This window comes from Cryptomeria japonica, chromosome 2, assembly GCF_030272615.1.
Source record: "Cryptomeria japonica chromosome 2, Sugi_1.0, whole genome shotgun sequence".
NCBI lineage: Eukaryota > Viridiplantae > Streptophyta > Pinopsida > Cupressales > Cupressaceae > Cryptomeria > Cryptomeria japonica.
The window spans coordinates 358,159,088-358,231,176 of NC_081406.1; positions in this window are offsets into that span (position 1 = coordinate 358,159,088).

The following is a 72,089-nucleotide window of genomic DNA, read 5'->3' on the forward strand; positions in this document are numbered from 1 at the left end:
TAACCCACTAAGGTATGGCTTCTTCCTCAGGGAGCCCTCAGAGGACTGCTTCTCAGACCACCTCTTACTAGACTACGAACAAGGTCTACAAGTTGCAGTGTCTAAAGAAGGAGGGATTTCTAGCTCTGGCTCCTTCCCTTCAATATTTATAATCCCAACTTCCTGCTGAACAACTATCTTGGGAGATGAGTCCCCATGCGAGGAACTATCACCTTTCTCATCATCATATTTATTTACCTTACTCCATTCCTGCTCGAAAATGCTCATCCAGGGGTGCATTTCCAAGGCTAGCTCTAAGTTGATTCACTTCCTAACGATAGACCCAAAAATTTTCCCTTTTCTTTTTGGGCCAGGATAAAGTTTTGATGCCCTCTAACAATGCCCAAGGAATTGGCTTCGCGGGGTTGAACCTTTGCACTGGGGTATAGAATTTTAACCATGAGGGGTGATTCAAAATAGGAAAATCATCAGGACCCACATATTTGCTTGGGTCGTCAACTTGGGGGTTGGTACGTTCTACCCATGAGTCTCGAAGCTCATGCCTCACAACATTTTTCTTTTTTCTTAAGCAGCCATCAGGGTCATAACTCCAAGGGTCATCAATTACTATGAAACCCAGTTGCACCATCTTTGAAGTCAGGGTTTCCTCAGCTACTTTTCTTCTTACTTGGGTAATTGGGCCAATAGCCTTGTTATCCTTTGTAATGGAAGTATCATGCTTCCCAGTGCTAATCACTTACTTAACTCTTGCCAGCTGCCTTGCCATTTCTAGAGCTAGGGTTCTGTCAGTCACGTAAGTAGGTAGCCGGAATGGCTCTTTAGAGAAACCATGTATGCGGATGAAAGAGAAATCTGGTCCCATGAACCAATTGCAAGGAGGGCATTCATTCTACATCTAGTTCATTTGGACCTATGAGAAACGAGTGAGAGGTTCATTGAGAATTACTCCAAAATCCTAGAGAACGGAAACCAAGAACAAATTGGAAAACTGATAGGAGTCATAAGAGGCTAGCAATAGAGGCGTCCAACAAGACACCAGCAATACATTTCCTACCTCATCGAAAGTGGCCAAGTGCATGAACTGTGCAAAAAAAGATTCATTATGATGTAGAAGCAGATGCACCAATACTAAAGAGAACTTGAAATGTCGCAACTGTTGAAACTCAGATAACTGCTTGACCATGGCCTTAGCGATAGTCATGGAGAAGTCGAAGTGGAAAGGTTCCCTTTTCTTCTTGCATTTGAAAAGAAAGCCCATCATGGAAGCTGTAATATCCTAGTCGCTATCATGATCACACAGCCAAGCCAGGGTAGATGAGATATCTTTGAGGTCATCTTGTTTTAGATCGCTGTATGACAAAGGGAACTTTGGAAGGCCCACTAACAAACTTCGGTTGAGGGCGTTTTGACATAAAGTTAACGCATCTCTCCTGGTGCTCCAGAATTCCTCCATGGATCTCTCCGAGAAAACCTCAGTATTTTCTAAGATTGGGGAGCATAGAATTTCCCTAATGGCCTCTGGAGATATGATCAATTTCAGTTGTGAGCTGTTGACAGAAAATGAGGTGGGATCAAAAACCTCCACATAGGTGGCCACAAGTTCAGGACAGTAGGCAACTGCGGGGACCAAAGATTAGGGAGCACCACTCTTCTAGAAATGCACCATGACAAAATGAGGATCATTTCTGTGATGCATCATCCTCAAACAAGTGGCCTCTCTAAGGTTTTTGGGTTGCTTTTAGATCTCAGGCTCATAGATGTTTTCTAAGGAATCCAAAACAACTGATGGGTTTCAGGTCATCATTTTATTTTTGGCCTTTTTCTTTGGATAATCCTTCTTTGGTGGAATGGCATGAGAGGAGTAAGATAGTTCCTTGAAAATATCAACCCAGAAGCGTCTGGGAGAAGCTTTTGTGGATGAAGCCTCTGAATCCATCAAGGCAGACAATCATCCTTTCCTATTTTTCTATCAAACCAAAGATAAAGAATGGAAACCTGCACGTCGTCCTCTGGCCTAACTCCTTAGCAACAAAATGAACAGATTGATCACTAAGAGAACCTTTGAGATTTTAAATGCATAACATGCCTTTTTTTTCACAAAAGCTAAGGCTCGGCTTACACGCATGCCAACTCAAAATGCTATTGCGATCAACCTCCACAAATGAGGGGAGCCGTCATTCCCACTTTCCAAAAAAAACTACTTGGTTGCTTTGGCATTCCTCGAGAAAAGTACCTTAGGCCAAATCTTTCTTAAATCAAGAAGATCAGCTAGGAATAATGGCCGCGTGAGCTGAAACAGGCTGGTAGAGCTTGCTCATTTAAGGGGGACGTACCTGAAAGTATGTATGGCTCTTTATTTCCATCAATTCTCTTTTTGAAGTGACTGACTAGATGTCGATATCTTGGAAATAATCCCATTGGCATGACGTGAATTAATAGAGGTGTGATAGAGACATTAAAATGGGACAAGGGTAAGCTCAAGTTTTGGATTGCTTATCTACCAAGATTTTTGCTATAAATATGTCTTTTTAGATATTCTTTCATCACAATGTGAGCTATAATGGGGAAGTTTCTGAAGAAATGGATACTCCGGTTCGACTCATCAGTAGAAGGGTGCAAGTCACTTTCCTAGGGAATATATTAGACTGGAGACTACAAGGGATGACGAGAAGGAAAAATCCATTAATAGTTGTTGCCATCAAATGGATACTTGGGGAAGATTTCATTGGCAATCCAGACCGATATCGGGTGAATACAGATATTTGCTCACTCTTTGTGGCTTCTCTACTAGATTGCGGCCAATCTGGGCTATTGGCAACGTAGCTGACGCAAGCACTCTTTTCTTTAGACTATCTGGGAGGCCTTGAAGATGTAGTCACGTATCATGTACCTTTCCTTGGACTCCCTATGGCATCTGACTTAGAGCACTTCATCTTACAGAATGAAGAAGTGAGGTGGCATCCATTTATCAATGGCTTGAAAACCATGTCATTGTCTTCCCACAAGTATCATGTCGAGCTAGCTGCAGAGTTTCTTCTATGAGTACATATGATGGTCCCTATTCTAGAAGGCACAGAATGGTATACTGGCTTCAAAGACTATATCTTCCCAAGAGTCCTACTGCCAGATCATCCTCCTAACCTGGTGGTTATATTTATGCATAGGGAGCCTGAGAGTTCTTCTAGTTTGGAATGGCTAGGAGAAGAAGGGGACTCTAATGCTGAAGAGGAAGATACTGAAACTAGCCTCTGAGGAGAATGGCAAAGCATGAATTGCACTTGAAACTGTAAGATGTAAACAAGAGAGGGGCCGAGGGCCCGCACATTTTGTAACAATATACAAGAAAGACTTAATATAATGATTTTGCTTTTTCTTTATCTAGTTTCTCTTTCCTAATGCTTGCTGAGCTGAAAATAATTAAAATAAATACACACCACATATGCACATAATATACACTATTTACATGGAAAAGGGGAAGGGGCCCTTAATAAAAAGGCTTAAGATGAAAACCATTAACTGGGATGGAGAGGGAGTCTCCATTCATGTCCTCTAACTCAAAGGTGTTGAAACCTTTACATCCTATGATGCGGAAAGGACCCTCCCATAGGTAGTCGAACTTGGCGTGCTGACCTGGCTTTTCTATCCTCTCATTGTACTTTAGAACAAGGTCTCCGAGGGTGAATATAACATCAGAACTCTTTTTACTATCGAACCACCTTTTTACGACTTCTTGCCTGTCTTGGAGAGCTGTGAAGGCGGTCTCCCTCACTTCCTCTAACTCCATAATCTCTGCTAGCCTTACGACCATTGGGCCATTTTCAGCGATATCCATAGATTTTAGCAACTATAATGCCGGAATTTCTAGTGACAGAGGAAAAAATGCATCTTTCCCGTATACCAGCTTGTATGGGGAAGTCTTCAGAATCTGCTTGGGTGTTATGCGATCGGCCCATAATGCACTCCTCAGGTGATGGTGCCACTCCCTCTTATATTCCGAACATATCCTCTTGATAAGTCAGATCGGGTTCTTGTTAGTTGATTCTACCAGACTGTTCCCTTGGGGGTAGTAGTTAGAGGAGGTTTTGAGATAAATACCTCTGCTAAGAGCGAACTGTGTGATCCATGAGCTAGTGAATGCATGAGCGTTATCTGATATAACAGTTTTTGGGGGACCGTACCAGCAAGTCAGTTCTTCTAGGAAAGATAGCACTTCATTTTTAGATGAATTCCACAGGGGAACGAATTTAGACCATCTGGTGAAATAGTCTATGGTGGTTAGGATCCATTTATGTCCAGCTAAGCTTGGAAGGTTGATCATTCCGACAAAATCGAGTCCCCATTGAGCAAATGGTTCTTCAACTGACACAGGCTTGAGTGGCATGGCCACTTTCTTACCCCTCCCCGTGTAATATTGGCATTCTTTACATCCTTTTACTAGAGCATGTACATCTTTGAACATGGATGGCCAAAAGTATCCGGCTTGAGTAATTTTGATCGTGGTTGTAGGTGCGGAGAAATGACCTCTTGAGGGGTCGTAGTGAAATTCTTGGAGAATTTTATCAGCTTGGCCCTGGTCTACACATCAAAGTAGAACTTCGACGAAATTTATTTTGAAAAGAATTTCATTTATGAGGTGAAAGCCATTGTTTTGGAGTTGATAGAATCTCCTCTTGGTCAGGAGAAGATTTTTGGGAAAGGTCCCTGTCTTCATGAAATTTTTTCTTTTGTCAATCCAATTTTCACTGGGGGTGTCAGGCATAAACATAACCATCTCTTCCGAGATGGCTTCAAAACCACGGGATTCATTGTCCTACACTATATACTCACATAAACCTCTCCCGCGGACCAGCTTTGTGGGCCTGATGTCAACATCATATTCTAGGATCTTAGTGATCCAATTCACTCTTTTTTCTATGATGTCGCCCTCCATAATGTTTTCTCTTACTACAGGATGAGCTACATACACTATGGTCTTGTTGCAAGCAATGAAATGCTAGAATTTCTTCAGTCCTTTGACAACAGCTAAGGCTTGCTTTTCAACAGAGTTATAGCGAAGCTCATAATCTTTGAGAGTTTTTGAATGGTGATACTATGTTGACTGGAATAGACATACATTATGAAATCTTTCAACATGTCTGGATTAGATAATATTGGGGCTGAATAGATGACATGCTTTATTTGGTCGAAGGAATTTTTGGCTTCAGTAGTCCATTTGAAATGTATATCCTTCTTAAGCATGAGGATGATAGGTCTTATTATCCCAGCGAAGTCCGAAATGAAATGACTGAGAAAATTAACTTTTCCCAAAAATGACTGCACTCCCTTTTTGATGACCAGAAGGGGAAGCTCTTTAATAGCCTTGACCCGGTCAGGGTCGATAGAGATGCCTTCTTTAGAAACTTTATGTCCCAGCAACTTCCCTTGAGGAACCCCAAAAATACATTTTTTTGGGTTCAAGGAGATCCCAAATTCCAGACATTTTTGGAAGACTAACTCAAGATAATCAAAATGATCCTCTTGGTGTTTAGAAAACATGGTTAGGTCATCTAAATATATCAAGATAATCTTATTTATTAGCTCTTTGAAAGACAAATCCATGGCCCTTTGGAAAGTGGCCCCAATGTTTGACAAGCCAAAGGGCATCTTTTGATATGCAAACGTCCCCCACTTGGTGGTGAAAGTGGTCTTGTGTTGATCCTTCATTTTGACACTTACCTAATTGTATCCTGAGAAACCATCAAGCATAGAAAACATTTCTGATCTAGCTACAGTGCTTAATAATTGCTCTATTGACGGCAAGGGATAATGATCTTTGAGTGATGCTTGATTCAGGTCCCAGAAGTCCACACAGAGTCGAATATCCCCATTCTTTTTCCTCACATGGACCAGATTTGACACCCATGTACTATGTTTTATAGGGTAAATAATCCTTGACTTGATTAGTTTCTTCAACTCCTGAGCCATGAGGGATTTGATCTTGGGATTAACAAGTCTCTATTTTTGTCAGACTGGCTTAGCTTCGTTTGTGAGTTCGATGGTGTGCTAAATGATGCTAGGATCGTAACCTTTTAAATCATCATAAGACCAAGCCATGCCACCTTCATACTCATCATAGTATTGAGCCAATTTTTCCCTATCTTCAGAGGAAACACCTTTGCCCACTTTGAGGATTCTTCCGCTTCCCACTGACATTTCAGCATAATCTCCTTTGTCTATTGTGAGCTTTTGCTTATCCTTCTTAACATCCTCATGATCAAACAAATTATCCAAGGTGATCAAACCATTAGGGAGCTTGTTGGATTTTAGCTGGATAATCTGGTTTCTGTAAGCCTCTTTAACCCTGGGTTGCAGGTAGTCGGCAAATTCTCCCGAGCTTTGAATAAATAGAGCAATCTGCTCATAACTTTCAAAAACCTACCAATATGTATCATTATTAGGAATAGCTGGATGGACCACCATGTTGACTATTGAATGGTTGGCCAAGAGGTCTACAGCTAGATCAAAATGAGCTCCTATGGTTGCCATGTGATCTGCTTCAGTATTTAGTGTCCGGGGAATGCTTGTGATATTGAAAGCATCAAAACTTTCTATTAAATCCTAGACTCTGGAGTGGTAGGATCTCATACGGACATGCTTGGCACTGGATATCCTTGGACTTGGTGTACTACTAATTTGGAATCACCAAAGACCTTAAGCTTCATGATGCCCATTTTTTCTGCCATGTTCAGACCTTGAATTAGCCCTTCGTACTATACTTCATTATTCGAACACACAAACTGTAGTCAGAAAGACCTTCAGATTTGGTCACCCACTGGAGGGGTGAGACAAAATCTAGCTCTGAAGCCCATTTTGTATTTGGCACCATCAAAGTGTAGGGTCCATAGTGTCAAAGACAACTGATCTTTGGAGAACAGATCTTTGGTGAGTTTTGGGATTAGCTAATCCTCTTCAAAAATGCAATAAGTCCCTAGGTTAGTGGCATGGTAATTAGAGAAGGGATCTGAGTCTATGAACTCATTTAGGAAAGCTTCTTGTTCGAGTGGGATTTCCCCAGTTACTTCTTCATCTTCTAAAATTTATACCACCTTTCGCTCATCATGGGTTATAGAGGTGTGAGTAGGCTCAAAATTGATCAAGGCTTGGTCAGCTATATGCTCGGTGTGAAGAGGTTCAGAAAGGATCTTCATCTTAGCATCATGTCGGGTGTGGAGAATCAGGTGGGACCAATCCAGGGACATATATCCTCCTATTTTAGTAGTGAAGTCTTGGGAGAGACAGAGCCCAAAGACGAGAGGGATGTTGATGATCACTACTTCTTGGGATACTGTTATACTTGGACATGCAAATAAAGTCAAAGGGAGGCTTTTGATGAGACCTATCATTTGGACTTTATTACCATCAAGATGCATTACCCCTTTACTTAAAGGGTCATACTTAATGTTTAATACTTCAACAATCTACTTAGGCATGACCGTGGTGCTAGCACCAGAATCTATCATGGAGTTATGCAAAAGTTTATTTCCAACTATTAGGGTAAGGTAAAAAGGATTCGGCTTAGGTTTACCTTCTCCTTGTGTAGTGGAGGGTGAGCCTTTGTTTGTCAAGGAAGCAAGGTGATGTGCCTTGCTAACTACTGAGTGGCGATCCATTCCATTCGTCTGAGAGGGCGGCAGAGCTACTACACCTGTATCCTTTTGATCATGGGACAATGCCTCCCTTAGCTGACTTTTTTGCTCTAGTATACTCAGGAGGTCCCAGAGAGAGACATGAGCTGGAGCTTTCTTCAATTGATCTACTACATCCAGCATTGGGGGTGTGAAAACCTTGGGCTCTTTCAGTTTGTAAGGGATGAATTCCTTCTTGGGATAGGTGGAAATGATGACTGGCGGTTCCAAAGGCCTATTTATGCGTATTGACCTTATGTTGCTGGCATCCTCCCTAGTTAAACACCTTTAGAGAAAAGGTTGTAGTCTAAATTCACCATAGGGGTTCCATCTTTTGAAGTTCCTCCATCAATAGTTAGCACTGTATCGTCATCCTCCATCAATGAAAAAAGTGCATGATCAGAGGCGATTTCCGCTTCTTGTTGTAATGACATTCCTTGCATCTGAGAAATAAAGCCGCATTATCCATGCTTAGGGATGTATATGCAGATTCATCTGGTATTATAGCTGAGTTCCTTTGTTCCATGACCTTTTGTTGCAGATTCCCCCTTGGGCAATTCCTCAGGGTATGAGCATTGTTGCATGGAAAACACCAAGAATTGGTATTGTCCACCAAATTATTTTGACCCACAGTCAATTCTCTACCACGTTTAGGTGGTTGGCCTATAATGAATTAGGGACAAGGACTATTTGGCCATTTGGTGGGGTATTTTTCTTAGCCTAATAATTAGGATGTTGATAGGGAGGTCGGTTTCCTTGAAAGTTTTTCTGAAAAGGAGGCTTGGTAGGAGAAACCTGGGCCCTTTTTAGGTTGACAATTTCATTAGAGAAGGATCTTAAAATATTTTTCATATCATTGACCTCAACAGCCAGAGACGCGAAATGGATGGTAGTTTGAGGAGTGGGGAACAAATACATAGACTATGGAGCAAAAGTGCTCAGGGCATCTTCTTCCATTACTTGGGTAGACATTTCGGGGAACACTGGCATTGTAGGGCAAGGTGCGAGCTTCCAATGTCGATAAGGTTATTTTCAGCTTGAACCGCTAAGTCAAAAGCTTGCGGAAGGGTGTTACCCCCTAAGGATTGAATCATTATTGATATATTGGAATTGAAAGCTTTTAGATAAAATACGAAGGCCATATCTACCGGGGGGCAGGTAGACAAAGGTATCCTTTGCCAAGTTCATTGGAATCTTAGGTTGAAATTAGTTAATGCCTCCGTAGGAGCTCTTTTGATCATAATGAGTTGGTGCATGAGGGATGATCTATCAGCTTTGTCTGAGAATCTTTGAAAGAAGCAGTCTCCCAACTGATCCCAGTCCCCTATGGTACTAGGGCCTAGAGATCTAAACCAGTCCAGAGGTTTTCTATAATGCCCATACCCTAGTCAGACTTGTAAAACCCGTTTGACCTTGATTGACTTCCTATGTGGCATTCTTGAATGGTAGGTTAACCGTGATGCAATGTGTAGTTTAGATAATATAAATAAATTGAGCATACTTATTATTGTGCTTTTGCATCGATTCTTGCATAAATGTAATTGTTTCCTAACTCTTGTGATAAATCTCGAGCTAACGCCTTCATTGAATATGTATATGTATATGTATGCTTGCGTGATTCATGAGTGCAGGAGATTGCAGGTACGACACCGCCTAAGGCAGGGTTCATCTCCTTTGGGATTTGCAAGGTTGAGTATGCCTCCTTCATCTTTAGAATTTGGATTTGGTGGTAATATAACTCTCGTCTTGCCTTAGCCATGGTCAGGTGAGCATCGCATGTGTGGTTCGTGGGGCTCTCACTTTTCATTGGATTTCATGTCATGTGATTTGGTGGACTTCCTCGTTTTGCGTGCCTTGCACGAGGTAAGTGGAGTTTGTTGCTCTGAGTATTAAATTCAAATTTATGAGTAGACGTGCACATTAGTAATTTAGAAATTTAAATAGGTAGCTTCTTTTATATGGTTAATCATTAATTTAAAGAGATTTCCTTAATTATTATTGTAGCAAGCTCAAGGTATTTAACCTAGGTTAGTGTGCTCATTTACGCATTTGTAACATTCACGTATTTGTAGTTGAGAAATTAGAAGAAATAAGACTCTTGCATTAGATTAGTCATTTATTTTAAAAAAGGTCGCTTTACTATGTTATAGCAAGTCAATTTAATAGTTAAATTCGAAAATAATGAATTTAATGAGTTATGCGTTTTGGAAAGGAAAAATTTAAAAGTCAATTGAGAAATAGAAATAAATTACTCATTTTCGCATTTTGGAAGAAAAAGGGGTAAATTATTATTATTTAAAAAGAAATTATTTCCTTTTTACTTGTAAAGTGGATATAGTATAAAAGTTTGGTTTTTAGAAAATTAAATTAATCAAAATATAAAGTGTTGGCTAAAGTGATATGAAGAAATTTAAAATTAGAGTTAAATAAGAAATGGAAGCTTTTTAATTTTAAAAAGAAAAATGAATAAGAAGGATTGAATAGTGGTTTCCATTTTGATTTTCATTTATTTTATTTTAAAAAAATAAATGCCTAATTTCGATATTGAAAATTAGGGCAAAATTAGGGTTTCTCTTTTTAACCTAGTTTTGTAAACATTTTGGGGGTTCTCTCTTTTGGGGGATTTTTTTTGAAAAAAATGGAGGAGGGAAAAATGGTGGGAGAAAATGGAGTTCTCTTGCTTGGAGTTGCAGGTGGAGCTCTGCATCAGATTCTTGCCCGGAGTGTGTTATAAGGTAGGATTCGAATCTACTCCTTTATTTGTTTGTTGAATACAAAAAAATAGTATTACCCATGAATGTTTTGAGGCTTAGTTTCAGTTTTCTCCCAACCTTGGTTGTTCTTGAATCAAATCCTTGTTCTTGATGGATTTTGTGATTTTTAAACTTGATAGGAAATATTCTTCCCATAATGAAGATTTTGGTAGCATCTGGAAAAAAAAGAATGGGCCTGTGATTAAAAAAAAATGAAAACAAAACAAATATTAAAGATGGGAGAATTCGTTATTTGGTTACATACTTTTTTTTTTAAAAAGATTTTTAATGGATAAATCCGACTGCGAATCGGATCATATATTAACAAAAAAATATATAATAACAAAAAAAAAAGAAAATAATAACAAATTTGGGGTTTCGGGGGGGGAGCCGAAGCTCAACCCGCCCCTCCCCGCGCGCCGCTTGCATTTACTATCGGCGCCCACACACAGTGGGGGCCGAAGGGGACTGCGTCTCCTTTGGAGGCCGCAGCCCCTTCCGGCACCACTGTGTGGGGGAGCCGTAGGGACTGCGTTCCCCATGGTGGACGCAGTAAACCCCGGGCTGCGCCCGTCATGGTGGCCGCAGTTCCTATCTGTTAGGGCACGGCTAGGGTTTGGCCGCCCTTTGCTTTGTTTTTAAAATATTTAAAAAAAAATAAAATTTTTTGTATAGTTAAACATGAAATGGGGGTTTTCATTTTATAAAATGGGGAGATGTTATTGGTGTAAAATCTGTTTTAAGTAATATATTATATTTTCAAATGAGTTGGGATTTTATATTAGTATATATAATGTTTAAAATAAAAAAAAAGGGGATTTACTTATTAGTATAAAGTTATCATAAGAAATATTTTGGTATTAAAAAAAAAAAAAATGAGATGTAGTTTATACTCTAGCAAGTATGTTTAACCAAAAGGGGATAAAGGTATATATTTAAAATATATGCTAATATGGGTAACACCTATTTAGCATGTATTATTAAATATATATATATATAGAATTATGGGCCTTAATGTAGCAATGACCTTCATTGTAATTTTTAAACCCAAATGATAAATAACTATATGATAAAGGGTAAATTAAATGGAGGTGATGGTTTTTGATCCTTAAATGTATGCAATAGAAGCTAATTTAGCTCGGAAATGATTTTCTTTCCTTTTCTTCATTCACTCATTATGTATTTGTTCTTCATAGAAGAAGGGGAAATTTTGTTTTGTGTCGTTAGAAAGGGGGCTAGACTATTGTTGTAAACCAACTTGTCATTAGTGGGTATCTAAGGGTTAATTAATCTGATTAGACGTTTATGTCAACTTGAGAAAGTGTTGTAATTACCCGTTAACGCTTGAGCATGGCTTATTATTTTGGGAAGATTTGTTGTGTCTGTTATAATAGCACGGCTTAGATAGACATGTTGGGTCCCCGTCATCTGATTGCTTTTGTCTGACCAACGTCGGTCAAGTCTCCATTTAGGATACCACCAGTTAAGAAACCCTTGCTCTTTTTGTTTTGATGTATTTGGTAAGATCCGCTTCAAAAGGGATCATTATGTAATTAACGTCCGAGGTGGCTGTTGTATATTGGTTGTATTCGCCTAAGTGGCAAAGATGTAAAGACTTATAAATTTTGTATTCCTAACGATATAATACCAAAGGGGTCTTGCAGTTGAGCAGACCCGGAGATGTAGCCCCTTTAGGGGTGAACTCCGAGATCATATCCGTGTTATGCGATGTTGTTAGCTTACTTTGTTTTATGCTTTAAATTATCATGGATGGTTGTATTCTTGTATAAGTATGTGGTGGAAATTTAATGAATTTAAATCTAAGTGCATAACATTATTTATCTTGATAAATGTAGTTATTAGGTTCACAAAACATTGTAATTATGATTATGGAAGAATATTTTGATAATGTGGTTTAAAAGTTGTAATAGTGGAAAGAATCTTGCTAGATTACATCATTGGATTAACTTGTTATTAAGCATGTAAATTGAACAAATGAGTAGGGGAAAACAAAGATAGAATTAATGTTAAAATTTCTAAGTTGGAATCTAAAGAATGATCATCATATAGGCAATTACTTTTATCTTCTTAAATGAGCTACGCCATGTTAATTATATTCCACTAAATTGGATGAAGATATTTAGTTATTTATGTTGTAATTATAACCAATAATCCTCACCAGATTAATTTGATAATTGTGTGGACTCAACTAGATATCCATATTTTAATCCTTATAAAAGGAATCCCTTATGATTGCTAAAATTGAACTGAAATGGGAAATCATTGATTAGTTGTTTATGCACTAAATCGTAGCAAAAGTATCTCACGCATATTAACTTCATTTAACAAAAAAAAGGAGTGATATGCAATAAGAAAATGGTATTTTAATCCTAATAGAAGAATGTCACTATGATCTTATCATTCTAATCTCGAAATGATGAATGTCATCTAGCTAACGATATTTTATTTTAAAGGATGCTCTCGTGTGTCCTAATGCATATCCACCTTAATGAAATTAGTCCATTTAATTGCATTATCAAAACTTCAAATGAATTCTTTGGCTACTCACATTTTACCTTTCATAAAAGAACTACAACTCATTAGTTGGCTATGCATGAAATCAAATGAAGGGATCTCACTCTATTATTTGTGGTTAATCCTTGATGAGTGAATCTCGTCTGATTAACCACACTTTAAATATTTAAGAAAGATACCAATCGGGGGTGGTTACCTTAAACCCAAAGTAAATGAACGCTTCCTCAAGTTATAAGATGTCAAACCATTGAACACATAAATAATCAAGATCTATGCATTATCTCGTAATTATGATATCCAGTTTAATGGATCTAATGACACAAGTTGAGTTAGGTGTAAGGTTATGTAATCGCGTTGGGAAACTCCTTAGGATCCTTTTAGCCTTCCGCTGTGTTATCTAGTTAGAGATAACTTTGAGATAACTTCAATCTATCTTAATATTGTAACTTTTCATTAACGCTCTTAATTATTATTTAAAAAAAAATATTTACACTCTAATTGAGTGTTTTTAACTTAAACCCTTAGGGGTTTCCTGGCGGGGCATTACACTTGGTATCAGAGCCCATGTTGCAACACTGGGATCTCTGGTTTCACTTGTGCTCTTAGTTGGTGTGTGTGGGTCTACCTTATGTTTTATGCTTGTCCACCTTGATGTGAGGGTGTGATTTAACAAACCCTACTTGTGTGTAACGTGTGCGTTCACACCTTGTTTTCACCTTAATGATGTGGGTGTTTTAGAAATAATTATGGGTGTTTTGTCTGCTTATTGAGGTCTTGGTCTACGATTTCTCTTACTTTGAAAAGGATTCGTATGTACCTTCGTTCTTGCTTTGTTTTACTCTTTTGACTAATCCATCTGGGTTGGTTGTTAATGTCTGGGATCCAAAAGTACGAAATGTGCTTGTTTATGGTTTTGATCTATCTTAATGATTGACCACTTTAAAAAAAACTAGTATGGCAAATATTAATGCTTATTATGTAGAAATTTAGAGATTATGACTCTTCCTCTTCTCTCTCTAGTAAATTAAAAGGAATTGATATGTGTAGTTATCCCTTATTTAAGTTTTCTTATTGCAAGAGAAAGGATGATATATCTTGAGCCCTTGTGTGAGCCTCATAATGTTTTTGTGTTTTAGATTGTGAAAGGGAATGACTTGGGAGTTAATTTTTGGTTAATGATAGAAAATGGTATGTTTGCATTAAGGACTCTCCATGTGCTTGGTAGGAGTAATATAATTAAATCCCATCTTAAGTAAGGTGCAATAAAATGCGTATAGTTGATTTTGTGAAAATTGCTTGATGGGAAAGGTATACCCAAAGTGGGCATGTTGTAGTAGCTTCAAGAGTGAATTAATGTGCTCCTCGAAAGATTGTTTTAAGTGCGTATTCAACTAGTGTGACTTATAACCTATTAAGTGACGCACCATTTAACTTGCTTTGGATTTAGATAATTGCCTTATTGTGTTTAAGAAGGAGTAAATGAAAGACTTGTTGAATTTGTATGCATTAAATGAGTAAAATCTAGTAGATAGCTCTTCATTGACCTCCTTGTCGTAGTATAAATTTTCAATGTTAAATTTGATGTATTATTGTATTGTATTGTATTACGAATAGCGATTGTTCTCAAGAAGACTTGTATTAAAAAAGAAAGTTTGGTTGTCTTGAATTCTTGATCGGAAAACTAGAACATTATAGTGCAACAATAATGATTAGAAATGTCATGTTAGGATGTTTTGGCACCTTCCTAAATGCTAGCAAAATGAAAACCATGCCACTCAAATGATAAACTTATGTCCGAGCATATGGTGTGATCTTGAAATTCTTGTGTATTCGTAGGAAATAGTTGATTTACCAACTCTCTTCCTCCTCTTGTTTAAAATATAGGAATTGCTGTTTTCGAAATACTATTTAGAATGCAGTGATTTAAAGAAATTCTTATAATACATATGAAATTGTATGTTTCTTTGGACTTCTAATTGGAAGGGAAAAGTTTTTCATCTTGGAAAGGGAAATTGCATAGTTAGTAATGTGAATGAAAATGCTTAGGGGAAATTGAGAAAGATATCAGAATGATGTTATTTCTTTGTGTAAATTTGAATTGTTGAAAATATCAGTACGTGGATCTAGAGTAAACTTTGTTTGGTGATTCATGTGTAAAGCATAATTAAAACTTCCCTTAAGTATATGTTAGCATAATGTAAAGTACTCCCCGTAAATGTGACTAAACCAGTAATGGTGCTATTTTGTGTGTGTTGTGAGAAAACCCGTACTTGTTTTGTGTGCCCATGGGGTGGTGAAGTAATCAACCATGGGGAATATGTTTGCTTATGAGTATGGGAAACCATACCTATCTATGAGATGTTCTTATTTGTTTCCTTACTGAGTGCCAACCCACGGGTTGTTGATAAGTCAGTATGTGAAGGGGTAGTAGTAGAAGTCACGATTCCTTGAATAGTATGAACAGCGTACGAGTAATGTCGACGCGAAGCAACTTTAGCTTCCCTATTTTGAGGAAAAATATAGTTTTGTAATGAAGCTATAACATAGGTGTACTCAATACTTCCCCTTGTGATGAACCGATTTACGAGGTTCATGTGTGCCAGCCTTATCCCTATCCTTTATTTTGAGCATATAGATGACAGTTTTTGAGCATATTGATGGAATCCTATTGGAGCATCTGCTGCCTTGTCTTCATGAGAGGCGTGTTATTGTTCTTACATAAGTTGCCAACTGACTAGTGTCGGTAGACTTATGGGTAGACCTTAGCCATTTATACCTCTGGCTTACAGCGAGTATCCTGAGAGGAACATCGCTATGCGGAGTGTGACCGACGCGTGCCTTATCCGCGGGGTACACTGCCATGCAGGATACGTCCATTGCGTGCTTTGTCCGCTTGGAGTATTGCCATGCCGTGCTGAGACACGATGCGGGATGTAGTAGACATTTCCATGCAGCCTACCGTTAGGTATTGGGTAGAGCCATGCCACGTGACGACATGATGCGGGGTGATGTCGAGGTGCACACTGCCATGCCATGTGGATGTGTGACTTGGCCACACCACATGATGAGCTACTAGGATAGCTAGACGATTGTTCCTTCCTTCCTCGTTGGTGGCTAGCTACTAGTCACGTAGTGATGTAATGTGCAATTATGTTTTTCTTTTAATTATTTATTTATTTCTTTGTGGGCCAGCAATTTATTTTACTTTAACCTTGACAGTTTAGCCACAATCTTGCAATCTTGATCTTACTTGATTTGATGTTGCAAATCCGGAAATTATTTTCTTGTCTTATTGTTGGAATTGACAATTATGATCTTTATTCTTTTGTACTTTGGTGGCTAAACCGGTTTATCCTTGTTGTTTTCGTATGCTGGTCGTATGTTGCAATGCGAATTCCCCTCCAAGAACGTAGGAGACGGGCTTGGATGAGTGTATACGAGGAAGTAGACGCAGGGAACCTTGAGGATGGAGGTATGTGAGGCTGTGAAACAGCTGGGATCCACTACCTACCTATGAGTGGTGACTATCTCTTGGAGGCTAAACACCTTACACAACAAGGGATATTCACGAGGGACTTGTATGGAAGGTAGCACCGCTATGGTGTACCCTAGCACCATCAAGCCCTCGAGTGACATGTTGGACATTTGTTGATCATGTATTTATTCTGAGAGCAGGCATAGAGATGTGGATCATATATGTTACCTTTGACCGAGCATTAGACATGCTCACAGGTGGCCTATTGTGTTGTGCAAACCAGTCTTGTGGATGGATATTATGTGTAATCATGGATTAAATGGTATTAACTTGTCACTATGTTATGGGGCATAGTCATTGGAAAGGTTCTTGTATGTCTGAAAAATGTAAACAATTGAGTTCTTATATTGCTCTTATTTGACGAAAGTTAACTTGGTTGTAGAAATTGATGATTGTAGCTAGTTCTATGTGATAAAGTTTTGTGAAAGAGATGGATTGGTGAAAGAAATTGACCTTGAGAGCATATTTTCTTGTCATGATTGATAAATGAGTATGATAACTGTGTCTATATATTTTAAATTGCTTAAATTTGGTGTAATAAAAAGGGAAAAAGTCTTGTTTCTCTACTACGATTGTGTGTAAATTATAGAATAGTTGAAGATGTGAATTGATGATAGATGCATTTTTGTTGATGGATAATGACACTCATAGAGGAGTTATGAATAATGTTTTAAATTGTTGACAAAATATTTATTTGTACAAACTGATAATTGTTAATTGAGCTTAAGGACTAATAAGTGTTGCAGGACTTCCGTTTAGCCTTGCGACTTCCAAGAGTAAGTCAGAGACTGGGGGGGGGAGAATGTAATGCCCATACCCTAGTCAGACTTGTAAAACCCGTTTGACCTTGATTGACTTCCTATGTGGCATTCTTGAACGGTAGGTTAACCGTGATGCAATGTGTAGTTTAGATAATATAAATAAATTGTGCATACTTATTATTGTGCTTTTGCATCGATTCTTGCGTAAATGTAATTGTTTCCTAACTCTTGTGATAAATCTCGAGCTAACACCTTCATTGAATATGTATATGTATATGTATGCTTGCGTGATTCATGAGTGCAGGAGATTGCAGGTACGACACCGCCTAAGGCAGGGTTCATCTCCTTTGGGATTTGCAAGGTTGAGTATGCCTCCTTCATCTTTAGAATTTGGATTTGGTGGTAACATAACTCTCGTCTTGCCTTAGCCATTGTCAGGTGAGCATCGCATGTGTGGTTCGTGGGGCTCTCACTTTTCATTGGATTTCATGTCATGTGATTTGGTGGACTTCCTCGTTTTGCGTGCCTTGCACGAGGTAAGTGGAGTTTGTTGCTCTGAGTATTAAATTCAAATTTATGAGTAGACGTGCACATTAGTAATTTAGAAATTTAAATAGGTAGCTTCTTTTATATGGTTAATCATTAATTTAAAGAGATTTCCTTAATTATTATTGTAGCAAGCTCAAGGTATTTAACCTGGGTTAGTGTGCTCATTTACGCATTTGTAACATTCACGTATTTGTAGTTGAGAAATTAGAAGAAATAAGACTGTTGCATTAGATTAGTCATTTATTTTTAAAAAGGTTGCTTTACTATGTTATAGCAAGTCAATTTAATAGTTAAATTCGAAAATAATGAATTTAATGAGTTATGCGTTTTGGAAAGGAAAAATTTAAAAGTCAATTGAGAAATAGAAATAAATTACTCATTTTCGCATTTTGGAAGAAAAAGGGGTAAATTATTATTATTTAAAAAGAAATTATTTCCTTTTTACTTGTAAAGTGGATATAGTATAAAAGTTTGGTTTTTAGAAAATTAAATTAATCAAAATATAAAGTGTTGGCTAAAGTGATATGAAGAAATTTAAAATTAGAGTTAAATAAGAAATGGAAGCTTTTTAATTTTAAAATGAAAAATGAATAAGAAGGATTGAATAGTAGTTTCCATTTTGATTTTCATTTATTTTATTTAAAAAAAATAAATGCCTAATTTCGATATTGAAAATTAGGGCAAAATTAGGGTTTCTCTTTTTAACCTAGTTTTGTAAACATTTTGGGGGTTCTCTCTTTTGCGGGATTTTTTTTGAAAAAAATGGAGGAGGGAAAAATGGTGGGAGAAAATGGAGTTCTCTTGCTTGGAGTTGCAGGTGGAGCTCTGCATCAGATTCTTGCCCGGAGTGTGTTATAAGGTAGGATTCAAATCTACTCCTTTATTTGTTTGTTGAATACAAAAAAATAGTATTACCCATGAATGTTTTGAGGCTTAGTTTCAGTTTTCTCCCAACCTTGGTTGTTCTTGAATCAAATCCTTGTTCTTGATGGATTTTGTGATTTTTAAACTTGATAGGAAATATTCTTCCCATAATGGAGATTTTGGTAGAATCTGGAAAAAAAAGAATGGGCCTGTGATTTAAAAAAAATGAAAACAAAACAAATATTAAAAATGGGAGAATTCGTTATTTGGTTATATACTTATTTTTTTAAAAAGATTTTTAATGGATAAATCCGACTGTGAATCGGATCATATATTAACAAAAAAAAATATAATAACAAAAAAAAAAGAAAATAATAACAAATTTGGGGTTTCGGGGGGGGAGCCGAAGCTCAACCCGCCCCTCCCCGCGCGCCGCTTGCAGTTACTATCGGCGCCCACACACAGTGGGGGCCGAAGGGGACTGCGTCTCCTTTGGAGGCCGCAGCCCCTTCCGGCACCACTGTGTGGGGGAGCCGTAGGGACTGCGTTCCCCATGGCGGACGCAGTAAACCCCGGGCTGCGCCCGTCATGGTGGCCGCAGTTCCTATCAGTTAGGGCACAGCTAGGGTTTGGCCGCCCTTTGCTTTGTTTTTAAAATGTTTTTTTAAAAAAAAATCTTATTAGTATAGTTAAACATGAAATGGGGGTTTTCATTTTATAAAATGGGGAGATGTTATTGGTGTAAAATCTGTTTTAAGTAATATATTGTATTTTCAAATGAGTTGGGATTTTATATTAGTATATATAATGTTTAAAATAAAAAAAAAGGGGATTTACTTATTAGTATAAAGTTATCATAAGAAATATTTTGGTATTAAAAAAAAAAAAATGAGATGTAGTTTATACTCTAGCAAGTATGTTTAACCAAAAGGGGATAAAGGTATATATTTAAAATATATGCTAATATGGGTAACACCTATTTAGCATGTATTACTAAATATATATATACAAAATTATGGGCCTTAATATAGCAATGACCTTCATTGTAATTTTTAAACCCAAATGATAAATAACTATATGATAAAGGGTAAATTAAATGGAGCTGATGGTTTTTGATCCTTAATTGTATGCAATAGAATCTAATTTAGCTCGGAAATGATTTTCTTTCCTTTTCTTCATTCACTCATTATGTATTTGTTCTTCATAGAAGAAGGGGAAATTTTGTTTTGTGTCGTTAGAAAGGGGGCTAGACTATTGTTGTAAACCAACTTGTCATTAGTGGGTATCTAAGGGTTAATTAATCTGATTAGACGTTTATGTCAACTTCAGAAAGTGTTGTAATTACCCATTAACGCTTGAGCATGGCTTATTATTTTGGGAAGATTTGTTGTGTCTGTTATAATAGCATGACTTAGATAGACATGTTGGGTCCCCGTCATCTGATTGCTTTTGTCTGACCAACGTCGGTCAAGTCTCCATTTAGGATACCACCAGTTAAGAAACCCTTGCTCTTTTTGTTTTGATGTATTTGGTAAGATCCGCTTCAAAAGGGATCATTATGTAATTAACGTCCGAGGTGGCTGTTGTATATTGGTTGTATTCGCCTAAGTGGCAAAGATGTAAAGACTTATAAATTTTGTATTCCTAACGATATAATACCGAAGGGGTCTTGCAGTTGAGCAGACCCGGAGATGTAGCCCCTTTAGGGGTGAACTCCGAGATCATATCCGTGATATGCGATGTTATTAGCTTACTTTTTTTTATGCTTTAAATTATCATGGATGGTTGTATTCTTGTATAAGTATGTGGTGGAAATTTAATGAATTTAAATCTAAGTGCATAACATTATTTATCTTGATAAATGTAGTTATTAGGTTCACAAAACATTGTAATTATGATTATGGAAGAATATTTTGATAATGTGGTTTAAAAGTTGTAATAGTGGAAAGAATCTTGCTAGATTACATCATTGGATTAACTTGTTATTAAGCATGTAAATTGAACAAATGAGTAGGGGAAAACAAAGATAGAATTAATGTTAAAATTTCTAAGTTGGAATCTAAAGAATGATCATCATATAGGCAATTACTTTTATCTTCTTAAATGAGCTACGCCATGTTAATTATATTCCACTAAATTGGATGAACATATTTAGTTATTTATGTTGTAATTATAACCAATAATCCTCACCAGATTAATTTGATAATTGTGTGGACTCAACTAGATATCCATATTTTAATCCTTATAAAAGGAATCCCTTATGATTGCTAAAATTGAACTGAAATGGGAAATCATTGATTAGTTGTTTATGCACTAAATCGTAGCAAAAGTATCTCACGCATATTAACTTCATTTAACAAAAAAAAGGAGTGATATGCAATAAGAAAATGGTATTTTAATCCTAATAGAAGAATGTCACTATGATCTTATCATTCTAATCTCGAAATGATGAATGTCATCTAGCTAACGATATTTTAATTTAAAGGATGCTCTCATGTGTCCTAATGCATATCCACCTTAATGAAATTAGTCCATTTAATTGCATTATCAAAACTTCAAATGAATTCTTTGGCTACTCACATTTTACCTTTCATAAAAGAACTACAACTCATTAGTTGGCTATGCATGAAATCAAATGAAGGGATCTCACTCTATTATTTGTGGTTAATCCTTAATGAGTGAATCTCGTCTGATTAACCACACTTTAAATATTTAAGAAAGATACCAATCGGGGGTGGTTACCTTAAACCCAAAGTAAATGAACGCTTCCTAAAGTTATAAGATGTCAAACCATTGAACACATAAATAATCAAGATCTATGCATTATCTCGTAATTATGATATCCAGTTTAATGGATCTAATGACGCAAGTTGAGTTAGGTGTAAGGTTATGTAATCGCGTTGGGAAACTCCTTAGGATCCTTTTAGCCTTCCGCTGTGTTATCTAGTTAGAGATAACTTTGAGATAACTTCAATCTATCTTAATATTGTAACTTTTCATTAACTCTCTTAATTATTATTTAAAAAAAAAATATTTACACTCTAATTGAGTGTTTTAAACAGAAACCCTTAGGGGTTTCCTGGCGGGGCATTACACTTGGTATCAGAGCCCATGTTGCAACACTGGGATCTCTGGTTTCACTTGTGCTCTTAGTTGGTGTGTGTGGGTCTACCTTATGTTTTATGCTTGTCCACCTTGATGTGAGGGTGTGATTTAACAAACCCTACTTGTGTGTAACGTGTGCGTTCACACCTTGTTTTCACCTTAATGATGTGGGTGTTTTAGAAATAATTATGGGTGTTTTGTTTGCTTATTGAGGTCTTGGTCTACGATTTCTCTTACTTTGAAAAGGATTCGTATGTACCTTCGTTCTTGCTTTGTTTTACTCTTTTGACTAATCCATCTGGGTTGGTTGTTAATGTCTGGGATCCAAAAGTACGAAATGTGCTTGTTTATGGTTTTGATCTATCTTAATGATTGACCACTTTAAAAAAAACTAGTATGGCAAATATTAATGCTTATTATGTAGAAATTTAGAGATTATGACTCTTCCTCTTCTCTCTCTAGTAAATTAAAAGGAATTGATATGTGTAGTTATCCCTTATTTAAGTTTTCTTATTGCAAGAGAAAGGATGATATATCTTGAGCCCTTGTGTGAGCCTCATAATGTTTTTGTGTTTTAGATTGTGAAAGGGAATGACTTGGGAGTTAATTTTTGGTTAATGATAGAAAATGGTATGTTTGCATTAAGGACTCTCCATGTGCTTGGTAGGAGTAATATAATTAAATCTCATCTTAAGTAAGGTGCAATAAAATGCGTATAGTTGATTTTGTGAAAATTGCTTGATGGGAAAGGTATACCCAAAGTGGGCATGTTGTAGTAGCTTCAAGAGTGAATTAATGTTCTCCTCGAAAGATTGTTTTAAGTGCGTATTCAACTAGTGTGACTTATAACCTATTAAGTGACGCACCATTTAACTTGCTTTGGATTTAGATAATTGCCTTATTGTGTTTAAGAAGGAGTAAATGAAAGACTTGTTGAATTTGTATGCATTAAATGAGTAAAATCTAGTAGATAGCTCTTCATTGACCTCCTTGTCGTAGTATAAATTTTCAATGTTAAATTTGATGTATTATTGTATTGTATTGTATTACGAATAGCGATTGTTCTCAAGAAGACTTGTATTAAAAAAGAAAGTTTGGTTGTCTTGAATTCTTGATCGGAAAACTAGAACATTATAGTGCAACAATAATGATTAGAAATGTCATGTTAGGATGTTTTGGCACCTTCCTAAATGCTAGCAAAATGAAAACCATGCCACTCAAATGATAAACTTATGTCCGAGCATATGGTGTGATCTTGAAATTCTTGTGTATTCGTAGGAAATAGTTGATTTACCAACTCTCTTCCTCCTCTTGTTTAAAATATAGGAATTGTTGTTTTTGAAATACTATTTAGAATGCAGTGATTTAAAGAAATTCTTATAATACATATGAAATTGTATGTTGCTTTGGACTTCTAATTGGAAGGGAAAAGTTTTTCATCTTGGAAAGGGAAATTGCATAGTTAGTAATGTGAATGAAAATGCTTAGGGGAAATTGAGAAAGATATCAGAATGATGTTATTTCTTTGTGTAAATTTGAATTGTTGAAAATATCAGTACGTGGATCTAGAGTAAACTTTGTTTGGTGATTCATGTGTAAAGCATAATTAAAACTTCCCTTAAGTATATGTTAGCATAATGTAAAGTACTCCCCGTAAATGTGACTAAACCAGTAATGGTGCTATTTTGTGTGTGTTGTGAGAAAACCCGTACTTGTTTTGTGTGCCCATGGGGTGGTGAAGTAATCAACCATGGGGAATATGTTTGCTTATGAGTATGGGAAACCATACCTATCTATGAGATGTTCTTATTTGTTTCCTTACTGAGTGCCAACCCACGGGTTGTTGATAAGTCAGTATGTGAAGGGGTAGTAGTAGAAGTCACGATTCCTTGAATAGTATGAACAGCGTACGAGTAATGTCGACGCGAAGCAACTTTAGCTTCCCTATTTTGAGGAAAAATATAGTTTTGTAATGAAGCTATAACATAGGTGTACTCAATACTTCCCCTTGTGATGAACCGATTTACGAGGTTCATGTGTGCCAGCCTTATCCCTATCCTTTATTTTGAGCATATAGATGACAGTTTTTGAGCATATTGATGGAATCCTATTGGAGCATCTGCTGCCTTGTCTTCATGAGAGGCATGTTATTGTTCTTACATAAGTTACCAACTGACTAGTGTCGGTAGACTTATGGGTAGACCTTAGCCATTTATACCTCTGGCTTACAGCGAGTATCCTGAGAGGAACATCGCTATGCGGAGTGTGACTGACGCGTGCCTTATCCGCGGGGTACACTGCCATGCAGGATACGTCCATTGCATGCTTTGTCCGCTTGGAGTATTGCCATGCCGTGCTGAGACACGATGCGGGATGTAGTAGACATTTCCATGCAGCCTACCGTTAGGTATTGGGTAGAGCCATGCCACGTGACGACATGATGCGGGGTGATGTCGAGGTGCACACTGCCATGCCATGTGGATGTGTGACTTGGCCACACCACATGATGAGCTACTAGGATAGCTAGACGATTGTTCCTTCCTTCCTCGTTGGTGGCTAGCTACTAGTCACGTAGTGATGTAATGTGCAATTATGTTTTTCTTTTAATTATTTATTTATTTCTTTGTGGGCCAGCAATTTATTTTACTTTAACCTTGACAGTTTAGCCACAATCTTGCAATCTTGATCTTACTTGATTTGATGTTGCAAATCCAGAAATTATTTTCTTGTCTTATTGTTGGAATTGACAATTATGATCTTTATTCTTTTGTACTTTGGTGGCTAAACCGGTTTATCCTTGTTGTTTTCGTATGCTGGTCTTATGTTGCAATGTGAATTCCCCTCCAAGAACGTAGGAGACGGGCTTGGATGAGTGTATACGAGGAAGTAGACGCAGGGAACCTTGAGGATGGAGGTATGTGAGGCTGTGAAACAACTGGGATCCACTACCTACCTATGAGTGGTGACTATCTCTTGGAGGCTAAACACCTTACACAACAAGGGATATTCACGAGGGACTTGTATGGAAGGTAGCACCGCTATGGTGTACCCTAGCACCATCAAGCCCTCGAGTGACATGTTGGACATTTGTTGATCATGTATTTATTCTGAGAGCAGGCATAGAGATGTGGATCATATATGTTACCTTTGACCGAGCATTAGACATGCTCACAGGTGGCCTATTGTGTTGTGCAAACCAGTCTTGTGGATGGATATTATGTGTAATCATGGATTAAATGGTATTAACTTGTCACTATGTTATGGGGCATAGTCATTGGAAAGGTTCTTGTATGTCTGAAAAATGTAAACAATTGAGTTCTTATATTGCTCTTATTTGACGAAAGTTAACTTGGTTGTAGAAATTGATGATTGTAGCTAGTTCTATGTGATAAAGTTTTGTGAAAGAGATGGATTGGTGAAAGAAATTGACCTTGAGAGAATATTTTCTTGTCATGATTGATAAATGAGTATGATAACTGTGTCTATATATTTTAAATTGCTTAAATTTGGTGTAATAAAAAGGGAAAAAGTCTTGTTTCTCTACTACGATTGTGTGTAAATTATAGAATAGTTGAAGATGTGAATTGATGATAGATGCATTTTTGTTGATGGATAATGACACTCATAGAGGAGTTATGAATAATGTTTTAAATTGTTGACAAAATATTTATTTGTACAAACTGATAATTGTTAATTGAGCTTAAGGACTAATAAGTGTTGCAGGACTTCCGTTTAGCCTTGCGACTTCCAGGAGTAAGTCAGAGACTGGGGGGGGAGAATGCAATGCCCATACCCTAGTCAGACTTGTAAAACCCATTTGACCTTGATTGACTTCCTATGTGGCATTCTTGAATGGTAGGTTAACCGTGATGCAATGTGTAGTTTAGATAATATAAATAAATTGTGCATACTTATTATTGTGCTTTTGCATCGATTCTTGCGTAAATGTAATTGTTTCCTAACTCTTGTGATAAATCTTGAGCTAACGCCTTCATTGAATATGTATATGTATATGTATGCTTGCGTGATTCATGAGTGCAGGAGATTGCAGGTACGACACCGCCTAAGGCAGGGTTCATCTCCTTTGGGATTTGCAAGGTTGAGTATGCCTCCTTCATCTTTAGAATTCGGATTTGGTGGTAATATAACTCTCGTCTTGGCTTAGCCATGGTCAGGTGAGCATCGCATGTGTGGTTCGTGGGGCTCTCACTTTTCATTGGATTTCATGTCATGTGATTTGGTGGACTTCCTCGTTTTGCATGCCTTGCATGAGGTAAGTGGAGTTTGTTGCTCTGAGTATTAAATTCAAATTTATGAGTAGACGTGCACATTAGTAATTTAGAAATTTAAATAGGTAGCTTCTTTTATATGGTTAATCATTAATTTAAAGAGTTTTCCTTAATTATTATTGTAGCAAGCTCAAGGTATTTAACCTGGGTTAGTGTGCTCATTTACGCATTTGTAACATTCACGTATTTGTAGTTGAGAAATTAGAAGAAATAAGACTGTTGCATTAGATTAGTCATTTATTTTAAAAAAGGTCGCTTTACTATGTTATAGCAAGTCAATTTAATAGTTAAATTCGAAAATAATGAATTTAATGAGTTATGAATTTTGGAAAGGAAAAATTTAAAAGTCAATTGAGAAATAGAAATAAATTACTCATTTTCGCATTTTGGAAGAAAAAGGGGTAAATTATTATTATTTAAAAAGAAATTATTTCCTTTTTACTTGTAAAGTGGATATAGTATAAAAGTTTGGTTTTTAGAAAATTAAATTAATCAAAATATAAAGTGTTGGCTAAAGTGATATGAAGAAATTTAAAATTAGAGTTAAATAAGAAATGGAAGCTTTTTAATTTTAAAAAGAAAAATGAATAACAAGGATTGAATAGTGGTTTCCATTTTGATTTTCATTTATTTTATTTAAAAAAAATAAATGCCTAATTTCGAAATTGAAAATTAGGGCAAAATTAGGGTTTCTCTTTTTAACCTAGTTTTGTAAACATTTTGGGGGTTCTCTCTTTTGCGGGATTTCTTTTGAAAAAAATGGAGGAGGGAAAAATGGTGGGAGAAAATGGAGTTCTCTTGCTTGGAGCTGCAGGTGGAGCTTTGCATCAGATTCTTGCCCAGAGTGCGTTATAAGGTAGGATTCGAATCTACTCCTTTATTTGTTTGTTGAATACAAAAAAATAGTATTACCCATGAATGTTTTGAGGCTTAGTTTCAATTTTCTCCCAACCTTGGTTGTTCTTGAATCAAATCCTTGTTCTTGATGGATTTTGTGATTTTTAAACTTGATAGGAAATATTCTTCCCATAATGGAGATTTTGGTAGAATCTGGAAAAAAAAGAATGGGCCTGTGATTAAAAAAAAATGAAAACAAAACAAATATTAAAGATGGGAGAATTCATTATTTGGTTATATACTTTTTTTTTTTTAAAGATTTTTAATGGATAAATCCGACCGTGAATCGGATCATATATTAACAAAAAAAAATATAATAACAAAAAAAAAAGAAAATAATAACAAATTTGGGGTTTCGGGGGGGGAGCCGAAGCTCAACGCGCCCCTCCCTGCGCGCTGCTTGCAGTTACTATCGGCGCCCACACACAGTGGGGGCCGAAGGGGACTGCGTCTCCTTTGGAGGCCGCAGCCCCTTCGGGCACCATTGTGTGGGGGAGCCGTAGGGACTGCGTTCCCCATGGCAGACGCAGTAAACCCTGGGCTGCGCCCGTCATGGTGGCCGCAGTTCCTATCAGTTAGGGCACGGCTAGGGTTTGGCTACCCTTTGCTTTGTTTTTAAAATGTTTTTAAAAAAAAAAATCTTATTATTATAGTTAAACATGAAATGGGGGTTTTCATTTTATAAAATGGGGAGATGTTATTGGTGTAAAATCTGTTTTAAGTAATATATTGTATTTTCAAATGAGTTGGGATTTTATATTAGTATATATAATGTTTAAAATAAAAAAAAAGGGGATTTACTTATTAGTATAAAGTTATCATAAGAAATATTTTGGTATTAAAAAAAAAAAAATGAGATGTAGTTTATACTCTAGCAAGTATGTTTAACCAAAAGGGGATAAAGGTATATATTTAAAATATATGCTAATATGGGTAACACCTATTTAGCATGTATTATTAAATATATATATACAGAATTATGGGCCTTAATATAGAAATGACCTTCATTGTAATTTTTAAACCCAAATGATAAATAACTATATGATAAAGGGTAAATTAAATGGAGGTGATGGTTTTTGATCCTTAAATGATAATTGTGTGGACTCAACTAGACATCCATATTTTAATCCTTATAAAAGGAATCCCTTATGATTGCTAAAATTGAACTGAAATGGGAAATCATTGATTAGTTGTTTATGCGCTAAATCGTAGCAAAAGTATCTCACGCATATTAACTTCATTTAACAAAAAAAAGGAGTGATATGCAATAAGAAAATGGTATTTTAATCCTAATAGAAGAATGTCACTATGATCTTATCATTCTAATCTCGAAATGATGAATGTCATCTAGCTAACGATATTTTAATTTAAAGGATGCTCTCGTGTGTCCTAATGCATATCCACCTTAATGAAATTAGTCCATTTAATTGCATTATCAAAACTTCAAATGAATTCTTTGGCTACTCACATTTTACCTTTCATAAAAGAACTACAACTCATTAGTTGGCTATGCATGAAATCAAATGAAGGGATCTCACTCTATTATTTGTGGTTAATCCTTAATGAGTGAATCTCGTCTGATTAACCACACTTTAAATATTTAAGAAAGATACCAATCGGGGGTGGTTACCTTAAACCCAAAGTAAATGAACGCTTCCTAAAGTTATAAGATGTCAAACCATTGAACAAATAAATAATCAAGATCTATGCATTATCTTGTAATTATGATATCCAGTTTAATGGATCTAATGACGCAAGTTGAGTTAGGTGTAAGGTTATGTAATCGCGTTGGGAAACTCCTTAGGATCGTTTTAGCCTTCCGCTGTGTTATCTAGTTAGAGATAACTTTCAGATAACTTCAATCTATCTTAATATTGTAACTTTTCATTAACGCTCTTAATTATTATTTAAAAAAAAAATATTTACACTCTAATTGAATGTTTTTAACTTAAACCCTTAGGGGTTTCCTGGCGGGGCATTAAATTTTCCTTTGAAAGATGCTACGAGCAACCACAAAGCCATGTTCTACTCGGTGATGCCATGTATAGTAGAAACAGTAGCTACATCCTGCAAATGTTCTCCAGGGGTTTTGTGACATTCTCCTACGAATTTGGGAATAGCTTTTAGCACGGCTGCCAGAATGGCTCCCCAAACTATGAGTGGAATTGGAGGACTGAGAGGGCTACCATTATCCCATGTCACAAAATTTTGGGGAGGGATTTGGGCCATTATAGAGTATATGATGGTGGGGGGACCCTATGGAGGTGAAACTAAGGCAGAATGGATGGTCACCAATGGAAGAAAAAGAAGATGAGGATTTAGGGTCGTTTGACTCCTGGTGATGGGCCTATGACTCATAAACTAGTTGGGATGTGCTTTTTTTTGTTTCTAAAATAATGATCCCATCGGGCGTGCCAAAAAAAGAACTGTTGACTCTAAATTTTTCTTTGGGGACAAACAGCCTTATGGGAAATTCAATGTTGGGGGACCAACTTGCGCAAAGGAACACTGAATGACCTCCAAGATTGAGAAGCTGACTCTTCCTTGGGTTTTGAGGAAATGGAAAGGAAACAAATACCTTTTAAAAATGAGATACTAAACACTTAGATGATATGCCATATCATTAAGAGACAATGAACTAACAGAAATCAAGAAATATGTGTGACTTCTGTAAGCCCATTCAACAATCCATAAATCTGAGTCAAGGACATAATCAAAACTACAACCAAATTCGCTTGAAAACATAGGGGAAACATTCATCATGCATTCACTAGATAACAAGTATAGAAAACATAATTTAATCAGTGAAGTCTTAGATAAAGTACTCCCAAAGTTTATCAGAATTTTCAAAAACAATAGCATAGAAAACACTATTAACAGTAGGCCAAGAGAGACATCATAAAGGCCACAGGCACAATCTAAATAATCTTCTTATAGCAAGACCAAAATAGTTTTTAAGGCTCGAAATGAAAGAAAAATCCTACTTAGCAAATTAGACTGTTCTTATCCTCAAAAATCCTTGCTCCTCGCTTTTTTTGGGCGGAAAAGAAACCTGCCTTTAAATAGGCCACCGCTCCTAAAAATAGCTTCCCTAAAAGCCAAAATTGGCACGACCTCTTTTGAACAGAAAAACACGGCTTGTCACTACAGAGGCCACACCTAGCAAAACAAACCCTACAACTCGGTCTTTCTCTCTAATAGACTGGAGGCTACCCAGAACTGAAAAGATTCTACCAGAAGAGAAAGGACTGCGGAAAAGGGGACCGCCACAAGGAATTGCTCACATACTACGCAAACGAGTGGGCCCACCCAGAAGAACAGTTAGCAAGCATTGCCATTTGTCACTCTCGCGCTACTTCAAAAATTGGATGCCAAAGACGTACCGAGGGAGCAATGCTAGGCCACCAAGTGTCATGCACGCTCTGCCCTACTGGCTAAAAAAATGATCACAATCGGGCTCACCAAGAAACTTACATCAAGGAAAATAAAGGTGAACAATTACTGATAGACATAGCATGACCATCACAAGTGGTCTTTGTCAGTTCAATGATTGTATTCTGCAAAATTTTCCTCAATTTAGAAACTTCACTAGTTTGATAGAATCTGGTCATAGCATAAATAGCCTCCTTGGTGATAGTATGAAACCTATCTAAATACATGTTCCCTCCATGGATGCGTCTTAGAATGATCCTAACATGTCTTACTCAAAATCCTCAAGAAAATAAACTGCATTGTGAAAACCTTTCTCATAAAGCCTAATGTGTTCAAGTTTAATATTCTCATTCTTGTCGCACAAAGATTTCAACTAGGAATAGATTTCTAATGAGCCTAAGTCTTCAATCTTGTAATCTATGTAACTTGACAGATCACCTTTAATCAAAACTCCTTGGGGTACCTGTGATAATGCATCATACATTTCTATCTTGTCTGGCCCCATTGACTCAATGGCTTCAGCAGTGATAAAAAGACTCTTTGTCAATGGATGTTGATTCCATTCCTACTAACTTTATTCAAGAGAGGAGATCAACCAGATACCTTGTTTCCTTCGCGTTGCTAGTGTTTTCGATTGCTCTCCCATTTGCACACTCAATTCACTTTTCTTTGCTTCAAATCTGATCCAACTTCTAACTCCATTGATCAAATCTATTCATAATCTATTGAGAAAGCTTTGTTTTTCTCTGCAAGTGCTCACAAAATTCTCTTCGAATGCAATAGGGTAAAAATGACTTAGTGAAACTACTTTTCATTAACTTTACCCACTACATTTAATGCACTATCGATAGGTTGAAAAAACCCTAATTACCACTTAATAATCTTGCCTTTACCGGTAGGTATACTAACCAATTGATCGATTGATAGCAATATCAAAATTCTCATATTCTAACTCAAAATGCAAAATTCACTTACTGTTCTTTCTTCAAGGGCTCCAAAAATGGATTTACTGATATGCTCCCCCTAAGCTTGTTGAGAAGCTCAATTTGTCGATGTAGGATTCTCCACACTAGGTGAAGTATTTAGTTCTTCTGATGGCTTCTCCTCACTTTTCTTTTTCCAAATCCTATTCATCTCAACTTTGGTTTCTTCAATATCAACCTTTTGCTTTCCTTTCTGATCTGCAGGATGATTCACTAGTTGGTTCTTCTTTGTTCTGCAAAACTTGGCAATGTGTCCTGGTTTATGACAATGATAGCAGGCCATTCCAGATGCTCTCTAAGGTCCTGCATTTCCCCTTCTTGTTCATCTTCTACAGTTCATAGCCACATGTCCAAAGTTGTTGCAAATTGTGCAAATCACATTGACTCTCTTTTTCATCTCATAAGGACTAGACCGGTTAACATAGGGTCTTTGCCAATTTGTGTTCCTCCGGTCAGTGAAATTCCTTCTCCAGTCACTAATAGATCTTAGATTCATGTAAGGTGCAAGATTGTTTTCTCCATATCTGCATTCAATTGATCTATGCCCATACATGTTGCAAGTATAATAATAACCTTCAAATCTTCTAGGCACATACCTAGTATTAGGTCTATAACCAGTATTAGCATTAGATCTGCTTCTACAAATATTAGCAGTATGTCCTAGTTTACAACAGCTAAAGCAAGCAGGTTTGTAAGCTTTCTTACTGGTAGGCTTCTTAGCCTTAGGAGCATTTTTACCTTCATGTGTGTCGCTCTTGGTATCAGAAGATTCACCCTTCTCAAATGTATTGTATCCTAACCCATATGTATCACCTTTCATCCTTTGAGATTGGATCTATTCATCCAGCATAGTAGAACTCTTGTTGAATTTATCAAGCTTCTCATTGGCTTCTATAAGCTCTTTAGTAAGATCTTCATTCCTTTTCATTAGGGTCTCTCTAAGAGATATTGCCAATTCAAGATCTGCTTTGATTTCTTCTTTCTCTTTTTTCTCCTTATGCCATTGTTCATTCAAAATTGCATTCTCCTTCTTGATCTTAAGGATCTCATGATCTTTCTCTTTGATCTAGTCTTCAGCTGTCCTTCTAGCTTCAAGTTCTTAACTCATACGGATTGTAAGGGCTTAAAGTTCTCTCCTTAGGTTAATTTTCTCATCATTCAATTTCTCCACTTCCTCAACCAATGCATCAATGTTCTCCTCATCTGAAGAGTTGTTGTCAGAGATCTCTAATATTTTCTAACTCAGTTCTTTCCTTTTTGCATGTGAAGCCTTGAATCTGCCTCTTAGGGTTTCTAGCTCATCCCTAGTTTTAGCAAGTTCTCTAGCCATCTCTCTATAACTCATATCCCCCATAATGGCTTTAAGATTTCCTACCAAGAGGTTAATCATTAAGGAAGTTAGGCTCTGATAACAATTGATAAACTTATAAAGCATTGAGAGAGGGGAGTGAATTAGTGGAAGCAAAAATGGTAACACTTTAATTGCAGACTGGTAAAAACACTTAACCAAATTACCAATGACTTTGCATGTAATCCAAAGTGTTATAAAAGAATTCACCACAATCAAAAAATTTACCATAACACAAATATTTATATATGGAAAACCAAGCTGGGAAAAACCACGGTGAGATGGAACTCACATGTTAACTATCTGCAGAAATAGATAACTGAATGGTTAAGGTCTACAAATGCTCTGTTAGGAGCAGTTCTTGTTAAAGATATCAAGCCCTATTAGGAGCTATACCTAGTTAAAGGTAACCTTCATGGAGGATTTAGATCCAGGTTAATGAATCATCTTGTTAGAGGATTTATACAATGAAGCTTGTTAGAGCTTACCTAGTTAATGGATTTTACTGTTGTAGTTATTAGAGAAAAACAATGGGAATGATCTAAGAATAGCACCTCCTACTGGTTTAGATCCTTTTATGTGCATACATTACTTCATCACCGACATACTCTCCAATACCTTCAACAAATTGCATCTACTCCAACTCATAACATAAATTGCATCTTCTATATGAATTAACTATCATAATATCTATTTGTAGATATTAGATTCCACGTCGACTCCTGAACCTTGATACAATTTCCTAGGTTCAATGAATCTAGACAATCTTCCTTAACATGACACAAATCCCTGCCAAATTTTCAGTCAATGGTAACACATCACAATCGGTGATAACTCATCACATGAACTGGGAAACCGGTTAGAACACTGATACCAGTTAAGTGTTGACCGCTTCAAACTCACAGACCGATTTGCTTGAATTCATACTGGGTGATTGTCTCCATGCACCTCCTACTACATCTCAGAATTGGTAACTTTGGAACTAATCAAAACTGATTGTCTTATCTACATATACCAGTTATCTTCATATATTGGTTTAGACATCTTCATACCGGTTAGACTTCTTCATACCTATGATACCAATTAACAATACAATGACTCAATAGTATACCGGTTTATCTTAGCTATGATAATCAAAACAGATGTGCCGTAAATGACAACACATGAAGTCCTCAAATACAAAAATCATCATCAAGCCAAAAATATATATACACATACATACATATATATGTATGTATATGTTATATATAAATACATACATACATACACATATATATATGACGATCTCAAGTGCTACACACTTTGACTCAATGCAAGACTGACATTAGGGTACTTTATGATGACTTTAACCAAAATAAGAATAAAGACCTAAGTACTTACTCTAACACACTAGCAATTCAGTGCACTATGGACTCAAGATGGCATTGACACAATTCCCACTTGTCTATATTCCTCTCTCAGATAATACTCTTTATGTTCTTTCGATGAATTTGGCTTAACAACCTCTTCTCCTTGATAGCACTTGGTCAATTCAAACATGTGATTTAACCATATCCATATTTAAGGTTAGATAAGTAAAATTTATCTTGCATAATCAAATATACATCCAAATATGCATCTTTAAATTATGTCATTGCAACTTCAAGAACATCTTAGAATTAAATTGACATCTCATCTTGTCTTTAACAAACTTTCATTCATAATCATAGCAATTTACTAACTATTTACATGATAGTTAATAGTAAAATTTTCTAGGATTTGAATGAAATACTATGTAAAATTTGAAGATGTGACATACTTCCCCCCTTAACAATCATCGTCCTTGATGATTGTAGTTTAACAAGTTTATAAAGCATAGTATCAAACATAGAATAATAGAATAAGTCTTTCACAACTAGAAACATCAAGAAAACAAATGGGAAAAATTTTGATGGATCTCATCAAAATCCTCCCAAGTAGCACTATCTTTTGAGTATTGATCCCATAGGACCTTGAATTGCAAAAATTCTTGGTTACGTATGTAAATCCTACATGTGACAAGTACTCTAAGAGGCTTGATCATTACTAGCCCTAGATTCTACACCTGCAATACATTTCATTCTAAGATGTGTTTAAACCCACTTATGTACTTTTTCAATATGAAACATGAAAAACATTATGTGACTAAGGTAGAGCTAGTGGAAAAGTAATCCTATAGGCAACTGGGTTAACAACTTCAAGAAATTTGAATGGCCCTACATATTGTGGTTCTAGTCTGGAGGACTTTCACACTTGAAAGAGCTCTTATGGGTTTTAACTCTCAATAAAACTTTTTTCCCTATTGAGAACTATCTCGAAATATGCTAGCTATCCACATAACTCTTTTTCCTATTGTTCACCTCTGCTAGTCTTTTATTGATTACTTTCACTTGTTCATCCATTTCTACCAGCATCTCTGAAATAATGCTAATCCTATCTTCTATCTTATCTCAGCTTATAGGAGTTTGGATTTCCTTTTGTATAATGCTTCAAATGGAGCCATTTTTATTATAAAGTGATAAGAATTTTTACAGGAAAATTCTACAAGCAGAAGATAATCCTCCCACTTGTACCATTAATTCATAAAATATACCCTTAACAAATCCTTTGGGACTTTATTAACTCTCTTTGTTTGTCCATTAGTCTCTAGGTGATATATTGAACTTATGTTAAGTTGATTCCCTAGTAAAGAAAATAAGGCTTGCCAAAACCTTGATGTCATAAAAGAATCTCTATCTTCAAGACAATCTTCTCTAGAACTCTATGCAATCTTAACATCTCTTGAACAAACATATGAGCTATAATAGGTGGACTATCGCTCAGTTTTGAGGTATAAAATGTCTACCTTGGTGAGCCTATCCACCCCCACCAAAATAGCATTATATTTGTTTCTCCACATGGGAAGTCCTTGCACAAAATTCATGTTGATCACTTGCCACTTTCTGTCTAGAATCTCATTGTTATATAGGAGTCATGTTGAGTGTTAGTATTTTTCCTGCACCCTCTATCATTCTAGATACCTTTCCACAAATCTTCCAGCATCTTGCTTCATTCCCTTCCAAAAATATAGTCATTTGACATAGGCTATAAGTTTTGTCACCCCAAGATGCCCTAAATATGGTGCAATGTCAATTTCTCTCCACACAATATTCCTTAACTCTCCTAAGTTTGGAATAATTCATCTATCCCTTATACCTAAGTAATCCATCTGACTCAAAATTGAAACCATCATACATTGGATCTAAGGGGTTGATTGAAAGTGATTTCTTAACTTGTTCATAATTCTCATCACCTAAAGAGTAGCACAAAACCTGATTCTTGAAGTTTGAGTGAATAGAGACCATGGATGAGATGTGTCATCTATGGCCTAGGGCATCTTCCACTCTATTCTCCTTACCCATAATATAATTGATCTCAAAGTCATAATTAGAAAATATCTCTAGCCATCTTTTCTGTCGAGAATTAAGATGAGGTTGGGTAAATAAATACTTAAGAGCATGATGGATGGCCTTCAACTCAAAATATTTCCCTAACAAGTAATCCTATCACATCTGTGAAGCATATACCACAATTTCTAGTTCTAGATCATGAGAAGCATAATTTTGCTTATAAATCTATAGGTTACGAGACTCATAGGCTATAACTCACCCTTCTTGCATGAGTACTCCTAATTCTTCTCTCGATGTATTAGTTATTACTACAAAATGACCTTCTGGATCAAGAACTTTTAAAATCAGAGTTGTAGTCAACAACTCTTTCAAAAGCTGAAACACTCTTTGACACTTCTTAGACCATTTGATGCACTTACCTTTCCTTCAAAGAGAGGTAATGGGGTATGCAATTTTGGATAAGTTTGCCACAAACTTCTTGTAATAACTTGTTAAACCCATAAAGCTCTTGACCTCATGCACATTTCTCAAAGCAACCCACTCCTTGATTGCTTTAATCTTTGTCGAGTCCACTACAATTCCCTCAGTAGATATAATATGACCAATATACTAAAAGAAGGTGCATTTTGAGAGCTTTGCAGATAGCCCATGCTCTCTGAGCCGTTAAAGAATGAGCCAAAGATGTTGAGAATGTTCTTCCTCATTATTGGAGTAAATGAGTATATTATCCAAGAATACAAAGACAAAGTTGTCTAGATAGTCCCTAAACACATTGTTCATCAAGTTCATAAATGTAGTTGAGGTATTGGTTAGTCCAAAAGGTAAGATTGTGAACTCTTAATGTTTGTATTTGGTTCTAAAGGCCATTTTGTGAATATCTTCTTCCTTGAGCCTCAAATGGTGATATTCAGACCTAAGATCAATCTTAGAAAACATTGTCACCCCACCGATTTGATCAAAAAGTTCACTTATACGTGGAAATGGATACTTGTTCTTTATTGCTGCCTTATTAAGCATATGATAATCAATGTGCAATTGTCGAGTCCAATATTTTTCTTGACAAAGATAAATGGAGCTCCCTACAGCAATGCCCTGGGCCTAATTAGACCCTTAATTAATTATTTCTACAACTACACCTTCAGTTCCATCAGCTCTATAGTATTCATTTGGTAAGGAGACATGGAGACTAGTACTAATCAGGGCACGAGATCTATGGGGAATTCAAAAAATCTCTTCAGAGGCATTCCTCAAATTTTTTCTTGGAATACATCTTGATAGTCTTGCACGAATGGATAGTCTAATAGACATGGTTTCTTTTGTTCTTCAAGTTGATCTTCATCCATCCCCGAGATTAAAGGAGAACCACTAAAAACTATATCATCTAAGACATGGGTTTCAAAAATCTCCTCAATCTTCTCCATTTTAACCACAAAGAGTTGTCATCCTCTTTGATCTACTCTTTTTATTTACATAGCAGAGATCTATCTTAGCTTGACTTTGTTGGCATTTTTATCAAGATTGCATTAATGATATGTTATGTTGTCATTGATGTCAATTGAATCGGTAATGATATTGTTGTAATATTATTAATGTAATTGGTAGGAAGAATTTGTGAGGTAACTGGTGTAAAGGTGTAAACCTTATCTATTGTTGTAACCGGTAAACTCTACCTGTTGTTTTTGATAAACCCTAACCGATTAAGTTTGGTGAATTGGTTATATTGGTTTATGATCTAATGATGAGCGGTAATGATGATGACATGCATGATTATTGTATGAAGACAATTCCAAGAGATTTTGGAGAGTTGGTGTAATGATTTTTGTCTAAGGAATGAGAAAATTTATTGCATCTAATGCAAAGCGTGAGATGAGCTACTAAGTTCAATGAAGCGATGATCAAGGAGGGATCAAAGTTTTCTTGATTGTGTGCAGAGATTGCTATGTAATCGAATAGTCATACTTGAACCAAATTTGTTTGTAATCTCAATGAGAGTTAGGTTTTTTTTGTGTTACTAACCTGAGTGATTTGTATTTAAAGTCGATGTATGTGAGGCCCTACACCAAGCCATCATAGCATTTCAGTTATTTTCATGTTGGACCTATTATTGATATTATATTTTGATGCATTATGGACATAGATTATATATGATCCAGTGATTGGATAACATTGATATGGTTATGTCATTTATTTCTATTTGAAGAACTTTATTTTGATGATAGAAATTATGGATGCATGCTTTATAAATGATTAAAATTCATGGTGATTGTGATGATGTCATTTACTAGATTATTTCATGTGGATTTTATTAGATAATTGGAAACTTGATTATTATAAATGAAATTGTATGCAAATGTCTGAATTGTATTCTTTTCATATGATAATATTATATGTGATTTTTGGAATTACTAATGTGCAAAGTGAGTTGTGTAGGAAAACGGATCCATGTGACCATGGAAAGTATTTAGAAAATCAAGCCTAAACCTATGTGTGTTTGTGAAGCCAAGGGTTTTCTATTTGGAGAGACAACACCTCGTGTGTAAATGTGTTTTTAATTTATAAATGTTTATGCTTGGATGTGTGTTTAATTTGAAACTTGTTTAGTTTATTAATTCCAAAAAGGGGCATTGCCATGTGTATTTAAGTAATGTGTAATTTTGTGGTGTCACTTGACACATGTGTTGTAAAGTGAGTTGGCAGTGACATGTCCCTTGGAAGGAAATTGTTTTACCAATGCATTTTTCAAATATTCTAGTATGGTCCCAAGAAAGTCTTGGATAGGGAGCCATTAGAAAGGTCAACTCAAGGTTGACCCATAGGTAAACTTTGGGTGAGTTTCTAGAGGGTTAAACTAACTCCTAAGGTCAAGTTAGGGCATTTTTAATGGGTCATATGATGTACATATGCGTAAAGGCCAATTTTAGCCATGTGTCCACTCCCTAGGGACTGTTTAGTCACCCCAAAAGTTGAGTTTTTCAAGATGGCCGAATTTCAACTTTTGGGTATCTTACCTAGGTTAGACAACCTTCCTCATGAGTGACATTACTCTTCCCCATTCTCTTTTACCTTTTTGAGGTGTCTTGTCTAGAGATCTTGTAAGGTGTTGAGAAGACCAACCTATAAAAATTCCTCACCCTTCCCAAGAGGATTGGAAAGAGTGAGGAGTGTCTTTCTAGGGACTGGTTTGCGAGGGAGAAATTTGATCACCCACTCTCCATTTTTTGGAGACATAGATTTTTGAAAAGTTTGGTTTTTGATATGGAAGTTTTGGTTAAGTCTTGAGAAGGAAAAGATTGTGGATCTGGGTAGCTCTCCTATAACTTTTATTCATCCATTTGCAGGATTTAAGGTTGGTTGATTACTTCTTTTTATGTTTTGCTTTGTGTATGAATGAATGTATGAGTTTGTCTTTGGTTGTTTTGGAAAAAATGTGTTCTTGTGGTTTTCTTTTGTTGTTTCCTGATTGTTGATTTGGGAGTTTTCAAGGCCAAAGTCACCCTTGGCAGGGTAGAGTAGCCTTGGGGTGAAGGGCTGCTTGACAGCCTCAAAGTGTAGAGGCTCTTTTCTTGGAAGAGAGTGAATCTCAAGGGTTACAGGACCCTTGTCGCATGGTGTTTATGTTCATGCAGTGGGTGTCATAAGAGGAGTTTGTTGTCTTGTATGCCTTGGGGGACATAAGGATTTGTTGGGACAAGTTTGGAACTTGTGGTTACTCTTCTTGGAAGCCTTGCAATGACAATATGTTCTCCTTCTTGCATATTTCTCCTCTAGGTATTTGGTCCACCTTCACCCCACAAGTTATAGTCACTAAGTGACTTTTTTCATCCTTGGTTTGGGAGTATTGTGTTGTGTATTCTTCTTGCTTGTGTGTTAATTTTGTGTGCAACCTATTTAGCCTTGGTTCTCCTAGCTCAGGGGTGGCTTCATGTAAGCCTAGGTTGGGAGGTGAGCCTCCATAGTCACAACCTACAAACTTTTATTGCAGGTTTGCTTGGGAAAAGATTGGAAGGGAAGCTATGGTTGATCCTATTTTTATTTGTATTTGGCTGCAAGAGAATTAATGTATTTGGCAAGCCCTCATTTAGTAGAAATGAGATGCTTGATTTTGTTATCTTCCTATTCTAGTGAAGGGAACCATGATGTTCTAAATGTAATTATTTGACTAGTTTTGCCATGCAATAAAGATGTATTTTTACTTGAGTATATTCTTGCAAAGAAAAGAATTGAATTTGAGTTATTTTCCCTATTGATATTTGTTACTTGAAATAGATTAGAAATGAAATTTATTTCTACCTTATTATCTATTGGAAAAGAAATGAAATAGATTAAATGTTGTAGTGCAGTTATTAGTGAAAGAAATGAAATAATTGCTTATGTCTATAGTTTAAACTCAAAAATATAAATAAATAGACCTTCGAGAGTTAATATTAATCTACATTACATCTTGTTGTTTATTGATAAAAAGTAAATTAGAAAAAGATAGTTGCAGCTGTAGATAAAATCATTACTGTTATATTTTTCTATTCTGAAAATGTATGTCTAGTGGAAAATAGATAAATCTAGATATTGTGTGAAAGAAAATAAAATTTATTCCATTCTATTTATTTGAAAATATCCTACTCTAAGCTATGTAAATGCAAATTTAAACATGTGTGTGTGTGTGTGTGTGTGTGTGTGTGTGTGTTTTACTTAAGTAAATGCCTAATGTTTTAAATGTAAAACTAAGATATTGTAGTCTTTTCAGAAAAATAGATGAACATGTATGTTGCTACCATATAAAAAATATATATATTATTAAGTCTGTGCATATATTTTGTAATGTTTATACAATCTGTATTAAATAGATTAGTCTTGAAATCAGATTAAATATATGGACATGAGAATATATATATATTGATGTTAAGTTAAAATTCTTTTGTAAATTTTTATAATGGGAGTTATAAAGGTAAATTGTTAAATTTTAAACTATAGGGGTTAATATTGGCCGAATATTAAATATTTGATATTTAATATTTAAAGGGGATTTACTTCGACAATAATGTGGAGTTAATTGTTAGATAATTATTATATTATTTTTAGTTAACTTTATTAGTCGAATCTAATAGCATTATTTACATTTGCCCAATTAATTATTTTAAATTCAATAAAATAAGTGATAACATTATTCTAATTATTCTTGGCCCAATTAAATACCAGTTGAGATAATTAATATCTCTTGATTTGTAATTAAAGGTGTAGACGTCTAAAACTGGTCAACGCTTGCGGAGTCGTATTTTAACATTGGCGCATTGCCTTATTTTAGGTTTTTGTGTCGCATTAACATTTCTTCTATGTTGCATACTTGGTCTTTATCATTTGAGAGCATTGAGTCCTTCTTCTGCATTCTTCATTTGTCTCGCTTTCAAATTTTGTTTTGTCAATAACAATCTTCAGTCATGATTTTGATCGATCTTATCCTGTCGCATCAATGTGCTTGTTAAATTGTCATCATGTTGGACATCGTCAATCCTAATTAGGGTTTTGTCCTCTTTTCAATCTTGTCATATTGCGATCGATTCGTCATCGATCCTTGTCCTTCAATCAAATTGTCATCAATCTTGTCATCTTGCGATCGATTTGTCATCGATTGTTGTCATTTTCAATCTTGTCATTTTGTGATTGATTTGTCATCGATCATTGTCATTTTCAATCTTGTCATTTTGTGATCAATTTGACATCGATCGTCGTCCTTCTCAATCATGTCAATTTGGATCAATTTGTCATTGTTCCTTGTCAATTGGTGCATTTATCAATCAAATCACTTATCAGCATTGGTCTTTTATTAGGTCAAAATCATAATCGAATCGACATCAATTATCTTACATCAAGACCTAATTGTCATCCTTGCATTTCTAATTCATCTTCTAGGGTTTCATGATTTATTCATTTAACCTTGTTTGTCATTTCTCCCTCTAGGTTAAATAGTTTATTTATCCTAAGTCTTCTCATCACAATTAAATGTTCATTTAATTGGCTAATTAATTCCTCCCTCTTTTGTGAATTAAATTAATAAATGAAAAATTGTTTATTAATTCACTTAATTCCTAATTTTCCAATTTACTAATTTCTCCTAATTCCTAATTTTCTAATTTTCATCAAATTTCTAATTTCCTAATTTCTAATTCATCTAATTTTCAAATTTCTCCTATATTTCTCCTATATTTCTCCTAATTTCATGGGAATGACATAGCAAATTTGTCATAGTTTGTCATAATTGACAATCAATCAATTTTGACATAGTAATTTGTCATAATTGACAATCAATCAATCTTGCATAGAAAGTGTCAATTTGTCATAATTTGTCATAATTGTCATTCTTGATTTGAAATTTCCTTTCAAATCTCCTCATGCTAATCTTGTCTTTTCTCCAATTTGTCTATAAATTGGATGAATTTCTTCAATCAAAGCCCCTGGTCGAATCAATCACGCTTCTAGTACCCTTATGTTGTCATGCTATCTTGTCAATCTTACTTTCATCTCATGCGTATGCAGTTGTAGGTGAGATCCACAAAACAAAGCTATTTGAAGGAGAAAGAAGGACAATGGAGCCACATGAAGGAGACATCTGTATTTGGTTTGCTTAGATTTCATTTAGAATGTCTTGTTTTCATATCTTTGTTGAATGTTTTTAGGATTGTTATCACTGCATTTTAGTTTTTGTGATTGAACTAGACCAATTTTTTATTTGCTTTGATGATTTCCACATTCCTAGCTACATTAATTGGTGAACCCGATGTGAACTAACCCCCTAACCATGCTTTTGAGTTCTTTTGAGTTGATTTGTAGGTGAAAAACCTAAGAAACAGGGTAATTCAGGGCTTTTTGGGCACTTCTGTGGCTATGTAGGAGAGTTCCGCGCCCGTGTCAAGGGATCTGCGCCTATGTTACTACATTCTGTGCCTATGTCAAAGGGATCTGCACCTATTTTAGTGCATTTTGTGCCTGTGTTACTGCATTCTGTGCCTGTGTAAGGCCAGAAACAGAGGTAAAAAGCAATATTTTTACTTGCAAATTACTTTGTTTTGCATTCTATTTCTGCATTTTTGGTTTTTCTTTGGTACTGATTCTTTGTGCAGCACCTTGGCATTACACATGGCAAAGACAAAAATGAAACTACTAACAAATTTTATGCAGGTTCACTAGTCAAAGACCAAACAAATCAAACTTTTAACTTGATGATTTTGCAAGTTGCCTTGTATTTCAACCGAACTTTTGTGTTTGTGGTTCATAATTAGGCACCTAGTATGATTGCTAAGTAGGATGGAATGAACGTGTGTTTTCTTTGATTGTTGAGTTTGACATTGGAGTAGGAGAGTATGCTCTCATCCTTCTTAGGGTGATCAAAAATCCAAATCTTCGATACCATTCTCATGGCTTGAATTGTTTGTTACCTTTAGAGGGCCTGCCTTCCCGACCATTTGCTTTCTTTTGCAAGCAAGTGACAATCGTGAGAAGGGAACAACCCAAAGTGAGCACAGCTAGAGTACCTTGGCATTCTAACTCACTATAAATAAATACCTGATGGGCGAAAGCTTTGAAGGAAGGGTTACATGGGAATTGTAGTTACTTGGGAAGTGATGACCCTTGGACTCTTTCTCATATCAGCATCTAAGTAGGGCCTCATGGTCTAAATCATGCTTGCATGACTACATTTGTTTGGTATCTTGGTGGACTTATGTCTCAATCACGCTTGCATGACACCAAGGAGTAACGCTTAACAAAAATCCTTATTAAACACCTTGTATTTAGAGGCCAAAAATCCTTCTAGTTGCTTGAGAAGGAGGAGTTCGGATACTTGGAAGAGATACTAAGTTCACCATGGGGAGATTTCCATGGGGACTAATGCTTGGCTGCCCTGAGAAATGAGTGCCGTGGAGGGGAGCCGATGGGGTCAAGCATCTATGTATTCTCCTTGAATCTCATAACGATTCTACCTCTCAAGTACCTACTATCCTTACCTACCATAAGAAATGTGTGAATGAGCATGATTGTCTTGAGTCTAAGTTAAAATATCTTGTCTTCTTTGCTTGTCAAAAAGTTGAGTTGTCTCATTTCAAAAATAAGACAAATTGATTCAAAACAAGGTTAAACACAAGAGTATTTCATTCAACAAAGTTCAAAACACCTTCAAACATGGTTGTCAAACATTTTTCAAAATCTTGTCTCAACATTCATGTCACTTAGATTTAGGTTCATCCTAGGTTTGCATTTTGCAAGTTCATTGTCAACTACCAAGGTTAGGTTTCACCTAGGTCATACTCCTTTGCATATCAATAAGGGTCATCCATTTGCATGTGTCCTCTTGCATTAGAGTAACATCATTTCATAATTCAACCTTAGGTTTTTCCTTAGGTTGACATTGTCATAAATTTGCATTTGCATCTTTGTCCTTATAACATTAGGTCACATTTGCATACCCTAGGTCTCTTCATTAAGCTTAGGTCATTATCATATCATATTAGGGTCATTTGCATAGTAATTGTCCCTTTGCATATAGTGTCAAAACTAGGTTTTTCCATACTTGAGTAATGCAAATCTTTGATAAACCCTAAGTTATTGTTAGGAAGTCTAGACCTTGTCAAACTTTTGTCTTTTTGTCATCAATGTCATTTGGTCAAACCTAGATTAGTATCCAAGAATATAGGTGAGACATTGTCAATTTGTCCTATTGTCACTTGGTCCTTTTGTCCTTTGAGGTCTAGACATCATTTCAATTTCCTAAGGGTCTCATTTTTAGAATTGCATTCATGAGTTTGTCAAAATCTTGAAAAACAACAAAAACATTAAGTTGCATTGTCATCCTTTTAAGTTGCATTTGTCAATCCCATTAGTTGCATTGCATAGTGACATGTTTGTTGAAATGAGATCTCAACCTTCTTATGAATCCATGTCATCACAATTGAGAAATCAATCATGTCAATCCAATCTCTACATGTCTCAGAACTTGGATCAAACTTATCATGATGATGTAAATGTCCAAATACAAAAACTAGAGGAGAAACTAGCTCAAGAAAATGAGATTTTGGAACAAAGAGTGAAAAACATTGAGAAGAATAGATCACAAATGTCCAAAATGTTTCAAAAATTTCTAGGTTGAAATCCAAAGATTGAGCCAATTGATGTAAGATCTCTTCTTGAATGATCAGACATACTAGCTCTCCTCTCCCAAATAGAGATGATGAAACAATTTCAAGAAAAGAGACAACATCAATTTCAACATTATGTGCCTCCACAACAAGAACAAGAAGGTGTTTACTATCAATCACATTTTCAACCATCACAACCAATTGTTTAACAGTTCAAACATTTCCAATAGACACAACCAATTGTCCAACATATTCAACCAACACAACCAATGGTCCAATTTCAACAATATGTCCAACCAACTATACAATGTCCACAAATGGTTCAACCAATGGTGGAATATCAATGTCAACAACCACAACCAAACATTCAAAAACAAAGGTTGCAACACACACCAACCCAAGTTTCAAACATGTCAGAACAATTGAACCAAGTCCAATATCAAAACATGAGAACAGATCAAAACCAACTCCTTGCCAAACAAGTTCAAATTCCAGATACAACCATGTCAAAACCTTGAAAGAAAGGTGGCTTTATTGCAATGCACTTAAGGAAATTACCAAGTGAGTTCTTTGAGGAAGATCAAGATAATACAATTATGTCTAGCAATGCCTCATCTCCCCATAAACAAATTGACTCTCCAATGGCATCTATCTGTACACCTTTAGAAGTTTCACAAGAACCTTTTATATTGTCCTCATCAAACAATACACCCAAGGATGCAATTATCCAAGGGCTATCCATAATTGATTTCCACGATAATCCAATTAATGATTCACATCCTTGTTATGTTTTAGAAATACAAGACCCAATGCCACCATGCACTTGATTTCCATTACCTATTTTAGAGGACCCCATTCGAAGTCCCTCTTCCTCATGTTCAAGCATTGATTCCTTGCTAGAATCCATCACAAATGTTCAAAGTGCATTTCCTTCATGCAAAAACTTTGATTCATTGTCAGAATCCCTCGTGCATATCCAAAGTCCAACCCCATGTCAAGAGGATAATTTAGAGCATGAAGAAACATGTCTTGAAATAGATGAAGATCAAGATCCTGAAACCTTATCATCCCATCAAATTGTTGACCAGGACCCCATATTCCTAGACACTCATGATGATTCCCCTATTCTTGTCCATCCTATCCAAAGCCCTATTGACACTCCATTCCCTGAGAAATATCAAGATATCCCAATCCATCCAATCCCAAACGATCCCCTTCCATTTTATGAAAAAAATGTCCTTTCAAATCCCATTGACATTCCACTTCCTAAGAAAGATCAAGATATCCCTTCCATCTTTTCCAATGATTCCATTAAAAGTCAAGAGAAAAGCACCTTTAAAGAGGAATCCAATGATCTTCCTCCTTGTCAAGATCAAATTATCATCCAAATTCATTTCCAACACAAGACCCTATCATTGCTTCAGATCCTCCACAAGACCCACTTGTTCCTCCATCTCCATGTCCTAATCCAGCATATCCACTCCAAGAGCGCATTTCTATTGATGATCCCATTATTTCTCCCATTCCATCTCTTGAAGATCCTATCATTGAACCATGTCCAATACACAATCCTAGTCCCCCTCATGATCCTAATCCCCTTCATGATTCTAACATGTCAGTGCAAGATGTTCATGAACCCTTGACATGCATAATGGGTTATTCCACTTTGGTGCAATCTGATGCACTTCAAGATCTCATTATTTCTCTCATATCATATCCACCTCATAATGGACTCGTGTCTTTTTCCCAGAGAAAAGAGTATCCTACAAGTCAAGATATTCATAAAGGCAAAGGAGTAGCTCTCCATAAGCAAGAATCCCTTCATGTTAAAGAAAATATTAAGGGTCATGGCCTCAGTGAAATTCCTCAAGACATTGGTACCCCTACTAAATCCAACATCCCTTCAAAATCCAAACATATCCCTTCCCCATCATACCTTCCATCCATCTTAGGTCCTTATATCCCTTTGTCCTCTATGAAAGGTCAACAAAGGCACACATCCTTGAGTAAATTTCATCAATCCAAAAGAAGTCCATTTCATTCATATCCATCCATGCATTCCTTTCCCCCTCCAAGCAATTTGGATGCCAAGTATAAACATCATAAGTCTAGCAATCCACATGTATTCAAGGATCAACATGTCCAATATAATCAACATGTCAAAACAAAGAACAATATGATCTATAAAGAAAAAGAAATATCCAAAAGGCCACAAAGGCCCACTAAGAAAAATAAAGAAAATTAAAAATCTATATGGGTTCCTAAATCCCTTGTGCAAGTAATGCACTCCAAGGAACCACAAAAGCATGCCAAATCAAAAACCATGTGGATCCCTAAGCGGCTCCTTGAAGCACAAAAGCCTAAAGAAACATCCAACTTGGCATCCAAAATTGCTATTCCTCCATCCAAACCTTCCAAGTCTATTCCTCCACCACCTTCTTCATCCGTTTTGGGCCCTTATGTCCCAAAATCCCAAGCTATTCCTTCATCAAAATCTCAATATCCAAAATACATTTTTCCTCCATCAGTCCATCACCCCTCAAGGTGTGTGCCAATGTCAATCTTGCCTTCATTTCCATCCAGTCAAGCCCAATTCTTCCAATACCCTATCCATTATCCAATGCATATTTTCCATCCTTCGATCCCTCTGGTCCAATCCTTGCCTTAGTTTCATCTCTTTTTCCATATCCTTATCCTACCAACGTCTTTGAGCATACTTTTAAAGGTCATGGTCCATTTTTTTTTTAAGGCTACTATCAAAAAAAAAAAAAAAAGACACTTGAGTCCTTCTTCCATCCCCTATCATGTGTCCATCTTCTATTGAAAAAGTCAAAATACAAAAAAAATAAAAATAAAAATAAAATAAAAATAAAAAGAAAAAAGAAAAAAAAAGTAAAGCAAAAATAATTCGTCCACTAGTGAAAACCTGGCAAACGGGCGCCTTGGGCAAGTACCGTGATGAAAACCTGGCAAATAGGCGTCATGCATAATCCATGAACTTCTTGCACACCGTACTTGGGGACAAGTTTTATCCTATCATATCCTTTTGTCCTTCATTGTTCCATTATCCTATCGAACCCCTATCATTACCCTCAATTATCCTATTGTCCCCCATGTCCATTTCCTCTTTCCACCTTTGATCTTGACAAGGTTGAGGATCTTCATGAGCATCATGCATCTTGTTTGCAGCTTTTAGTCCATCATAGCTTTTGGTCTTTATCCATTTTCTTATTATAACTTTTCATCCATATTCCCTATCTTATTGCAACTTTATGCATTCTTGGTCTTGCTTATCCTATCCATATCCCCGACCTTCAGTCCATGTCCCTTATCCATTCTTGGTCTTGCTTATCCTATCCATATTTTATCACTATCCATACACTCTTTCTATCCCTTGATCTTGATCTGACATAAGGATGCAAAATTTAAACATAGTTTCAAAAACCTCTTGACATGTCCCTCATGCCATGTTACTGCTTTACATTGTCATATCCAGTCTCTTGTCCCATCACGCAATAGCCCTTGAAAATTGCATCCGTATTGTCTCCATGATAAAAGGCCTTTGTCTTCCCTCTATCCACCAACATTTCAGAAAGCCTATTTATTCACCTATCATATTCCTTGCCTTGCTAGACACTGGGGGCAAAATCATGAAAAAATCCAAAAAAATCAAATAATGTCCTGAAAAAATCCAAAAAAATCAAATAATGTCCTGAAAAAGTCCAAAAAAATCAAATAATGTCCTGAAAAAATCCCTAAAAATCAAAAAATGTCTTGAAATAATCCCTAAAAAGTCAAATAAAGTCCTGAAAAAAATGAACACAAAAAAAAAAAAATTGTAAAAACTCAACAAGCAAAACAAAAAAATATCCCCTTTGTGCATAAGACAGATCACTGAGCATCCCTCCAACGACATGCAATCACATATTGTGCTTTAATGAAATCATGCATAAATAGATGAACTTTTCAATCAAACCAGACATTCAAACTGATCACAATTGTCCTATCAATCGAACGTTAGCATCAATATGATTTGTCCTTGTCACTACTATCATGGGTCTTATCTAGGGTGTGGTATACTCAAAACCAGATTGTGTCCTGTCTTAGACGGGGTATCGCATTCCCTAAAACTAGACAGCATTATCATCCTATCAACATTTTCAACTTTTGACAATGAAGATCAAGATGTTTGTTTGACTTGTTGGAATTAGCGAGTCTTATCATTTATTGATTTATTTTCGATCATGTTCCTATGTTGCTCGATGATGTCACTAAGTGATTTAGAGTGACCAGGATGGTTCATGGTCCCTTTCCTTTTTGTTGTGATTGTTGTTTTTGGAATGTTTGTCACAAACTAGGGCAACTATATCATTGGGTGTCTGTGATAAGTACGTTTGCTTTGTGAACACCACACATACCTCGACCCTTGATGTATGCACCCTAGGATGCTTCACTCATTCCTTGTGTGCGATGTGTCTATATTTTGCAAAAGGGGTTTCATTTCAACTCTGGCTTTCAATGCCATGATGCTATGCATCCACTTTGCTACATTAAATAAAGGTTCTCACCTACTTCTGTGCATTAGTGAAAGCAAGTTTTTCTTCATCTCTAACTGTCCTCTGTCTCATTTCTTCTTACTAACATTTCTTCCATCAGTTTGGGCAGTTAGTTCAGTCTAGTTCTCTGATCTACACAAACAAATGCACATATGCTACATCCTACATCCATTTGGTTAGTACATTTGGATTACATCAAGCATCACATCAAGTATTTTATCCATTTCATATTATAAATGCATCAAAAACACATAAAAATACATTCATACATGGTGCATAAGTCATCCATACATGGAAAACAACTATAAGTCATAACACATTGCATCCCATCATATGGATGCATATCATATCATATATCAAAATAATATCGGAGTACAAAATTGGACTGTCTATCCTAAGTATGGCCCGCAGGCTGACTACATAATGTCAACTATCTGTCATAAGGAGTACGTGCCTCTGTCACTAGGTTCTCCCTCTATCTTCCTCATCCCTACCATGTCTCAAGGATGATGTCCCTCCTACTCCAAGTCCTGGCTGTGGTGGTCTCATAGGTCCACTCACCCCCATGCTGCTCACTAAACTTCAAGAATGTGGCCTGCTCTCTATCCTCGATCGTGCCCAATATGATGATGCTCTCTGCTCTGGTGGAACTGCACTCTCATATAGTGTCCTCCAATGGCATATCTCTTCTCCGGTATCCACCAACATCTGTGCCATCTCACGTGCACTGGCGTCCCTAATCGACCCAATACTTAGTGACTCTCTGCCCTTCTTTCTGTGCTTGGGCTATTGCTGTATCTCGAGCCGCTATGAGTCTGGCTATCTCTACTTTGAACTGATCATGGTCTATCCTCAAGATGGCATTCTATCTCTCTATTGTCACAATGTGATCATGCTGACTCGCTATGGTAGCCCTGCACATCTCCATCTCCTCTATCCTCACTGTCTCTGGCTCTATGGGTATATCCTGCAATGACTCCTGATCACCTAAATCTCGCTCATAATCTCTATCCTCATCATCCTCCTCATTCTCATCACCACCCTCATCCTCCTCATCCTCATCATCTCTATCCTCATCCTCTCTAGCGAGTGGGAAGTCCTCCTGTCTCTTCGGTACTGGAACATCAGGATCTGTCAATGGCACTGGCCGTCATCATGCAAACCATCACTCATACTCCTCTATCATCCCGGCATCCACCACATCTGATCTCTAATCCCATTGTCTCTATTGTAGCTATGTGAAGTCGACATATGCTATGTGTGGCTGAATCATCCTCCCCCACTTACTCATCTCTCTGTGAGATCGGGAAAAGTGTGCAGTCCCTCTAGGTACATCCTGCCTCTCTCCAAACTATCGTCTGACTCTCTCTGGCAGGTACATCTCAATCACTCTTTGGTGATTCACTGGTTTCCCAATCAAGTATCTCTCCTATCTGCAATACAATAGCTCATCACTATCATCTAACCATCTAGGGAAATCAAGATATGGCATCCATGTGAACTCTCTCAATCTGTCTAGCTCATGTCGCCAATACAATATGTATCCGAAAGGACCCTATCTCAGTGCTCCCCCATAGCAGTACACATATGGTTGGTGTGGTAGTACCTGTCTCCCTGCAATCGGTTGACATATGGCTATGTGCTCAAATGCCCATACCTGTAATAGTGTGACTCCACAGCTCAATGTCTGCACTCCCTGATATGCTATCTGATGCAGCTGAAAATATAGCATAGCAAGTACACATGGTCCCCATGCGTACACCATCCCCTCTATTGCCATCCAGTCTAGCACTCTTCCCCATCCAATAGGGAATCCATGTCCTTGTCTATCCCCTGCTAGTAGGCATTCTATCACCACTGCTATCACCACATATCGTCGATCATACTCTGATGCCATGGTCTCCCAGCCAATCTCCCTCTCTATGATATCCAGATCATCTACGTCACACTCAAATAATCTGCATAATGCATCTCTCCCTATCATTGGATCATACTCTATCATCTCTCCATGAATTGGAATGTGAAGGATACACCATACATCCTCTAGTGTCATAGTCGCCTCTCTAGTCGCTAGATGGAATGAGGAAGTCTCCGAATGCCATCACTCTACCAATGCAGTAAGTAGTCCTGTGTTTGCCCTAATCTTGGGCATGAATGTGATATAGTATATTCCAAGTCTAGCTAATGTATCTCTATTCGTGCTTCTGAGTCTATGTTGTAACATGAAGCAGTCAGGTCGGTTCTCCCGCATGATCAATGGATACTGTCGACTCTGCATCACAATTGGGGCACATTTTGTCAGTTTTAGGGTTTTCTCTTATGGGTTGCATTTCCTTGTTTCATGTCCAAATCAGGGTGTTTCTAATCTATTTTGACCTATCCTACCCTTATCCCCCTTTTTGGATCATTCGCATGCTATTTTTGACCAAATTTGAGTTCCCAGTGCACAACTGTGCTTGTGTGTTGTGTCCTGTGCCTATGTTGCATCAACTTGTGCTTGTGTACCCTACACAAGTGCAAGATACCCTACACAAGCGCAGGATGCACCCACATAGGCGTAGAAGTCACTTTCTGCATTCTCTGTGGGCCCCACAATGTCCCACAAGCAAGTCAAATTCATAAAATTGACAATATGGGTTTTTGAGATACATACCGCTGCTCCCATGTCATCTGATCATCTGTAGGTGCGTACACATTCCCGAAGGTGATCTGCCATTGGAATGTTCACCATCTCTCTGCAAGTGTCCTTTTCCAGAGCAACAAATCCTCCACTTTGGCTAGTGCAAATGAGCTCTTTTCACTCTCTTTGTCTCATTTATAGATCTTTGTCAGTGCATAGATGGACATGCACCCTCTCCATCTTATGCTGGTCACGGTCTTTTGAGCCTTCAATTGCTTGTCCTTCGTGCATCCGATCTTCGATTGTTAGTCTGTTTGCTCCTATCATGTTCTATCATTATTATCGATCAATTGGCCTCTTTTCTGGATGTTTCCGGCCAATTCCTTGAGGGGGCATGCATATGTCATTGTCATTGTCTAAGGCATTTTCATTATTGTTCTTTGAAACAACGCTTAGAATCGCATTGTCTCAAAGAGGGGCAAAATGTAGACGTCTAAAACTGGTCAACGCTTGCGGAGTCGTATTTTAACATTGGCGCATTGCCTTATTTTAGGTTTTTGCTTCGCATTAACATTTCTTCTATGTTGCATACTTGGTCTTTATCATTTGTGAGCATCGATTCCTTCTTCTACATTCTTCATTTGTCTCGCTTTCAAATTTGGTCTTGTCGATAACCATCTTCAGTCATGATTTTGATCGATCTTATCCTGTCGCATCAATGTGCATGTTAAATTGTCATCATTTTGGACATTGTCAATCCTAATTAGGGTTATGTCCTCTTTTCATTCTTGTCATCTTGTGATCGATTCATCATCGATCCTTGTCCTTCGATCAAATTGTCATCAATCTTGTCATCTTGCGATCGATTTGTCATCGATTGTTGTCATTTTCAATCTTGTTGTTTTGCGATCGATTTGTCATCAATCGTTGTCATTTTCAATCTTGTCATTTTGTGATCAATTTGACCTCGATCGTCGTCCTTCCCAATCATGTCAATTTGGATCAATTTGTCATTGTTCCTCATCAATTGGCGCATTTATCAATCAAATCACTTATCAGCATTGGTCTTTTATTAGGTCAAAATCATAATCGAATCGACATCAATTATCTTACATCAAGACCTAATTGTCATCCTTGCATTTCTAATTCATCTTCTAGGGTTTCATGATTTATTCATTTAACCTTGTTTGTCATTTCTCCCTCTAGGTTAAATAGTTTATTTATCCTAAGTCTTCTCATCACAATTAAATGTTCATTTAATTGGCTAATTAATTCCTCCCTCTTTTGTGAATTAAATTAATAAATGAAAAATTGTTAATTAATTCACTTAATTCCTAATTTTCCAATTTACTAATTTCTCCTAATTCCTAATTTTCTAATTTTCATCAATTTTCTAATTTCCTAGTTTCTAATTCATCTAATTTTCAAATTTCTCCTATATTTCTCCTAATTTCATGGGAATGACATAGCAAATTTGTCATAATTTGTCATAATTGATAATCAATCAATTTTGACATAGTAATTTGTCATAATTGACAATCAATCAATCTTGTATAGAAAGTGTCAATTTGTCATAATTTGTCATAATTGTCATTCTTGATTTGAAATTTCCTTTCAAATCTCTTCATGCTAATCTTGTCTTTTCTCCAATTTGTCTATAAATTGGATGAATTTCTTCAATCAAAGCCCTTGGTCGAATCAATCACGCTTCTAGTACCCTTATGCTATCATGCTATCTTGTCAATCTTGCTTTCATCTCATGCGTATGCACTTGTAGGTGAGATCCACAAAACAAAGCTATTTGAAGGAGAAAGAAGGACAATGGAGCCACATGAAGGAGACATCTATATTTGGTTTGCTTAGATTTCATTTAGAATGTCTTGTTTTCATATCTCTGTTGAATGTTTTTTAGGATTGTTATCACTGCATTTCAGTTTTCGTGATTGAACTAGACCAATTTGTTATTTGCTTTGATGATTTCCACATTCCTGGCTACAAAAGGATTATTTGGTTAGCTTATTTTATTAATTAATAAAGTGGTAAAGACACTTTCTTTTGGAGAATTATTTCTGCGTAAAAGTGTTAACGATTGAGTAGTTAAGTTAATTAAATTAACTCTAGGAACCCATTCATTTGAATGCATAAGTTAACCTTTAACTTAGATATATTTATTTATCTCATCTTTATTATTGAGTAAATAGTATTTTATGTTGTTTTAAAAAAAAATTGTTGTTGCATTTTTTGCCCAAAAGTTTGGGCATGACATTTTGGTATCAGAGCAAGGTTTCCAATACTAGGAACCTTTCTCCATTACATTTTTCTTTAAATATTATTTTTTTTAAAAGTTATTATTCGTTTATTGATTTTATTTTATTTTATTGATCATTGAGGATGCTGCCCATTATGCAACAAGCTCATAAGCGCAGTAGGGGTCCTAGACATACTTGCATGGCAAGCGAAGATATTATGCGAGACAAGTTGGATCTGGAAGGGGATCAGGAAGCTCCTCCTAAACAACTGATTGACCCCAACCAAGACATTTTGGTTGCAATTTAGAATCTGATAGGAATAGTTCAAGATAGACTCCCAGTAGTAGATCGTCAAGCAGTGCACTAGAATTTTGAGAGTCATAGATCTGTAGCTAGGGAGCAGAGTAGGAGTCCACCTCCTAACTGTATAGAGGCCCAGGCTGAGCATGAGCCTGATTCGATCAATCTACCTAAGGCACCTCTAGTAGTGGCACCAGTAATTTTAGAGAGAGAACCCTGTGATCCCGCGGATCAGATCAAAGAGATTTTAAGTCTTTAGCAACTATCACTTGCAGGATCTACAGATGGGGTAGAGGCTGAGGCTTAGCTATTGAATCTAGAGAGGTGCTTTGGATTGCATCCATATGAGAGAAATTTGAAGGCACAGATTGCCATTCACCTTTTGTGAGGGATGGCTTGCACATGGTGGAGGCAGGAGGAGTACAAGAATGATATAGTTGCAGACACTATCACTTGGGACATCTTTACAAAGAGATTCAAGGACATATACCTATCAGAGCATTATAGGCAGCGCATGATTGATGAGTTTCATGATCTTCAGTAGAAGGGTCTCTCAATATCCCAGTATGAGAGCAAGTTCTTCGAGCTCTTACCCTACGTTGACTACCTAAAAGATAAGAAGATACTCATCAACTAGTTTATCAGAGGATTGAATGTCAATATAGTAGGACCAGTTAGGATGGCAGCTCCAAGAAGCCTTCGGGTCACTGTTGAGAAGGCCTTGATATCAGAGGAGATTCAGGGTAGATTGCAGGACACATGGGATTGACATCAGAACCAAAATCCTATATCATAGTCTTTTGGGTTTCAGAAACCCCACTAGAAGGGTAACCATAGGCATTCACCGAGATCCTTTAAACCCCCTCCTCTACAATAGCCATAGCAGAATTAGAGGCAAAAGCCTCCAGAGGGTCAGTGGGGCTTTAAGCCCAAGTAGTGGCATTCATAGAGTCCTAGGCATGATCAGCAATCATAGGTTCCATACACACCTTCGACACAGACTCAGTAGTCCTCTAGGGGTGGTTTTAGTGGATCAAGCAGGACAAGAGGACAAGGATACTCTAGGCCACAAGGTGTTCAATTTTAGACACGTGGTGCTTGTTTCACTTGTGGGGCCATGGGACACATGGTGAGAGACTGTCCATGGGGTCAGATGGTGAGCAGTCAGTGGATGGCAGGTTCAGATCCTACAGTTGGGGACATGGGTAAGTCCCACAGAGTCTTCCCAGCGGTTGACAACCGCCAAGCAGAGCATCAGGCCACAGTCATAGAGGTCACAAGTATGATAAAAGGTAGCAATATTTCTATCTTGTTTGATTCAAGAGCTCTAGATTATTATATCTCCATTGGTTGTGGAGCATTACAAGCTAGTGGCAACTAGGCAAGGTGTTAGTTGGGAAGTGGAGTTCACTTCAAGAGATAGAGTGTCTGTTGAGTCAGTGGTTAGGGATTGTCAGCTTTAGATTGGGAGTACAACCACCTTAGTAGACCTTTGAGTCACACCTCTAGGATCTTATGGCATTGCTCTTGGCATGGATTGGCTATACACCCACAGAGCCAAGATGGATTTCTGCCATAAAAAGATCGAGTGTGTGGATGATCATGGTACCTCCATAGTAATTTCAGGGATTCAGAGGCCTGTATCACTTCATATGATTTCTTCTATGTAGCTTAAGCAGAGCATGCAAAAGGAATGCCAGTTATTTGCTATCACCATCAATGATAGAGAGGAAGAGAATGAGAAGGATCCTTCCCTAGATGATCATCCCATTCTTAAGGAATTTGTAGATATGTTTCCTTTCGAGCTACTTGGTATGCCACCTAGCAGAGAGATTGATTTTCACATAGATCTTGTACCAGGAGTTGAGTCAGTTTCGAGAGAACCATACAAGATGACCACTAATGAGCTTAATGAGCTCAATATGTAGCTTGAGGAACTCTTAGAGAAGGATCACATTCATCCTAGTGTATCCCCTTGAGGCACACCAATCATCTTCATGAAGAAGAAGGACAGGTCCCTTGGTTATGTATGTATTACACAAAGTTGAACAAAGTGACCATCAAGAGTTGATATCCCTTGCCCAGGATCGATGACTTATTTGATCAGCTTCAGGGTGCCAAAGTATTTTCTAAAATAGATCTAAAGTCAGGGTACCATTAGTTGAGGATTGTAGAGAGTGATATCCACAAGACCACTTTCGGTACCAGGTATGGCCACTGTGAGTTCACCGTGGTTCCATTTGGTCTCACGAATGCTCCGATTGTATTCATGAGTCTCATGAATGGGGTATTTTGCACTTTCCTTGACCAATTTATGATTGTGGTCCTTGATGACATATTGATATATTCTCATAATGAGAAGGAGCATGAGGAGCACTTGAGATAGGTATTGCAGTGCTTGAGGAACAATTAGTTGTATGGCAGTATGTCGAAGTGTGCATTCTTTATATCAGAGGTCAAATATCTAGGGCATGTTATATCCAGTGATGGGATCTTAGTTGACCCATCAAAAATTAGAGCTATTATGGATTGGCTAGCGCCAACTAGTGTGATAGAAGTTAGGAGTTTCATGGGTCTAGCAAGGTACTACAGATGCTTCATTGAGGGGTTCTCTAGGGTTGCACATCCTATTACATCCCTTCAATGAAAGGGAAAGAAATTTGAGTGGACAAAAAGGTGTGAGAGGACCTTTCAAGATCTCAAAAGGGCACTCACTAGTGCACCTATTCTTGTTGTGCCTGACCCCTCGACTAATTTCATGGTATGCACAGATGCTTCCTTGGTTGGTTTAGGAGTAGTTCTTATGCAGTAGGGTCAAGTTATAATGTATGAGTCTAGGAAACTTAAGACTCATGAGCTTAACTACCCTACTGATGACCTTGAGCTTGCAGCAGTGATGCACACACTTGTGAGGTGGAGACATTTTCTTTTGGGTCATCATTTTGAGCTTCATTTAGATCATCAGAGCTTGTAGTACATATTCACTTAGCCTAATTTTAATGCTCGTCAAAGAAGATGGATGGAGTTTTTACGTGGGTATGATTTTGATGTTCACTATATCAATGGGAAAGAGAACGTAGCTGTAGATGCCTTGAGTAGGAGACATCATGAGATATGCTCCATGTCTATAGACACAGATTTGAGAGGTTGTATATTGCAGCTGTTGCTAGAGGATGAGTGGTGTTTAGAGGTATGTCAGGTAGTGTGATCTTAGAAGACCCTGGAAGGGAAGTATGCAGACTATTCATTAGAGTCTAATGGACTACTATGCCATAGAGGGCACATCTATGTACCTTCTTCTAGAGGATTGCATGAATTCATTGTGTTGGAGGCTCATAGAGCTCCTTATGCATCGCATCCAGAGTTAAGAAGATGGATGCAGATTTGAGACAGTTATATCATTGGCCAGGTATGCAACAATTCATTGTTGTAATAGTAGCCCGATGCCTTGAGTGTCAGAGAGTCAAGGCGGAGCACTGCCATCCAGGTGGGTTTCTCTAGTCTCATGTGATACCAGAGTGGAAGTGGGATACTATATCGATGGATTTTGTCATTGGTATTCCTATGTCATCATGTCGTCATGATACCATCATGGTGACAATTGACAAGTTGACCAAACTGGCCCACTTCTCACCAGTTTGGACTACCTTCACAGCACCAGCAGTGGCATAGGTATTCTTGCGGGATATTAACAGACTTCATGGAATTCCATGCAAGATTATCTTAGATAGAGATTCCCTCTTCACTTCTTCCTTTTGGAAGGCATTGCAGGCAGCTATGGGTACCAAACTCAACTTTAGTACAACCTATCATCAGGAAACAGATGGGCAGATAGAGAGGGTAAACCAGGTGTTAGAAGACGTGCTCCATATGTACATCATGGATCATCAGACCAGATGGGAAGAATATCTTCCTTTGGTTGAGTTTTCCTATAATAATGGGCATCACACTTTCTTGGGATGCCACCTTATCAAGCTTTATATGGCAGACCTTGCAGGACACCTTTGAGTTGGGACCGCATTGAGGATAGAGTAGCTATTGGTCCTGAGATAGTTCGTGATATGGAGAAGTAGGTGTATTTGATTAGATGACACCTTAGATATGCATAGGATAGACAGAAAAAGTATGTAGATGTGAAGAAGATAGATTGTAGCTTCATGGTTGGGGACAAAGTTTTCTTGAGAGTGTGACCACATAAGAGTCCAATCCATTATGGAAAGGGTTCTAAGCTCACACCTCACATTGTCAGACCATTTGAGATCCTAGAGAGGATAGAACAAATTGCATATTATCTAGCTTTGCCACCTAGCCTGTCACGCATCCATGATGTGTTTCATGTATCAGTTCTAAGGAAATATATTTATGATGAGTCTCATATTCTAGATTGGGATTCCTTGAAAGTGGAGTCAGACGAGCAGCTAGCTTTGGATCCCATCTGTATTTTGGCTTGATGGATGCTATCTCTTCAAGTTCGAGAGCTGGACCAGGTTAGGGTCCAGTGGGATTGTTATAATGAGGTTATGACATCATGGGAGGATGCAGCACGGATGATATCTTAGTACCCCTAGCTTTTTGATGAACTCCAGGAGGAAGTTGATGCCTAGAGGGGGAGGGTGTGAGACCCTACCTCGAGCTGTCATAGAATTTTAGTTCTTTTCATGTTGGACCTATTATTGATACTATATTTTGATTCATTATGGACATAGATTCTATATGATCTAGTGATTGGATAACATTGATATGGTTATGTCATTTATTTTAATTTGCAGAACTTTATTTTGATGTTAGAAATTATGGATCCATGCTTTATAAATGATTAAATTTCATGATTATGATAATGCCATTTAGTAGATTATTTCATGTGGATTTTATTAGATAATTGGAAACTTGATTATTATAATTGAAATTGTATGCAAATATCTGAATTGTATTATTTTCATATGATAATATTATATGTGATTTTTGGAATTACTAATGTGCAAAGTGAGATGTGTAGGAAAACTGAGCCATGTGACCATGGAAACTATCAGAGAATCAAGCCTAAACCTATGTGTGTTTGTGAAGCCAAGGGTTGTCTATTTGGAGAGACAACACCTCGTGTGTAAATGTGTTTTAATTTTTAAATGTTTATGCTTGAATGTGTATTTAATTTGAAAATTGTTTAATTTATTAATTCCAAAAAAGGGAAATTGCCATGTGTATTTAAGTAATGTGTAATTGTGTGATGTCACTTGACACATGTGTTGTAAAGTAAGCTGGCAGTGACATGTCCCTTGGAAGGAAATTAATTTACCAATGCATTTTTCAAATATCCTAGTATGGTCCCAAGAAAGTCTTGGATAAGGAGTCATTAGAAAGGTCAACTCAAGGTTGACCCATAGGTAAACTTTGGGTGAGTTTCTAAAGGGTTAAACTAACTCCTAAGGTCAGGTTAGGGGTATTTTTAATGGGCCATATGATGTACCTATTGGTAAAGGCCAATTTTAGCCATGTGTCAACTCCCTAGGGACTGTTTAATCACCCCAAAAGTTGAGTTTTTCAAGATGGCCGAATTTCAACTTTTGAGGATCTTGCCTAGGTTAGAAAACCTTCCTCATGAGTGATATTACTCTTCCCCATTCTCTTTTACCTTTTTTAAGTGCCTTGGCTAGAGATCTTGTAAGGTGTTGGGAACACCAACCTATGAAAATTCCTCACCCTTCCCAAGAGGATTGGAAAGATTGAGGAGTGTCTTCTTAGGGAATGGTTTGGGAGGGAGAAGTTTGATCACCCACTCTCCATCTTTTGGAGACATAGATTCTTGAAAAGTTTGGTTTTTGATATGGAAGTTTTGGCTAAGTCTTGAGAAGGAAAAGATAGTGGATTTGGGTAGCTCTCCTACAACTTTTATTCATCCATTTGCAGGATTTAAGGTTGGTTGGTTACTTTTTTTTATGTTTTTCTTTGTGTATGAATGAATGTATGAGTTTGTCTTTGGTTGTTTCTTTGTTGTTTTGGAAAAAAATGTGTTCTTCTTGTGGTTTTATTTTGTTGTATTTTGTTTATTGATTTGGGAGTTTTCAAGGCCAAACTCACCCTTGGGAGGGTAGCGCAGCCTTTGGGTGAAGGGTTTCTTGATAGCTTAAGAGTGTAGAGGCTCTCTTCTTGGAAGAAAGTGAATCTCAAGGGCTATGGGATCCTTGTTGCATGGTGTTTATATTCATGAAATGAGGGTCATAAGGGGAGTTTTTAGGCTTGTATGTCTTGGGGGACATTAAGATTTGTTGGGATAAGTTTGGAACTTGTGGTTACTCTTCTTAGAAGCCTTGTAAAGGCAATATGTTCTCCTTCTTGCAGATTTCTCCTCTAGGCATTTGGTTCACCTTCAACCCACAAGTTATAGTCACTAAGTGACTTTGTTTATCCTTGGGTTGGGAGTGTTGTGTTGTGTATTCTTCTTGTTTGTGTGCTAAGCTTGTGTGTAACTCGTTTAGCCTTGGTTCTCCTATCTCGGGGGTGGCTTCATGTAAGCTTAGGTTGGGAGGTGAGCCTTCATGGTCACAACCTACAAACTTTTATTGTAGGTTTGCTTGGGAAAAGATTGGAAGGGAAGCTATGGTTGATCCTATTTTTATTTGTATTTGACTGCAATAGAATTAATGTATTTGGCAAGCCCTCATTTAGTAGAAATGAGATGCTTGATTTTGTTATCTTCCTATTCTAGTGAAGGGAACCATGATGTTCTAAATGTAATTATTTGACTAGTTTTGCCATACAATAAAGATGTATTTTTACTTGAGTATATTCTTGCAAAGAAAAGAATTGAATTTGAGTTATTTTCCCTATTGATATTTGTTTCTTGAAATAGATTAGGAATGAAATTTATTTCTGCCTTATTAGCTATTGGAAAAGAAATGAAATAGATTAAATGTTGTATTGCAGTTATTAGTGAAAGAAATGAAATAATTGCTTTTGTCTATAGTTTAAACTCGAAAATATAAATAAATAGACATTCTAGAGTTAATATTAATCTGCATTACATCTTGTTGTTTATTGATAAAATGTAATTTAGAAAAAGATAGTTGCAGTTGTAGATAAAATCATTACTGTTATATTTTTCTATTCTGAAAATGCATGTGTAGTGGAAAATAGATAAATCTAGATATTGTCTGAAAGAAAATAAAATTTATTCCATTCTATTTATTTAAAAATATCCTTCTCTAAGCTATGGAAATGTAGAGTGTGTGTGTGTGTGTGTGTTACTTAAGTAAATGCCTAATGTTTTAAATGTAAAACTAAGCTATTGTATTCTTTTAAGAAAAATAGATGAACATGTATGTTGCTACCATATAAAAAATATATATATTATTAAGTCTGTGCATATATTTTGTAATGTTTATACAATCTGTATTAAATAGATTAGTCTTGAAATCAGATTAAATATATGGACATGAGAATATATATATATATATATATATATATATATATATATATATATAAACATATATAAAATATACATATATATTTTAAAAATATTCTAGAAATTTACATATGCCTTTTAGCGGAATACATACATATATATATATATATATATATATATATATATATATATATATATATATATATATATATATATATATATATATATATATATATATATATATATATATATATATATATGTATGCATATGTATATGTATATGTATATGTATATGTATATATATATACATACATACATATATATATATATATGTATATGTATGTGTATGTATAAATATATATGTATGTATGTGTATGTATACATATATATGTATATATATGTATATACATATACATATATATATATACATATATATATATATATAGATATACATATCTTCTAAATATAAGAAACAAAAATAGTAATAATAATAACAAAAAAAATTGAATGCAAGGAAGGTTGGATTGGAACCTCGGCTCCCTGCAGGTATCAACCCACAGAGCGGCTCTAGCCGCATTGTAGGCCGCGACCCATAGGTGACCATGGCCGCACCATGGGCAACGATTCATAGTGGTGGCCTCGGTCGTCACTGTGGGCCATGACCCATAGGCATGGCCTCGGCCGTCCTATGGGTAGCAACCACCTCATCCCTCCTAAAACCTCGGTCGCACATTGTCATGGCCTTTTGCCCTCTGCACCACGCGAACCCCCCGGCCCTTATCAAACTTCGGCCACCACTTGCACACACACACACACATTCAAATTAAAAAAAAAATTTAGAGTAAGAAGCCCTAACCCAATTTCGGGTTAGGGTTAGATAATGGTAAGAATGAAAATAAAGTTTTGTTATAGAAATAGATCAACCCTAGTTAGGGTTTGAAAAATATAATAATAATAATAAAAGGATAAAAGGGTGGGGGGGACCCTTTTCAATTTGAAATGGGTAAAACCCATTTGTATTTTAGTTAATTAAATAGGAAAGTTATTTCTACAATTATTTTTGGGGATATTATCCTTAATAAAGGGGATTTTTGGGGATTTACTTCAACAATAATGTGGAGTTAATTGTTAGCTAATTATTATATTATTTTTAGTTAACTTTATTAGTCAAATCTAATAGCATTATTTACATTTGCCCAATTAATTGTTTTAAATTCAATAAAATAAAAGATAACATTATTCTAATTATTCCTAGCACAATTAAATACAGTTGAGATAATTAATATCTCTTGATTTGTAATTAAAGGATTATTAATTAATAAAGTGGTTAAGACACTTTCTTTTGGAGAATTATTTCTGCGTAAAAATATTAACTCTTGAGTGGTTAAGTTAATTAAATTAACTCTAGGAACCCATTCCTTTTAATGCATGAGTTAACCTTTAGCTTAGATAAATTTAATTATCTCATCTTTATTATCGAGTAATTAGTATTTTATGTTGTTTATAAAATAAAATTGTTGTTGCATTTTTTGCCCAAAAGTTTGGGCATGAAATTTGGAGTTGTTTAGTTTTGAGAGAGTTGGCAAAGAGATAGACATAGTTGAGTTGAGTGTGTGGTTGTCAAAATGGATGATGTATCTGCGGTTTGAGTAAAGTCAGATAAGAGCATGAAATGGATCTGATAAAGCAAGTGTAGTGCTATCCAGACAAATCAACAAACTCCTGTTGTTTTCTAACAACTACATCAAAATTGGAATCCCCTAACCGGGTAAGCTCTAACAAGCTTGGTGCTATTCAAATCCTCTAACAAGGTAGTCTATTAGATTGGATTTTCAAATCCTCTACCAAGGTTACTCCTTACATGTTATTGCTTCTAACAAGGCATTTGTAGTCAATCCCTTAATCGGGTGATTCCTAACAGGATCAGTTCTTAACAGGACTTTTTGTAAAGCTTTAACAGGCTAGGCTACTAATAGGACGAACTTCAAAAGAGTTCAGATATTATCTTGCGAGTCTCATCTCACCATGGTTTTTACCTATTTGGGTTTCCACATCAAAAATATTTGTGTCAAGTGGTGAATGTTTATGTGGTTATGTTTTCATGGTTGATTTACTTAACTACTTAACTATTTTTGATAAGTCATGATAACCAGAAGTATTGAGATATGAAGAAGTTGTTTACTGTTAAATTGTTGTAACAGACAACCAGTTTATCTTATGAGTTTTTATCTTGACAAAGTTATTATTCTAAGTTTACTTTGAGAGATTGATTGGTGAAGTTTAATATCAGTTTTTCTATCTACGGATTCACCCCCCCCCTCTCAGTAGTTGATCGGATACTTATTCTTCCATCATACCATCCATTGGTATCAGAGGATTACAAGTTCTCTAAGGTCTAAGCCTAACAACTTGAGGTAAAGATCTATTGATCATGATGAAGAAGGAAGGTTTTAAGTTTAATAGAGAGAACTATAGGATATGGAGTGATAGAATGAAAATTTATATCAAGAGTCAGGGAAGTTAGTATTGGGAAAATGTCGAGACTAGGTATGTTGCACCTATTGGGATGTTGACTGATGATCAGAAGAAAGAGAAACAAGAAAATAATCAAGCATTGGGTGCTATTATCAGTTCTTTGTCTAATGCAGAGTATGTAGATGTTCATGGTCTTGAAACTGCATGAGGTATGGAAAAAACTTGAAGAGATTTATAGAAGTGATGAACATGTTAAGATTGTTAACGAGGAGAGTCTAAGAGGAAAGTTTGATGACATGTGGATGGCTGAAGGTGAGAATATCCAGCAGTATGGTCAAAGGATAAAAGAGATAGTCAATGAAATTAAGAGTGTAGGAGGTAAAGTGGAAGATTCCACAGTGATCAGTAAGGTACTGAGAACCCTGCTATCAGTCTACGCTATCAGAGTTGTAGCTATTCAAGAGTTGAAGTCCATTGACAAAACTAAGGTAACTCTTGACTCCATCATTGGCAATCATACTGCTTTTGAATTAAATGGTTATGATGGTAGTGTACAGAAATATGAGTCTACATTTAGAGCTTCCGTTTCTAACCCATCTATGAGGAAAAGTAGAGATGTCAGTCACAGTTATGAATCCAGATCCAGCAGAGAAGTTGATGATGAAGATAGTTTAGTTGAGCTTGAAGCATTGTTGGCCAAGTGGTTGCCTAGAGGTACAGGTAAATGTAGAGGCAAATTACCTTTGAAATTTTTTGCATGTAACAAGATTAGACACAATGCTACTAATTGTCCTAATGGTGATAATGAGCACTAACAAGAGAAATTCAAGAAGTACAAGGGTAAAGGCAATATAGATTGTCTTATTGTTGTTGATGGTGGTATCACTGATGAGGAATCTAATGGTGATGCTAATGAAGACATTTTGTTTGTAGCCATTAAATAAGAGATGTCGAACCAGAAGGCATTAGTATCTAGGATGGATAACACTAATGATTGGATCATTGATAGTGGTTGTTCACATCACATGACTGGTGATCGGAGAAAATTTCTTTCTCTGAAGGAATTTGATGGTGGAGTTGTAAGATTTGGTAATGACTCACTCTGCATGGTTAAAGGTAAGGGAACTATTTCTCTTAATGGAAAGAGTAGTGTAGATGATGTCTACTGAGTTGAAGGCCTAAAGCACAATCTTTTGAGTGTGGCACAACTCAATGACAGAGGATACCCATGGGAATTTTAAAATGGTATGTGCAAGATAAATGACAATAAAGGTGAACTGATTGCATTCAGGAAGCAAACTAAAGGTAACTTGTTTCATCTTAATCCTAAATTCAGCAACTATTTAATTGCAAAGATATATGATAGTTGGCTTTGGCATAGAAGATTTTTTCATATAAACTTTGATAACATTGTCCAAGACAGTGAGAGGTTTGCCTCAGTTAGACAAACCGGTTAATGCTCTATGCAAATAATTTCAGTTGGGAAAGATGACATCCTCAACTTTCAAGAGCAAATCTTTTTTCAGTGGAACATTTGTTAGATTTGGTTCATACAAATATTTCTAGACCAATAAGAACAAAAAGTATTCAAGGTGACAGACATTTCATGATCTTCACTAATGATTTCTCAAGGATGATGTGGGTCACATTCTTGAAGGATAAGACTAAAGCTTTTGGTAAGTTCAAGGCATTCATGGCCTTAGCTGAGAAAGAGAGCGGTAAGAAGATAAAGTGTCTGAGGACAAATCAGGGTAGTAAATTTACTTATGTAGAATTCACTAGGTATTGTGAAGGAAATGGTATCAAGTGGCAACTTTCCACACCAAGGACACCACAATAGAATGGTATCGCAGAGAGAAACAACTGATCAGTTGTTGAAGCTGCTAGGATGATGTTGATACAAAGAGGTGTAGCAAAAACATTCTGGAGAGAAGATGTCAACACAACTATCTACACTATGAACTAGATTATGGTAAAGAGAGGTAAGGACAAGACTCCTTATGAATATTGGTATGGGAGATCACCTGATGTTAGTTATTTTAGAATATTTGGAAGCAAATGTTTTATTAAGAGAGGTGATTATATTAGCAAATTTCAGGATAAAAGTGATGAAGGTATATTTCTTGGCTATTCCACCAAGAGTAAGGCCTAGAAGTGTTTTAACAATCAGACATAGAGAATTGTTGAGAGTGTTGATGTTAAAGTGGATGAATTTCTTGAAGTCTCAGAGGAAACCACTTTAGAGAAAAAGGATGAAGATCCTTGCATTTTGTTTTTGGAACCAGAAACTGTGAAATTTGAAACTGGCAAAGCAAATATTGATGTATCAGTCCAACCAAAATAGATAAATTCAAAAGAAGATGATGATAATGAAAAAGATGAACCTAAAATTCTTCGGACATGTAGTGTCATGGTTTAAACACTTCGTTTGTGAAGCAGCCACCAAGGTTCAAATCCCTGCTGGGCCATTGTGCTTGCAAGGCCCTGTGCCTTCGCTGGGCCATTATGCTCATGGATTTGAACAAGTAAAGTGTGGGGATGAGGTCCCCCATTTGTGGCCTCACTGGTTCATAGCTCTGGGTCAAAAGCATTCACGTGGAGCTAGAGGGCATGTCATGCCAACGTCACCGATCACGTTAAAAAGTTTACCAGGCATAGTTTTAAAAAAAAAAAAAAAAGATGAACCTAAAGATAATGATCATGTTATTCCAAGATATGTGAGATTGAATCACAATCCTAAACATAACTTTGTAATATAATTGTCTCTACACAAAGTCTTAAAATATAGGGTTTTATTATAAACACCATAAAATTGGCCTTTTTTGTGCCGCATTTGCAACACACACCTACACATTTGAACTATATTTTACCACATCTAATCTATCAAATATTAAATTTGATCTATCATTCAATTCATCTATGTTATCTTGTAACAAGTTGTCTATCCTAAGCCACATTTGATTTGCAATTTGTGACACTGGGTTTGACTACTCTTTGATTAAATGACACAATTGAGCTCTCATATAATGTGTTTTTCAGATTGTGTCACATTTGAGTCATGCATTGCTAAGATTGACATATTAGGTTTACTTCCTTGAGATACTAATTTAAAAAACCATACCTACTTTTACACAATGTAGTATACTAAATTGTACTCAATTACAATTTTGTCCTGACTTAGGCCTCATTTTGTCATTTTGTTCTCTAAGACCTAACTCAAGCATCGATTTTGCTCACACATTTCATTCATGTCACCTTTTCACCAATTTGACCCTCTTGTTTGAGATCATGGTTTGCAGGACCATGGTGCCCACACTCTAGGCCTAATCAGGATCAAGGCATATACATCTCAAGATCCTCAATTGGGCACCAAACAAACCCATTTCAATGGTCACATTTTGAGACCAGAAAATTGGATCTTGTGTCATCTTAGGTAAAACATTTAATTCAATTTTTGACAAGAAAGTATAAAAGGAGGTCTACCCCTCTCATTTCAAACCTAATTCAAATTCATAATCAACTCAAGAGAGAAAATTGAGCTCCTACATTCAAGTGAGAAAGCAATCAATCTTCTATCAAGCATTGGAGCAGAAGTGAAGTCAAAATTCAAGCATTGGAGATGACAATCATGTTCTATGTTTTATGAAGACAATCTACATGAAACTGTAATTGCTTGATGGAGACAAACAAAACTTCATTAAAGGTGTATCATTAGTGTTTCATTCATTTTCAGCCTTTCCCTCAAAAGGAAAGTATTTTACCACAATCTTCTATTTACATTTTCAATTCAATTTCATGGTTAATTCCAAAATTGGGGTTTGACCTAAGGCAAGAAATAGGTATAGAGATATGTTTAGGAGGATTGACAAGATTCATAGAGATAAATAGGTTCAGATTTTGACCATGAGAAATTGAGAGGACTATGGCGAATTGATGAACCTTGGTCCCAAAAAATCAAGCTGAACTTTTGGGAATAGATCTAAAACGTCGTCTTGTACTTAGATCCAGGTTGGTGGCTCTGTACGACATATGTAGCTCACTATTTCTATCAAATTGCTTTAATAATTAATTATCTTGCCCTAATCTTCAACAATTCAAGGGTGCATGCAAGAAGCTGAGTCCACTTTTTGGTCAAAAAGTGGAAGTGTTTTCCCTATTTTTTAGAATTTGTCCCGTTAGACCTAAAAATTTGAAGCACTAAAAGAACGAATCTTGTAAAAAGTTAGGAATAGAAAATGTAGTGCTTGAAGTCTTATTTTCCAATATGTAATTTATTTTAATACCTAGATAATATAAATTAAGTTTGAATAGGCATTACTAAAACCTATAGCTTAAACGTTGCTTTTTTAGGACCATACCATGCTTGTGTACGACAAGCATAGTCTGACCTAAATGAAAGGTTTTTTCTGAATCCTTTTGGGAAAATATTTGTAACTTACTAAACTTTGATGAGGATAATTTTTGTAATTTTTTTTCATTTTTTTTGTTAATTTTTTATTGGGCATAATTGCTGTTTTGAAAAACCCTCGTGTACGACAAGCATAATTTGACCTAAAATTAAAATTATTTGATTTTTTCTTTGAAACTATATAGAATTATCTCTAGTTTAATTCCATATATATTAAATTTCAAAAATCTTAAAAACAAATAAGTTATTAAAAAACTAAAAAATCCTATTATTTCAAGTTTATGGACCTCATTCATTAGAAATTTTTAAAAAATAAAAAAATTAATCCAATTTTAAAACAAATTATATATTTGGAATCTAGATAGTCTCTTCTGTAATGGGTTTTCATTGTTTAATTTTTTTTTTTTAATTTGGTGTTAAGATATATGTTTAAAGTCATTATTTGCATGAAGATTGATTTGGTCTTCAAGTTGCAGGTCAAACCAGGTCCAAGATAAAGGGTTGGCACTCCAAGCCATTTGCCAAAACAATATCTGAAGGGGAATCCAAACCAAAGTTTGAATTTTTTACAAATGGGATCCCATTTACTAACCGAGATCTCATTTAGGATATGAGACCCATTTCTATTTTTTAAAATAATTAAAATAACATTTTGCAAATGGGATCCTATTTAAAAACTAAACGGGATCTCATTCCTTTTTAAATATATTTTCAAAAATTAATTTTATATATATAACAATTATTTTTACTAATATGACATGTCCCATTGTATGACTTTTTATGCATTATTTATGATCTAGTTGTCTTGTGGATGCTCTTTTCTTGCAATTTTATATCCATTTTTTGAAGGTGTCAATCATTCCATAATTTTTAGGCATGGGATCTAAACATCATCATTTAAGAAGAAACAAAGGAGGGACATGACCACACAGGAAATTCAAGCACAAAGAGAGAAGGAGACAAAATGTAAAAGAGATAGAAGAATTAAGATTCAAGAAATGAATAATCTTTATGCTTCTAGATCCACAATAAGTAAAGAGACAAACATTCAAGATGATGCCTTGGGGATAAGATGGAAACAAATGATTCAGTTATGGATGATGTTGATGTGGAAGATAATACGATTATGGAGACTAATCCTACTACATCCTTAAATCCAGGTACATCTTCAAATCCTTCTTTGAAAGACATGGATAATGTGATTATAAATGATATTCATGGTGATGATTTATTAGAAGTTGGATATAGCAATGCTGAGATTGATATTGTTGGTGACAAAATGGAACAAATTAGAGATATTGGAAATGAAAACTCTTGTGTTGGTGAAGATGAAATTCCTTTGAATGTTGAAAGTGAAAATCTTTATGAACATGATGAATATGAAAATCCTCCTATTGTTGAACATCATGAAAATATATTTTATAAAAATTGAAAACAATGTTTTGGATAATCTTCCTAGTAATATTTCTTGGAGACAGATAAGAACTTATGCCAATAGAATATAAAAAGATTTTTTTTTATAAAAAAAAAATAACAATTCAATGTCAACTGATGAGAACGAGGTAAATGAGAAAAGATTAAAAATTAAGCATCTTTGTGAAACCTATTAGCAGCAAAGAGAAGGAAGATTGAGAGGGGGGGGGTGAATCAGTCTTCACTGAATCTACAAACTGAATCACAAAAATAGATTTGATACAATGCAACAATAATAAAGATAAGAAAATTAACAACACAACACACAATACCAAGACTTTTACATGGAAAACCTGGTTAAGGGAAAACCACGGTGGGAATGTACCCACAGTGAGATGATACTTTGCATTACTATGGGAAAATATTATAATGTGGAATGCACATGCATTCAAGCACACTACCTAGAGCACACTGCTCAAAAGATAATGGCCCAGAAGGCTACAAACCTCAAGGAAGTCTCACTAACTTACAACAATATTCAAACTACAATCTGGATGAAACTAAAGTAATAACATCTCCAAATGCTTGATTACAGTTTTGATTAAGCACAATTGACTTCTCAACAACACCAATATCCACACAATCACAATACCAAAGGATAAATCATTTGTTTGCACATACACCACTCTTTGATAATGTAGACACAAAAATGATGACTAAATTATATGAATATATCACCTATATATACAATTCATCAACCTTGATAACAAGGTTGGCTAAACCCTCAACCCTCAATTAAAAAATTGCATCACATGATATAAAGATCGACCACCAAACCAATATAATTATTTACATGACATAACATGGACCTAATTCAAATTCCTAAATGCTCAACCCACCGAAAATCTTGTCAAGATCAACCGCAACACGCTACACCACCAGGAAAACTGCATAGCATGAAAATCATCACTGGTTCATAGAAACCATAAAAAACTAGCACAACAATCAATGCGGATCACCAAAACAAATAGGAAATGACTAGGAAACACCAATAATAACATTAGAATCAATAGGAACAACTGCACCAACACCACTTATCAAATCTTTATTCATCAACAATTGAATCTCAAGAATACAACTAATCAACAACTATCATGAAGAAAGATAACTCATGGAGCACCAAATCATGATCCATCTAAAATGAAGATACACAAGACCATCCCAAACAATATCCAAAAATCTAAGCACAAAAAATGATCAAACTAGAATTATACCGGAGGAAAGACTGAACTCTGCAATATAGTGATCAATAAAACAACACTGCAAACCGGATCATAAGATCTTTCCAATCAGCACACACCGGGGCAAATCACAAGAATATTTTGACATAAATGACAACAACATATCCTAGCAAAAACAATGACC